This window comes from Oncorhynchus keta, unplaced genomic scaffold (genome assembly GCF_023373465.1).
Source record: "Oncorhynchus keta strain PuntledgeMale-10-30-2019 unplaced genomic scaffold, Oket_V2 Un_contig_3860_pilon_pilon, whole genome shotgun sequence".
Lineage (NCBI taxonomy): Eukaryota > Metazoa > Chordata > Actinopteri > Salmoniformes > Salmonidae > Oncorhynchus > Oncorhynchus keta.
The window spans coordinates 1-68,512 of NW_026287470.1; the positions used below are offsets into that span (position 1 = coordinate 1).

At 44.9% G+C, this 68,512-nt stretch overlaps 1 protein-coding gene and 1 long non-coding RNA gene across 18 annotated transcripts; one reads left to right on the forward strand and one right to left on the reverse strand.

Moving 5' to 3' along the window:
* Nucleotides 1–6,226: 6,226 nt before the first annotated feature.
* Nucleotides 6,227–13,934, reverse strand: LOC127924227 (uncharacterized). Of its 7 annotated transcripts, none has more exons than XR_008117243.1 (4): nucleotides 13,904–13,934; nucleotides 6,697–6,737; nucleotides 6,451–6,532; nucleotides 6,227–6,364 (listed from the first exon to the last, which is right to left on the reverse strand). It is a non-coding gene; the product is annotated as an uncharacterized LOC127924227 (long non-coding RNA). The 7 variants fall into 7 exon arrangements; XR_008117249.1 differs by having other exon boundaries at nucleotides 6,410–6,532; XR_008117244.1 differs by lacking the exon at nucleotides 6,697–6,737.
* Nucleotides 13,935–16,100: 2,166 nt separating this feature from the next.
* LOC118381743 (CD209 antigen-like protein E) lies at nucleotides 16,101–48,038 on the forward strand. 11 transcript variants are annotated; one of them, XM_052508757.1, is made up of 9 exons: nucleotides 39,370–39,663; nucleotides 39,888–39,962; nucleotides 39,995–40,101; nucleotides 40,230–40,404; nucleotides 41,098–41,193; nucleotides 41,495–41,773; nucleotides 42,433–42,629; nucleotides 43,165–43,277; nucleotides 47,599–48,038. In XM_052508757.1, the coding sequence occupies exons 4-9, from the start codon at nucleotides 40,302–40,304 to the stop codon at nucleotides 47,744–47,746; spliced, it is 936 nt and encodes a 311-aa protein (XP_052364717.1). In that variant the 5' UTR covers nucleotides 39,370–39,663; nucleotides 39,888–39,962; nucleotides 39,995–40,101; nucleotides 40,230–40,301; the 3' UTR covers nucleotides 47,747–48,038. The 11 variants fall into 11 exon arrangements, with proteins under 11 accessions (XP_052364721.1, XP_052364727.1, XP_052364725.1 ...); XM_052508760.1 differs by having other exon boundaries at nucleotides 39,370–39,620; XM_052508768.1 differs by lacking the exon at nucleotides 41,495–41,773.
* Nucleotides 48,039–68,512: the final 20,474 nt, after the last annotated feature.

Genomic DNA, 68,512 nt, shown 5'->3' on the forward strand with positions numbered 1-68,512 from the left:
TAACAATACAGAGGCGGATGCAAGATGCAAGCACGATGGTTTAATGAATACAGGTTACAGCAGCAACAGGACAGACAGACTGTACTCCAGACGGAATCCGACCCAGGGGACTAGGGCGCATCCTCCTATGTGGCGTGCTGAGAAACCCAGGGAGAGTGTCCGATGGGTAGGAAGGAGCACAGCAGATAATCCACACAAGGGCGGCGAGATGATGAGAACGACACACGACACAACCTCAGGGAAGAACGACAACAAGAAACACTGGTTACAGAACATTTTTTTTTAAATTTTACCTTTATTTAACCAGGTCAGTTAAGAACATAATTTTCACGGCCTGGGAACAGTGGGGTTAACTGCCTGAGGGGCAGAACGACAGATTTGTACCTTGTCAGCTCGGGGTTTGAACACTCCGGTTACTACAACGAACGCTGCCGCCCCAATATAAAGGGAAGATAAGTGATTCCAGCTGGCGCAGACAATCAGGCCGAGATTGGGAACCACGCCACACAAACACGGGAGAGAGAGAGAGAAAAGGAAAAGGAGGCAGTGGATTCATGAACTGTGACACATACCCCCCTAGGGAACGCCTCTTGGCGTTCCCAGGCGAATTTACCTGTCGATTGAAATCATCGATAAGGGAGTGATCCAGAATGTCCCTAGCAGGTACCCAACTTCTCTCCTCCGGGCCGCAACCCTCCCAGTCCACCAGGTACTGGAATCCGCGTCCCTCCTTCTAGAGTCCAAAATACGATTGACAGAAAAGGTGGTTCCCATCAACAAGTCGTGTAGCAAGGGGGAACGGACCAGTGGGTTAATGCGTGCCTGAAACACAGGTTTTATTTAGACACATGAAAGGTAGGATGAATTCTCCTATACGCCGGAGGAAGCTGGAGCCGGACCGCCACCGGACTAATGATCCTGGTGACTTTGAACGGGCCGATAAATTTAAAGCTTGTTCGAAACGGATCGGAGTGGAATGTTCTTAGTAGAAAGCCACACTCTTTGGCCAACGACGTATACCGGAGGCTTCGACCGGTGGCGATCGGGCCTTAGTCTTGGTGCGCCCCACCCGGAGAAGAGTCTCACGGGCTCTGCCCATGCGTGACGGCACCTCTGGATGAAAGCGTGAGCGGAGGGAACAGGACACCTCGGACTCCGTACTGGGAAAGATAGGTGGCTGGTAACCTAAACTACACTCAAACGGAGAGAGACCCGTGGCTGCCACTGGTAATTGTGAGCGTACTCAACCATAGAGAGTTGTTGACTCCAGGAAGAGGGATTCTTAGAAACCAAACATCGCAACACTCTCTCCAAATCTTGGTTGGCCCTCTCCGCTTGACCGTTGCTCTGGGGATGAAACCCTGAAGACAGGCTGACACTCGCTCCCAGTAACCTACAAAACTCTTGCCAAAACTTGGACACAAATTGGGGCCCCCTGTCAGAAACTACGTCCATCGGCAGACCATGTAAGCGAAAGACGTGATCCACGACAGTTACCGCTGTCTCCTTGGCAGATGGTAATTTAGACAAGGGAATAAAATGAGCCGCCTTCGAGAACCGGTCCACCACGGTCAAAACAACCGTCTTGCCCTGGGAGGGCGGGAGGGCGGTAACAAAATCTAGCGCGATGTGGGACCAGGGTCTCGAAGGGACCGACAGCGGTTGGAGTAACCCATCTGGGGGTCGACAGAAGTCTTCCCAGTGGCACAAACCGAGCAAGCCAAGACAAAACTGTGAATGTCACGAGCCATCAGTGGCCACCAAAAGCGTTGCTTAACCAAAAAGCTAGTGCGACTGACTCCTGGATGACACGCTACGTTGGAGCAATGCCCCACCGAATAACATCGGACCGACACCCTCCGGCACAAACAACCGATTAGGCGGGCAACCGGGCGGAGGCGTTACCCCTTCTAAGGCCGTTTGACCCTCGATTCAACCTCCCATGTGAGGTGGGAGACCACTAGGGTCCCGGTAGGATGCACTCGGGAGTGGATGGGCTACGGAATGGTCAAAAATGCGAGAAAGGGAATCGGGTTTGACATTCTTGGAACCCGGCGGGATACGAGAGAGAAGTCAAAACGTCCGAAAGAGTGCCCACCGCGCCTGCCTGGAGTTGAGTCGCTGGCGGTTCTGATATATTCCAAATTTTTTGTGATCGGTCCAAACTATAAAAGGTACCCCGAACCCTCTAACCAATGGCGCCACTCCTCCAGTGCTAACTTCACTGCCAACAACTCTCTGTTGCCAATGTCGTAGTTGCGTTCGCAGGTGATAACCGATGGGAAAGGAACGCGCAAGGGTGCATCTTGTCGTCAGAAAGAGGAACGTTGGGAAAGTACCGCACCTACCCCCACCTCTGAAGCGTCCACCTCCACCACGAACTGACGCGAGGGATCGGGAGCTATGAGGATGGGAGCCGAAACAAAGCGGCTCTTGAGTTTGACGAATGCAGCCTCGGCTGTATCGGACCACCTGAACGTCACTCTGGGGAGGTTAAGGCGGTAAGAGGAGCGACTATCTGGCTAAAGTTGCGAACGAACGCCGGTAGAAATTGGCGAATCCCAGAAACCTCTGTAGGGCCTTCACGGGAATCTGGGCTTGGCCAATCCACCACAGCCTTAACCTTGTCAGGATCCATGCGAGTACCTTCAGTCGAGACGATGTAACCTAGGAATGGAACGGATTGTGCATGAAAATGCATTTCTCCGCCTTGACAAAAAGTCCATTCTCCAACAACCTCTGAAGCACTCGTCTGACGTGCTGAACGTGTTCCTGGAGAGAAGAAGAAAAAAATCAGTATGTCATCCAGGTAAACATATATGAACTGATCAATCATATCTCTCAGCACGTCATTTACGAGTGCCTGGAAAACCGCTGGGAGTTGGATAGCCCAAAAGGCATGACCAAATATTCGAAGTGCCCTCTGGGGGTGTTAAACGGTCTTCCATTCGTCCCCCCCCCCTTATGCGAACCAAATGATATGCATTACGTAAATCCAACTTAGTGAACACGGATGCTCCCTGTAACCTTTCAAAGGCTGAGGACATCAACGGTAAGGGATAGGTATTTTTCACTGTGATGTTATTCAACCCACGGTAATCAATGCAAGGACGCAGAGATCCGTCCTTCTTCTCCACAAAGAAGAACCCCGCCCCCGCTGGAGAAGAGGAAGGACGAATGAATCCAGATGCCAGAGAACCAGAGATGTATCTCTCCATAGCCTCCCTCTCAGGAACAGAGAGTGAATATAACTTGCCTTTAGGCGGAGACTCACCTGGCAATAATTCTATTGCACAGTCATAGGGACGATGCGGAGGAAGAGAAGCAGCACGGGACTTACTGAACACCTCCTTCAGGTCGAGGTATTCAACGGGCACGTTAGACAAATCCACCGCCTCCTCTAGAAACACAGAATCAGACACAGACGAACAAGCAGACACTAAACAGGACTCAAGACATTTGTTACTCCACATGGATATAGAATTATGACCCCAGTCAACTCTGGGGTTGTGTTGGTGTGAGCCAAGGGTGGCCGAGAACTAATGGTGCAAGGGGTGAGTCCATGAGTAGAAATGATAGTGTCTCAGTGTGATTGCCAGAAGTGATGAGTGTGATAGGTTCAGTGGTGTGAGAAATGTTGGGTAGTTCTTGACCATTGAGAGCGTTGACGGATATCTTGTGCGTGAGTGAGGTGATAGGAATCTGGAGTTTGTGAGCGAGCTTGAAGTCCATGAAATTACCCTCTGCTCCTGAGTCCAGTAAGGCTTGGGTGTCGTGCGTGTGGTTGGCCCATCTTAGTCTTACCGGGAGGAGAGTAGATGATGAGGTCTTCTCTGTGGTGACACCACCCGATAGTAGCCTCATTCTTACTACCGGGCCTAATCTTTTACCGGGCAGGAGTGGATAAAGTGGCCCGCTCTACCACAGTAGAGACAGAGTCCTTGGGATCTCCGCCTCTCCCTCTCTTCCCGGGAGAGGCGAGCTCTCCCCAGCTGCATGGGTTCGTGAGCGGAGGTTGAACTGGCCGTGTTCCCGCCGCTTGCATGCCAGCCCTCCGTGTCGTTATACGGTCTGTTAGGGCATGCTCGGCGGCCAACACGACTCAGACGAGCGTCGACCCTCAAGGCTAGTTCCACTAGTCCATTTAAACTCCTGGGAAGGTCCAGAACATAAATCTCCTTCTGGATCCGGTCCTCCAGCCCATGCAGGAACATGTCCCACTGCGCCTCCTCGTTCCACTGACACTCTGCGGCCAGAGTGCGGAATTGGATGGAGTATTCCGATACTGAACGGTCTCCTTGGCGAAGGTCAGCGAGTAGTCTGGCCGCCTCCCTACCCGCCACGGCCCGATCGAAGACCCTTCTCATCTCCTCGGAGAGTGTCTGGAAAAGAGGTGCAGCATGGGTCCTGGTTCGCCCACACCGCCGTTCGCCAAAGAGCCGCTTTGCCTGATAGCAGTGTGAGTACGAATGCTACCTTAGACTGTTCACGGTTGAAGGTCCGTGGCTGCAACGAGAAATGCATGGAACATCTCGTAAGAAAAGCTCTGCAATAGTCAGGATCACCTGAATAACCCTCTGGTGTCGGTAGCCGTGGCTCTAGCTGGGAATCCGGCTCTGGCGGGGCGGGTTGAACTGCCGGTGTAGGTGGCGCAGCGAGACCCCTCAGATGTTGTAATTGTTGGGTCAGCTGGGATACCTGCGTCGCAATGGCTTGTACTTCCCGACCTGTGCTGAAGATGTTCTCCTCTTGTTGATCCATTCTCGTGATACTACGGGAAATGAATTCGGTCAGACTCGTTGAACTCGCTGCATCCATGGTCGGGTCAGATCGTTCTGTAACAATACAGAGGCGGATGCAAGATGCAAGCAACGATGGTTTAATGAATACAGGTTACAGCAGCAACAGGACAGACAGACTGTACTCAGACGGAATCCGACCCAGGGACTAGGGCGCATCCTCCTATGTGAGCGTGCTGAGAAACCCAGGGGAGAGTGTCCGGATGGGTAGGAAGGAGCACAGCAGATAATCCACACAAGGGCGGCGAGAGATGAGAACGGACACACGACACAACCTCAGGAAGTAACACCGATCTGACAACAAGAAACACTGGTTACAGAACATATAAAGGGAAGATAAGTGATTCCAGCTGGCGCAGACAATCAGGCCGAGATTGGGAACCACGCCCACACAAACACGGGAGAGAGAGAGAGAAAAAGGAAAAGGAGGCAGTGGATTCATGAACCGTGACAAGGAGTCTCTTACCTTGGAGTGGTCAGTGTTATTAGAGTAGTTGTCACACCCTGACCTTAGTTATCTTTGTTTTCATTATTATTTTGGTTAGATCAGGGTGTGACGAGGTTGGGTATGTTAGTTTTTGTATTGTCTAGGGTTTTTTGTAGATCTAGAAGTTTTTGTTAGTCTAGACAATTGTATGTCTTTGGTGGCCTGAAATGGATCCCAATCAGAGGCAGCTGTTTATCGTTGTCTCTGATTGGGGATCATATTCAGGTAGCCATTTGCCTAGTCCTTTTGTGGGTTCTTGGTCTATGTTTAGTTGCCTGTCTGCACGACGCATATTAGCGTCACGGTTTGTTCTTTTGATAGTTTGTTCAGTGTTATTTCTATAATTAATTAAAGAAGAATTACGCTTACCACGCTGTGCCTTGGTCTCCTCCTTACGACGACCGTGACAACAGTAGTCTCTAACCTTGGGGTGGTCAGTGTTATTATAGATCAGTCGTCACTTACCTCGGGGTGGTCAAAGTTATTATAGAGCAGGAGTATCTTACCTTGGGGTGGTCAAAGTTATTATAGAGCAGTAGTCTCTTACCTTGGGGTGGTCAGTGTTATTATAGATCAGTAGTCTCTTACCTTGGGGTGGTCAGTGTTATTATAGAGCAGTAGTATCTTACCTTGGGGTGGTCAGTGTTATTATAGAGCAGGAGTCTCTTACCTTGGGGTGGTCAGTGTTATAGAGCAGTAGTCTAGTCTCTTACCTTGGGGTGGTCAGTGTTATTCAGTGTCTATTATAGATAGAGCAGTAGTCTCTTACCTTGCGGTGGTCAGTGTTATTAGAGCAGTAGTCTCTTACCTTGGGGTGGTCAGTGTTATTATAGAGCAGTAGTCTCTTACCAGTCAGTCTCAGTAGTCTCTTACCTTGGGGTGGTCAGTGTTATTATAGAGCAGTAGTCTCTTACCTTGGGGTGGTCAGTGTTATTATAGATCAGTAGTCTCTTACCTTGGGGTGGTCAGTGTTATTATAGAGCAGTAGTCTCTTACCTTGGGGTGGTCAGTGTTATTATAGAGCAGTAGTCTCTTACCTTGGGGTGGTCAGTGTTATTATAGAGCAGTAGTCTCTTACCTTGGGGTGGTCAGTGTTAGTGTTTATAGAGCAGTAGTCTCTTACCTTGGGGTGGTCAGTGTTATTATAGATCAGTAGTCTCTTACCTTGGGGTGGTCAGTGTTATTATAGAGCAGTAGTCTCTTACCTTGGGGTGGTCAGTGTTATTATAGAGCAGTAGTCTCTTACCTTGGGGTGGTCAGTGTTATTATAGATCTCAGTAGTCTTACCTTGGGGTTGTCAGTGTTATTATAGATCAGTAGTCTCTTACCTTGGGGTTGTCAGTGTTATTATAGATCAGTAGTATCTTACCTTGGGGTGGTCAGTGTTATTAGAGCAGTAGTCTCTCTTACCTTGGGGTGGTCAGTGTTATTATAGAGCAGTAGTCTCTTACCTTGGGGTGGTCAGTGTTATTTATTATCAGTGTTATTATAGCAGTAGTCTCTTACCTTGGGGTGGTCAGTGTTATTATAGAGTCTCTTAGTAGTCAGTAGTCTCTTACCTTGGGGTGGGGTGGTCAGTGTTATTATAGATCAGTAGAGCAGTAGTCTCTTACCTTGGGGTGGTCAGTGTTATTATAGAGCAGTAGTCCTCTTACCTTGGGGTTGTCAGTGTTATTATAGATCAGTATTATAGATCAGTAGTCTCTTACCTTGGGGTGGTCAGTGTTATTATAGAGCAGTAGTCTCTTAGCAGTAATCTCTTACCTTGGGGTTGTCAGTGTTATTATAGATCATTAGTATCTTACCTTGGGGTTGTCAGTGTTATTATAGATCAGTAGTCTCTTACCTTGGGGTTGTCAGTGTTATTATAGAGCAGTAGTCCCTTACCTTGGGGTTGTCAGTGTTATTATAGATCAGTAGTCTCTTACCTTGGGGTGGTCAGTGTTATTATAGCAGTAATCTCTTACCTTGGGGTTGTCAGTGTTATTATAGATCAGTAGTATCTTACCTTGGGGTTGTCAGTGTTATTATAGATCAGTAGTCTCTTACCTTGGGGTTGTCAGTGTTATTATAGATCAGTAGTATCTTACCTTGGGGTTGTCAGTGTTATTATAGAGCAGTAGTCTCTTACCTTGGGGTGGTCAGTGTTATTATAGAGCAGTATTCTCTTACCTTGGGGTGGTCAGTGTTATTATAGAGCAGTATTCTCTTACCTTGGGGTGGTCAGTGTTATTATATAGCAGTAGTCTCTTACCTTGGGGTGGTCAGTGTTATTATATAGCAGTAGTCTCTTACCTTGGGGTGGTCAGTGTTATTAGAGCAGTAGTCTCTTACCTTGCGGTGGTCAGTGTTATTATAGGCAGTAGTCTCTTACGTTGGGGTGGTTAGTGTTATTATAGAGAAGTAATCTCTTATCTTTGGGTGGTCAGTGTTATTATAGAGTAGTCGACAACATCCGGTCAAATGGCAGAGTTATTTTGAGGGGACAGCAAATTTACACTGTTATACAAGCTGTACACTCACTATTTACATTGTAGCAAAGTGTAATTTCTTCAGTGTTGTCACATGAAAAGATACTCTCAAATATTTACAAAAATGTGAGGGGTGTACCTACTTTTGTGATATACTGTATATATATATATATATATATATATAAATGGAGTAGAATGTAACAGCAAACCCACACATCTCAACACAGCGACCATGCTTCCTTCACTCAATCAACATATTGTGGATTAGAGGGAGCATGGCCGAGATGCGTGTCTGCCGCTCCACCCCTCCCCACATGAAATAGCCTTTTTGAGGCTGTTGAGGTGAGGGCAGGCCCACAACAATGGCCAGATTGAAATGGAACAGCACTACAACCTTATGTTCCCTGTACTCTATATATATCTGTTTATTATACCTGTTGATAAAGAGCTCATACGTGAAACTATTCTAACTCTTTCACAGTGAAAGTGACACTGACTCCGAATGGGAGCCCCCAGTGCCAAGGTGTCCATCCTCCACTGAAGCTGGTTCATCCAGCCGGATCCCTGCTGTCTCCGGCTCCACACCTCCCGGGCCATCTATAGGTGTGAAGGCACTGACAAAGAGGTGGAGGAGGAGGGGAAGTGTGCAACCTGCAAACAAAGGGCCAGACGAGCGTTGGCACATTGTCCTAGAAGATGATGTGGAGCCCCCTCAACTAACATTTAGGACGGAAAGGAAGCCAGGACCTCAGCTGAACATGACTGCAATGGACTGCAGCCCTCTTCAGCCTTTTCAGCTGTTTTTCACCCCATCTGTCGCTTATGTCTAACACGAATAAGTATGGGGCGAAGAAGCAAGCAGGCAAAAAAGTAGCATTGATGCCCATTTCCATGTCAGACCTTTTCTGCTACCTTTCACTGGTTATCTACATGGGGCTGGTGAAGCTGAAAACCCTGAGGGACTACTGGAAAATGTAATCTCTCTACCAACTGCCTTTCCCCCTCACTGTCATGTCTTGAAAAAGGTTTCTGGTTCTCTCACAGGCGCTTCATATCAGTGACCCAGAAGTTGATGAGGTAAATGACAAGAAGTGAGGCACAGCAACGTTTGATAGACTCTGCAAAATCAATCCTCTCTACCCCAACATTGTTGAGCCCTGCAAGACCTATTTTCAGCCAGCCCAGAACCTGTCCATAGATGAGCGGATGGTAGCCTCAAAGGCCAGAATTGGCCTCAAACAATACATGAGAAACAAACCAACTATGTCGGGTTACAAGCTGTTTGTTTTGGCAGAATCTGTGTGTGCCTACACTTGCAATTATTTTGTCTATAAGGGGAAGAACAGTTTTTCTACCGGTAAGGACTTAGCTATGACTCTGTAATGTAGTTATTGGATTTTCAACTGCTGGGGAAGGGCTACAAACAGTTTGTGGATACCTTAGGAAGCTGGATGTGTGGGCTTGTGACACCATTCGTACCAACAGGGTGGGCTTTCCAAAGACAAAGGTGAACGACATGCCTAGTCAGGCTGAGCGGGTTACCATGCGATGGATCCGTGAAGAAGGCCTGCTGTTTGTGAAGTGGATGGATACCAGAGAGGTGGTGATGTGCACAACAATCCACACGTCCTTCAGTGGAGATCACATCGTCAGGCGTGTGAAGGACGGTAGCGGGGCATGGACCACAAAAAATGTCCCCATTCCAGCTGCTGTGAAGGACTACAACAAGAGCATGGGAGGTGTGGTCCTGTCAGATGCACTGATAGGCTATTACAATGTTCTCCACAAGACCATGAAATGGTACAAGACATTCAAAATCATTTCATCGACATTGCTGTGGTGAATGCATTCATCCTACACAAGGAAATGGCTAAGAGCTGCAGAAAGCCCTCCATCTCACAGCTAGCCTTCAGAGAGCTGCTCATCAAGGAGCTTGCTGGCTACAGCACCACTGCACCACGTTCTGGCCCCTCTACCTCTGTCCCTTCTGCTCCTGCCACAAGTGATGTTCATCTGCCCAAATGTATTTCTGCAGGCATGGATGTGCCTCAGGGCCAAAAGGGTACAGCAGTAGAGGCATCGTTGTGTTCTTTGCAAAATGAAGTCCCCCATCACCTGCACCACATGCTTGGTGACACTCTGCTTTACAGCAGAAAGAGATTGATATGGCACATGGCATCAGCAGCACAATATTGTGTAGAGGACTGAGGGTCTTCCAAATATTGAAAGTGTGTAAATTGTTACCCTTGTTATTTTGTCAATTTAAATATTGTTTTTAGTCTTTTTTTGGGGGGGGGTGTTAGAATACCATTTTGGTATTTTGTATATAGCTATTTGCTTCAAAATATATAACTTCACCAATTCGGCCACTTGGGTACATTTGGGCAACTTGTGTGGGACACCTGGGTGACTTCATGCTAAATGTCATGTAGCACACTCATTCCGGAAGTTATCATTCTGAAACTTTGCACAAGTACTGTTGCCCTCTTATGTTTTTTCACTGAAATTGTCCCCATCATCCTATCTGAAAGTTTGTTTTGTCTTGTTTATTTTAAAGATGATGCAACAACAATAAAAAGAAAAAAAATGTATATGATTTTCCTTATATTATTTAAACCAGATCTATTGTGTTATATTCTCCTACATTCCTTTCATATTTCCACAAACTTCAGAGTGTTTTCTTTCAAATGATAATATGCATATCCTTGCTTCTGGGCCTGAGCTACAGACAGTTAGATTTGGGTATGTCTTCAGGCGGAAATTTAATTGAGAAGAGGGGGGGGGTTAGCTTAAAGAGGTTAATTGATTGCTTGGGGTAATCATTTATATTTGGTACAGTTAGTTAAGATGGCCGACTACATCAACAAACAGGTGATTGAATTAAACAAAGTTACAGAAGAAAACCGGAACAGATTAACGAGGAGCGTGAAGACTGAGACCCATCTCTCAGGTAAGAACTAAGGAATATCTTTCACACACTCAGATGCAGGCAGGTACGAACGCACACACACACACGCACGCACACACACACACACACACACACACACACACACACACACACACACACACACACACACACACACACACACACAAAATAGGAAAAACACTTCTGGTTGGTTCAGTTGGTATGGAGCAGGGTGTTCAAAACCTTCTGGTGTCACGTACACTAAAATGTATCAATTAAATTGTTTTACTTCAGGTAATGAAACTAATTTGAACTATTTAAATGTGATTAATTGAAAATAACATTTTTAAACAACACAGTGTACACAGTGCACATACACCCTGCCGGGACTGGAAAAATGAAACCACTCTTAAATGCATAGACAGAACTATGCATGCAAGGACTGATCCTCCACGAGTTGAAAATGATAGTTTCAACAATCTGAGGCTACACAGTGTTTGTTAACAGTTCCATGGTAGAACAAGCTTATATTTTGGGTCCTGATGGGGTTAGAAAGTTAAACTAATCTCATGAGGCATTTACAGAATAAGCTACATACAAGAATCAATGGGGAAATATTATTCATTTAAAAGTAAAAAATGAAATGTGATATAGCAATCACAGATAGACCCTTTAAATCATGCTTCGGCTATATTGTGTAATTTTGGTAATTTCTTCATACTGTAGCTTCCTGTTCATCTGTTGTGAGGTGACCACAAGTTTGAGTAAAGTGTTGCTGCCTACCCTCAATCGAAAGAAAACCAATGACGCAATGGAAATGTTTGGCTTTCAGAATTCTAATCATAATCATTAGTGATGTAGGATGATGGTGTGTGTGTTTCTGTAACTGTGTGTGTATGTGTGTGTGTGTGTGTGTGTGTGTGCCTGTTCCTCTGCAGATGGAAGACTAAGTCTCTACAGGCTGGCTGCTGTGTGTTTAGGAGTGCTGTGTGTTCGACAAGTAACTCTCAACCACTCCCTGAGACTGGCTTTCTGTGAGTGAGTCTGTGTCCCAAATGACACTCCATTAGTGCACTGGTCAAACATAGTGCACTAATATAGGGGATAGCATGCCATTTGGGAATGTAGGGCGTCATTTGGGACCCTATTCCATGTATAGTGCATTACTTTAACCCTGGCCTATAGGAAAAGATATGTAATTTATTATCACACTATAGTTCTGTTCACACAAAGCAAGGATCACAATTCGTACTTACAGACGTTACATAGCTTCTGGGACCAGCAGTGTTTCAAAATTGTTGACACAAAAAATGTATGAAAATACCACAACCACAGTGTCCCAAATATCATCCTATCCTCTTTAAAGTACACTATTTTTAAAACGGGCACTTAAGGCTTTGGTCAAAATCAGCTCACCATATAAGGAGTATAGTGTCATTTGGAACACATCACAGGAACTTCTCTTTTCTTTCTTTCAGCCCGTTGTAATGAAGAAAGAAAACATTTAGAGGCCTGTTACAACACCACTGGTCTGGAGCAAGACAGAGACCAAACAGATACCAGTAGAGGTATCATTTACCTGTGTACAGACAGATACCAGTAGAGGTATCATTGACCTGTGTACAGACAGATACCAGTAGAGGTATCATTGACCTGTGTACAGACAGATACCAGTAGAGGTATCATTGACCTGTCTACAGACAGATACCAGTAGTGGTATCATTGACCTGTGTACAGACAGATACCAGTAGTGGTATCATTGACCTGTGTACAGACAGATACCAGTAGTGGTATCATTGACCTGTGTACAGACAGATACCAGTAGAGGTATCATTGACCTGTGTAAAGACAGATACCAGTAGAGGTATCATTGACCTGTGTACAGACAGATACCAGTAGAGGTATCATTGACCTGTGTACAGACAGATACCAGTAGTGGTATCATTGACCTGTGTACAGACAGATACCAGTAGAGGTATCATTGACCTGTGTACAGACAGATACCAGTAGAGGTATCATTGACCTGTGTACAGACAGATACTAGTAGAGGTATCATTGACCTGTGTACAGACAGATACCAGTAGAGGTATCATTGACCTGTGTACAGACAGATACCAGTAGTGGTATCATTGACCTGTGTACAGACAGATACCAGTAGAGGTATCATTGACCTGTGTACAGACAGATACCAGTAGAGGTATCATTGACCTGTGTACAGACAGATACCAGTAGAGGTATCATTGACCTGTGTACAGACAGATACCAGTAGAGGTATCATTGACCTGTGTACAGACAGATACCAGTAGAGGTATCATTGACCTGTGTACAGACAGATACCAGTAGAGGTATCATTGACCTGTGTACAGACAGATACCAGTAGAGGTATCATTGACCTGTGTACAGACAGATACCAGTAGAGGTATCATTGACCTGTGTACAGACAGAGACCAGTAGAGGTATCATTGACCTGTGTACAGACAGATACCAGTAGAGGATCATTGACCTGTGTACACCAGTAGTGTACAGACAGTACCAGTACAGTATCATTGACCTGTGTACAGACAGATACCAGTAGAGGTATCATTGACCTGTGTACAGACAGATACCAGTAGAGGTATCATTGACCTGTGTACAGACAGATACCAGTAGAGGTATCATTGACCTGTGTACAGACAGATACAGACAGTAGAGGTATCATTGACCTGTGTACAGACAGATACCAGTAGAGGTATCATTGACCTGTGTGTACAGACAGATACCAGTAGAGGTATCATTGACCTGTGTACAGACAGATACCAGTAGAGGTATCATTGACCTGTGTACAGACAGATACCAGTAGAGGTATCATTGACCTGTGTACAGACAGATACAGTAGAGGTATCAGTGACCTGTGTACAGAACAGATACCAGTTACTGAGTGATCAGACAGACCAGTGTACAGACAGATACCAGTCCTGCAAAACAGACAAACCAGTTACTGAGCAGGAGAGTACAGACTACCAGAAAGGTTCATACAGGTTTGAGAGAAGAGTGACCAGTTCTACAGAGAGACCAGTAGGTCAAACTCTGAGTTGTTCAGACCAGTTCTTAGAGGTATCAGTCTAACTCTGTGTTGTTCATTACCCTAGGTTCTAAAGTGATCAAAGGGTTCATATTCGGGTTCTGAGAGAGTGTCAGTCTAACTCAGTTTGTTCATACTCTAGGTTCTGAGAGAGAGGTCAGTCTGTCAGTTTGTTCATACTCTAGGTTCTGAGAGAGAGGTCAGTCTAACTCTGTGTTGTTCATATTCTAGGTTCTGAGAGAGTGATCAGTCTAACTCTGTGTTGTTCATATTCTAGGTTCTGAGAGAGTGATCAGTCTAACTCTGTGTTGTTCATATTCTAGGTTCTGAGAGAGTGATCAGTCTAACTCTGTGTTGTTCATATTCTAGGTTCTGAGAGAGTGATCAGTCTAACTCTGTGTTGTTCATATTCTAGGTTCTGAGAGAGTGATCAGTCTAACTCTGTGTTGTTCATACTGCAGGTTCTGAGATAGTGGTCAGTCTAACTCTGTGCTGTTCATACTCTAGGTTCTGAGAGAGTAATCAGTCTAACTCTGTGTTGTTCATACTCTAGGTTCTGAGAGTGAGGTCAGTCTAACTCTGTGTTGTTCATACTCTAGGTTCTGAGAGAGTGGTCAGTCTAACTCTGTGTTGTTCATACTCTAGGTTCTGAGAGAGTGGTCAGTCTAACTCTGTGTTGTTCATACTCTAGGTTCTGAGAGAGTGGTCAGTCTAACTCTGTGTTGTTCATACTCTAGGTTCTGAGAGAGTGGTCAGTCTAACTCTGTGTTGTTCATACTCTAGGTTCTGAGAGAGTGGTCAGTCTAACTCTGTGTTGTTCATTCTAGGTTTGAGAGAGAGTGGTCAGTTCTAACTCTGTGTTGTTCATACTCTAGGTTCTTAGAGAGTGGTCAGTCTAACTCTGTGTTGTTCATACTCTAGGTTCTTAGAGAGTGGTCAGTCTAACTGTGTTGTTCATACTCTGGGTTCTTAGAGAGTTCAGTCAAACTCTGTGTTGTTCATATTCTAGGTTCTGAGAGAGTGGTCAGTCTAACTCTGTGTTGTTCATACTCTAGGTTTTGAGAGAGTGGTCAGTCTAACTCTGTGTTGTTCATACTCTAGGTTCTTAGAGAGTGGTCAGTCTAACTCTGTGTTGTTCATACTCTAGGTTCTTAGAGAGTGGTCAGTCTAACTCTGTGTTGTTCATACTCTAGGTTCTTAGAGAGTGGTCAGTCTAACTGTGTTGTTCATACTCTGGGTTCTGAGAGAGTGATCAGTCTAACTCTGTGTTGTTCATACTCTAGGTTTTGAGAGAGTGGTCAGTCTAACTCTGTGTTGTTCATACTCTAGGTTTTGAGAGAGTGGTCAGTCTAACTCTGTGTTGTTCATACTCTAGGTTCTTAGAGAGTGGTCAGTCTAACTCTGTGTTGTTCATACTCTAGGTTCTTAGAGAGTGGTCAGTCTAACTCTGTGTTGTTCATACTCTAGGTTCTTAGAGAGTGGTCAGTCTAACTGTGTTGTTCATACTCTAGGTTTTGAGAGAGTGGTCAGTCTAACTCTGTGTTGCTAGGTTCTTAGAGAGTTCAGTCTAACTCTGTGTTGTACTCTAGGTTCTTAGAGAGTGGTCAGTCTAACTCTGTGTTGTTCATACTCTGAAAAAGGTTCTTTAGAGAGTGGTGAAGTCTAACTTTTGTTCATACTCTAGGTTCTTAGTGGTCAGTCTAACTCTCTGAAGAATGATCTGAGAGAGTGGCCAGTATATTGCAGGTATTGGAGGATGGATATGGTGGTGGGTGGAGAATGTGCTGGTCATCAAATGAGAATGGTGGGACTATCAGTGACTGGATCTGTGAAAAAGGCTCTTTGTAGGTACTGCTGTTGAAGGAACTCTTTACTGTATCTGAAGAATGATCATATATGTTGGTAGAATGGCTGTACAAATGAGAAGTTGGAGAGAAAGGCACACACACACACACACACACACACACACACACACACACACACACACACACACACACACACACACACACAAAACAAAACAAATTAGGAACATATAACTCAATAGCTGTTGTCAATGTTAAAATTTACAGTTCATTATGTATCATTTCTTGTAGACTGTACACAAATCTCTCTCTCTCTAGCTCTTTTTATTAGCAACATGTCATGTGACTTCCATGACATTTTTTTCATTATCAATTATTATAAATAACTTTTATAATAAGAAGAACAAAGGCACAGATTAATAAATAAAGGAAAAATGTCCTCTGAGTTCTACCAGCTTCCTGATTGAATGTGAGTCACAAAGTGCGAGCCATAATTTCACATCCTTACGAACAATGTCACATATAGTTATTGCGAAATATGACATCTTGCTTGGAAGTGATTGGATACTTAAAACATTCTTTCAACTGCAGTGCACCACAGACAGACAACAGAGACACCAATGGAGACGCATATCAGAGCAACTACTCAACTACTAGTCACTGAAGTTAGAATCATACAGTAGATATTACCATTAGGAGTCAGGTAGAAAGGTAATCATTAGTAAGTAAATACTGTTAGTACAAGTAACTTAGAATCATAGATATTACAATAGAGGCCAGTCAGACTGAATTAGTTGATTCATTGATTGATTGGTTTAATCATTGATATCCGGTACTGTTAGTTAAGATGGCCGACTACGTCAACAAACAGGTGATTGAATTGAATGAAGTTTCTGAAGAAAACCGGAACAGATTAACGAGGAGCGTGAAGACTGAGAACCATCGCTCAGGTAAGAACTAAGTATTCTAAGTATCTTAGTGTCTCACACAGGAGCTGAGGCACGCAGGCAGGTCTGCACGTACAAACTGAACGCATTCACACACTAATACCACACACTATAAAAACACTTGTACATTTGTATTGTTCTGTCTTCTGGGTGGTTCAGTTAGAATGGAGCAGGGTGTTCAAAACCTGCTGGGGTCACGTACACGAAAATGTATCAATTCAATGTATTTTTTTACAACTATTTAAATAAGATTGATGATAACGGTTTTTTAGAAACAACACAGTGGACACGCCGCCAATGTTTTTGGTAAACAGCAGGGGCTGGAAAAAATGTAACCACTCTCAAATTCATAGAGAGAGCTACAGTATGTCTGCAAGGAGTGACCATTCACGATAAAAATGATAGTTTGAACCATGAGGCTACATACACAGTGTTTGTTTACAAATCCATAGTTTATCATTTTATGGTAAAACAAGTTTATATTTGGGTTCTGATGGGGCTAGACAGTTAAGCTCATGAGGTATTTCTCAGTTACATTTTTAAAGAATCAAATAGGTAAATATCATTCATTTAAATTGATGTTAAAAAAATGGATATAGCAATCGCAGATCTACTCTTTAAATCATGCTTAAGCTATATTGTGTCATTTCTACATACAGCAGCTTCCTGGTAATCAGAGTTGAGATAAACCACACTCTTGAGCAAACGGTTGCTGCCAACCCTCCATTGGGGGAAAACCAATGACACATTCGAAATGTTTGGTTCTCAGAATTAGTTAGGGACGTGGGAAGATGTGTGTTATGTTTTAATCTGAATCATTAATGATGATGATTGTGTGTGTGTGTGTGTGTGTGTGTGTGTGTGTGTGTGTGTGTGTGTGTGTGTGTGTGTGTGTGTGTGTGTGTGTGTGTGTGTGTGTGTGTGTGTGTGTGTGTGTGTGTGTGTGTGTGTGTGTGTGTGTGCGCGATTGTTTCTCTGCAGATGGAAGACTAAGACTCTACAGGCTGGCTGCTGGGTGTTTAGGAGTGCTGTGTGTTCTACAAGTCACTCTCAACATCTCCCTGAGACTGGCTTTCGGTGAGTGTATTGTTATCTAATCATTACACTATATCAGAGTCCCAAATGACACACTATTAGCGCTCTGGTCTAAAGTAATGCACTCTATAGGAAACAGAGCGCCATTTGGGAACCTGTTCCATGTGGGACCCTATTTCATGTTAATGTGTTCATTTTGACCAGGGCCCAAAGGACAGATATGTATGTCATTGTCACACCATAGTTCTGTTCTCACAAAGCAAGTAACACATTTCAGACTTACAGAAGTTACATAGCTTGTGGGACCAGTAGTTTGACAATATGTTTGAGAAACACACAAAGAACGACAACACCACAACCGTTATCTCCCAAATAGCACCCTATCCTCTTTTAAAGGGCACTACTTTTGACCAGGGTACATAGGGCTTTGGTCCTCGGTACTGCACTATAGAAGGAATAGGGTGTCATTTGGGTGTCATCACATGCAGGAACTTCTTTGTTTTTCAGCAGGCTCTAACGAAGAGAGGAACCAGTTAGAGGCCTGTTACAACACCCTGGCTACAGAAAGGGACAGGTTGAGTGGCATGGTCAGTGTTCTGACCTATGATAAGGTGATTCTGCAGAAGAGGCTCTCTGGGTGTGGTAAGTTGTCAAGTCAGTCACTTGGGCTGCGTCCCCATTCTCTACCTTTCCTTCTCCTGAAGTGTGCACTTGTAGTGTGCACTCGGACACTGGCAGTGTTCTGATTTTCTAACTTTCTCCAGAAGTGTGCACATTTCAGTCATACATTTAAATGCATTGGATTGGTGTAAGCACGGCTAGAAGGAGTTTTCACCATATTCCTTTAAATCCATGAGTGAGAGTGTATGAGTGTACACTTCGGGAGAAGGGTATAGCATCGGAATTTAACCCCTGTGGGCAGCCTCGTTATGAATTTACTAGCAGTTAATTACGATGTTAGAATATGTTGTTCCATAAAGTATAATGTATTTCTCTGACGGAGCTAAACAGTTGTTGGAAAATCTGAAAAAGCTGACGGGAAGGAAACCTGTCCCAATAACCTCTCCTTTCTCCAGCAGTGTGCACTTGTTCACTTCCCTTCCTGGATTTAAAAAGACATGACAGGTATATGGGAATTCCCTCTAGCGCCCATGCCTACACCAACCAAATGCTTTTAGATTTCAGGAGAAAGAAGAGTTTACTGGAACGCAACCCAGACCTGAATATTTAAAAACAATATGGTGGACGCTGTGTGTGTGTGTGTGTGTGTGTGTGTGTGTGTGTGTGTGTGTGTGTGTGTGTGTGTGTGTGTGTGTGTGTGTGTGTGTGTGTGTGTGTGTGTGTGTGTGTGTTGTCTGTAGGTACTGGAAGAGGGGTGGAAGGGAGATACATGGCAGTTCCAACGAGGTGGTCTATGTTGAGGTGTCCTAAAGGATGGAGGATGTTGGGATCCAGCTGCTACTTCCTTTCTACTGGGATGAAAACCTGGCAGGAGAGCAGACTGGACTGTTTTGAGAGAGGAGCAGACCTGGTGATCATAAACAGTGAAGAGGAAAAGGTGAGAGAGAAAGAGAGAGAGAGAGAAGAGAGTAGAGCGAGGGAGAAAGCGAGGGAGAAAGCGAGGGAGACAAGAGAGGAGAGCGAGGGAGAAAGCAAGTCATGATGTTGAGAATGTTTTTATTTAATTAACCTCACTGGGGAGAATTGTACATGAGCAAATGTATGAATATGTTAACAAACAGGATCGAATGTATGACTTTCAGTCTGGTTTTAGACAAACATACTCCACTGATTCATGTCTATTTTACTTGACTTCATCAGGAAAGAGATTGATGAGGGAAATCTGTGTGGAATGGTACCGCTTGACCTACAGAAGGCCTTTGATACAGTCAACCACTGTCTCCTAATCTCCAAACTGGAGGCACTGGGGTTAAGCAGTATCCCTCTAGGCTGGGTAAAGTCCTATTTATCAGGAAGTAGTAGAGGTTAATGGTTCACTGTCTCGGGCAAAACCAATGAGCCTCTGCTGTTTTTATTGTTTAATGATATGAAAGATGCTTGTTCTTGCCATCTTTTTCTTTATGAGGATGACTCTACACTACTGGTGTCTCACAAAAGTTAAACTATGTTGGAGAGCATACTTAACACAAAGCTCACTAACATTAGCAAATGGCTTGGAGATACAGTGCCTTGCGAAAGTATTCGGCCCCCTTGAACTTTGCAACCTTTTGCCACATTTACAGGCTTCAAACATAAAGATATAAAACTGTATTTTTTTGTGAAGAATCAACAACAAGTGGGACACAATCATGAAGTGGAACGACATTTATTGGATATTTCAAACTTTTTTAACAAATCAAAAACTGAAAAATTGGGCGTGCAAAATTATTCAGCCCCTTTACTTTCAGTGCAGCAAACTCTCTCCAGAAGTTCAGTGAGGATCTCTGAATGATCCAATGTTGACCTAAATGACTAATGATGATAAATACAATCCACCTGTGTGTAATCAAGTCTCCATATAAATGCACCTGCACTGTGATAGTCTCAGAGGTCCGTTAAAAGCGCAGAGAGCATCATGAAGAACAAGGAACACACCAGGCAGGTCCGAGATACTGTTATGAAGAAGTTTAAAGCCGGATTTGGATACAAAAAGATTTCCCAAGCTTTAAACATCCCAAGGAGCACTGTGCAAGCGATAATATTGAAATGGAAGGAGTATCAGACCACTGCAAATCTACCAAGACCTGGCCGTCCCTCTAAACGTTCAGCTCATACAAGGAGAAGACTGATCAGAGATGCAGCCAAGAGGCCCATGATCACTGTGGATGAACTGCAGAGATCTACAGCTGAGGTGGGAGACTTTGTCAATAGGACAACAATCAGTCGTATATTGCACAAATCTGGCCTTTATGGAAGAGTGGCAAGAAGAAAGCCATTTCTTAAAACTATCCATAAAAAGTGTCGTTTAAAGTTTGCCACAAGCCACCTGGGAGACACACCAAACATGTGGAAGAAGGTGCTCTGGTCAGATGAAACCAAAATTGAACTTTTTGGTAACAATGCAAAACGTTATGTTTGGCGTAAAAGCAACACAGCTCATCACCCTGAACACACCATCCCCACTGTCAAACATGTTGGTGGCAGCATCATGGTTTGGGCCTGCTTTTCTTCAGCAGGGACAGGGAAGATGGTTAAAATTGATGGAAAGATGGATGGAGCCAAATACAGGACCATTCTGGAAGAAAACCTGATGGAGTCTGCAAAAGACCTGAGACTGGGACAGAGATTTGTCTTCCAACAAGACAATGATCCAAAACATAAAGCAAAATCTACAATGGAATCGTTCAAAAATAAACATATCCAGGTGTTAGAATGGCCAAGTCAAAGTCCAGACCTGAATCCAATCGAGAATCTGTGGAAAGAACTGAAAACTGCTGTTCACAAATGCTCTCCATCCAACCTCACTGAGCTCGAGCTGTTTTGCAAGGAGGAATGGGAAAAAATGTCAGTCTCTCGATGTGCAAAACTGATAGAGACATACCCCAAGCGACTTACAGCTGTAATCGCAGCAAAAGGTGGCGCTACAAAGTATTAACTTAAGGGGGCTGAATAATTTTTCACTTTTGGATTTCTTAAAAAAGTTTGAAATATCCAATAAATGTCGTTCCACTTCATGATTGTGTCCCACTTGTTGTTGATTCTTTACAAAAAAATACAGTTTTATATCTTTATGTTTGAAGCCTGAAATGTGGCAAAAGGTCGCAAAGTTCAAGGGGGCCGAATACTTTCGCAAGGCACTGTAACAAGCTATCTCTGCAATTAGGGAAAACTGAAGCAATTATTTTTGGATCCAGGCGTAAATTGTGTAGGTTGTCTGAAATCAGAGTGGAGTTTGGGGGTGAGGTGCTGACTACTAAAACCTCTGTTAGCTACTTGGGATGTATCCTTGATGGAAGCTTGGATGGTGTGAGCATGGCCAATAAGGTGCTAGGGAAGGTTAATGCCAGGACTAAGTTTTTGGCTAGAATGTCCAAGCTGCTTGATAAGGACTCCATGAAAGTGCTAGCTACTGCCCTCATTCAATGCAATTTTGACTATGCTTGTACTTCCTTGTTTGGGGGCTTATCTAAACTTATGTAGGGGAAGTTCAAGATAGCCCAGAATAAGTTGATCAGGGTAGTATTGAAGGTGAGTCCACGTACTCACATAGGCAGGAGCTGCTTTCAGGAACTAAACTGGCTGCCTGTTGAGGCTCGGGTGTCCCAGATGAGACTAAGTTTGGTTTACAGGAGTATTTATGGTCCTGCACCCAGATATTTAAGTGATTACATTCCTCGTGTTAGGGATGCACACAATCACAGCACCAGATTAGGTATTAATGTGCTTGTATGGCTTTTAAGTTTTATGTGTGCTTGTTTTTTTTAAATGGTCGAAATAATAAACTAAACTAAACTAAACTAACCATAACAGAAGTTGTTGTACCAGCTGGATGGTGATGCAGATCTCCTGGTCTGGATTGGTCTGACTGACTCCGTTAATGAGGGGACCTGGAAATGGGTGGACGGCACACCACTGACCACATCGTAAGAGAAATTACTACTTTTATAATACGGCTCTAACATCTGGATAGCATTTAGGATGATGTTTCTACCACAGTATCTGACAGTGTCTGACATTTTCACCTGTGTGTCTAATGTGTGTCCTGTCCTCAGTGGAATGCATAAACAACATTTGGGGAGTTTGCCACACCAAGATTTAAATGCTAAAATCGTCACTGGACAGCATGGCCAATTTATTTACCATTTTCTGGCCCATGGTGTTGCGAGTGAATGTTTATCTTTTTAAGCTTGGAAAAGAAAACATTTCAGACAGATGTTTAAATCCTTAAACCACACACCCTCTCCACCGAATATCTGGCAGGGGAAGCAAAATAGTGATTGCTTTGCAATGTTTGCAGTTAGCCAATGATTCCTTCCAAACCACTCATTGTTCAATTTGCGATTTCCAACTTGTTTTGTAATGTTTATGTCCAATGGCCAATGAGCACTGATACGTTTCATTTATAATTTCTGTTCATATGACAAGGATTTAAAAGGATTTGCCAGTAGATTGTGGACATGATTCATGAGCATGACTGCTTGTCTAGATTGCTAGCTAAGATTTTGAAAGTAACATGATCAGTCCAATCAAAGCTACAGTGTATTCGTAAAGTATTCAGACCACTTGACTTTTTCCACATTTTGTTACGTTGCAGCCTTATTCTAAAATGGATCAAATGAAAACAAATCTTCATCAATATGCACACAATACCCCATCATGACAAAGTGAAACAAATGTATTACACATAAACAACTGAAATACATTATTTACATAAGTATTCAGACCCTTTGCTATGAGACTCGAAATTGAGCTCAGGTGCATCCTGTTTCCATTGTTCATCCTTGAGATGTTTCTACTACTTAATTGGAGACCACCTGTGGTCAATTCAAATTATTGGATTTGATTTGGAAAGGCACACACCTGTCTATATAAGGTCCCACAGTTGAGAGTGCATGTCAGAGCAAAAACCAAGCCATGAGGTCAAAGGAATTATTAGAACTCCCAGACAGCATTGTGTCGAGGAACAGATCTGGGGAAGGGTACCAAAACATTTCTGCGGTGCTGAAGGTCCCCAAGAACACAGTGGCCTCCATCATTCTTAAATGGATTAAGTTTAGAACCACCAAGACTCTTCCTAGAGCTGGCCGCCCGGCCAAACTGAGCAATCGGGGGAGAAGGGCCTTGGTCAGGGAGGTGACCAAGTACCCAATGGTCACTCTGACAGAGCTCCATAGTTCCTCTTTTGAAGCTTCCAGAAAGACAATCATCTCTGCAGCGCTCCACCAATCAGGCCGTTAGTTGACAGTTCATGTCATAGCGAAAATCAAGCCGTGAGGTCGAAGGAATTGTCCATAGAGCTCTGGGACAGAATTCTGTCAAGGCACAGATCTGGGGAAGGGTAGAAAGCTATTTCTGCAGTATTGAAGGTCCCCAAGAACACTGTGACCTCGCTCATTCTTAAATGGAAGAAGTTTGGAAGCACCAAGACACTTGCTAGAGCTGGCCGCCTGGCCAAACAGAGAAATAAGGGGAGATGGTCCTTGGTCAGGAAAGTGAAGAAAGTGAAGAACCCGATGGTCACTCTCACAGAGCTATGGAGTTCCTATGTGGAGATGGGAGAACCTTCCAGAAGGACAACTATCTCTGCAGCACTCCACCAATCAGGCCTTTATGGTAGAGTGGCCAGACGGAAGCCACTCCTCAGTAAAAGGAACATGACAGCCCACTTGGAGTTTGCCAAAAGGCACCTAAAGGATTTTCTCGGACCACGAGAAACAAGATTCTCTGATGAAACCAAGATTGAATGCCAAGCGTCATGTCTGGAGGAAGCCTGGCACCATCGCTACGGTGAAGCATGGTGGTGGCAGCATCATGCCGTGGGGATGTTTTTCAGCAGCTCGGACTGAGAGACTAGCCAGGATCGAGGTAAAAAGGAACAGTGCAAAGTACAGACAGATCCTTGTTGAAAACCTGCTCCAGAGAGCTCAGTACTTCAGAATGGGGCTAAGGTTCACCTTCCAACAGGACAACGAACCTAAGGACACAGCCAAGATAACGTAGGAGTGGCTTTGTGACAAGTCTCTGAATGTCCTTGAGTGGCCCAGCCAGAGCCCGGATTTGAACCCGATCTAACATCTCTGGAGAGACCTGAAAATTGCTGTGCAGTGACACTCCCCATCCAACCTGACAGAGCTTGAGAAGATCTGCAGAGAACAATGGGAGAAACTTCCCAAATACAGGTGTGCCAAGCTTGTAGCTTCATAAACAGTCTGAATTCTTAAGTAAATGTAATATTTCCATTTTTAAAATTTTATACATTTGGAAATATTTCTAAAAAGCTGTTTCTTTCTTTGTCATTATGCGGTAAATTCAATAGATTAATGAGGGGAAAAAAACTATTTAATCAGTTTTAGAATAATGCTTTAACGTAACTAAATGTAGAAAAAGTCAAGAGGTCTGATTACTTTCAGAATGCAATTTATAACGTGATTTGATGTCATTTCATCTGTGGGAAATGGCCTTGAGTCTTCTTGATGGGATCTTCTAATGTAAATCTACAGCAGCACCCAAGGGGGCTTGAACTGCCTAGCTCTCCCTGTAGATTCTGCTGTGACGTAGTCTCCCCATTAGTAACAGAACACTGAGCCAATCACAGCACAACTAAAGAACTCTACCAACCCGAACGCCCTGTATATTCTGAAAACACCCCCACAGAAAGCACTAAGCAAGGCTGAAACACCTGCATTTTGGAGCTGTCTTACTCAAGAAAACAAAAAGTAAAAAACTTTGGAGGGAGGGACCTTGGATATTCTCTCCCAATGCGTTTTGAGAATGAGGTGAGGAGAGAGGACAGAAGGAATTGAGGGAAGGTGAATTCAGAAAGAACCAAGGGGTGCATTCAAATATTCTATATTTTCTCCAGAAGTGTGCACTTGTTCACTTCCATTTATGGATTCGAAAGGAAATCACCAGTATATGGTAATAATTCCCTCTAGCCCACATGCCTACACCGATCCAATGCCTTTATATTTGTGGGAAGTAGTGGATGAAAGGATGAAAGGAGAGATCATTGGAACGCAACACAGATCTGAATATTAGAAAACTAATATGGTGGACTCTATGTGTGTGTGTTATGTGTGTGTGTTATCTGTAGGTACTGGAAGAGTGGTACGCCGGACTATGGTGGTACCAACAACAAGGATTGTGTCGCGGTCTACCATCGGGACAACGTTTTGGCCAACTGGAACGATGCACCATGCAACCGCATGCTGCACTGGATCTGTGAGAAATTACAGAAATAGCTCAAATAGCACAACGTTTAGGGTCACTTAGAAATGTCCTTGTTTTTGATAGAAAATAAAATGTTTTGTCTATTAAAATGAAATAAAATTGATCAGTAATACAGTGTAGACATTGTGTTGTAAATGACTACTGTAGCTGGAAACGGCAGATTTCTTATGGAATATTTATAGTCGTGGCCAAAAGTTTTGAGTATGACACAAATATTAATTTTCATCAAGTTTGCTGCTTCAGTGTCTTTAGATATTTTTGTCAGATGTTACTAGACCACAAGTTCTCAATGGGATTAAGGTCTGGGGAGTTTCCTGGCCATGGACCCAAAATATTGATGTTTTGTTCCTCGAGCCACTTTGTTATCACTTTTGCCTTATGGCAAGGTGCTCCATCATGCTGGAAAAGGCATTGTTCGTCACCAATCTGTTCCTGGATGGTTGGGAGAAGTTGCTCTCGGAGGATGTGTTGGTAACATTCTTTATTCATGGCTGGGTTCTTATGCAAAATTGTGAGTGAACTCACTCCCTTGGCTGAGAAGCAACCCCACACATGAATGGTGTCAGGATGCTTTACTGTTGGCATGACACAGGACTGATGGTAGGGCTCACCTTGTCTTCTCCGGACAAGCTTTTTTCCAGATGACCCAAACTATAGGAAGTCCAGCAAACCCGGAGTCACCTCTTCACTGTTGACATTGAGACTGGTGTTTTGCGGGTACTATTTAATGAAGCTGCCAGTTGAGGACTTGTGTGGTGTCTGTTTCTCAAACTAGACACTCTAATGTACTTGTCCTCTTGCTCAGTTTTGCACCGGGGCCTCCCACTCCTCATTCTATTCTAGTTAGAACCAGTTTGTCCTGTTCTGTGCTTTTCTTTCAAAAACAATTACATTTCTAAATGACACCAAACTTTTGAACGGTAGTGTACATATAGGTCAAATACACATCTTGTTTAAATGTGTTTATTATTTCATTACCTACAAATGTTTGATGTACATTAACATTTTCCTTAAGATTGTGAAATTAACTGTGAGCACATTTACATGGTACCTGACATTATCTTTCTTGCTTTCACCTTTAGAATCAGTCACAATACTGTATCAGTTTCAGCTTTGTCCTTTTCCCTCTAAACAGTTTATTAATTAAGTATTACTTCTATGAAATTATGAAATGGAATGAAATGGCATTGCTTCTATGAAATAAAAAATATGAGGATATTGTGTTGTGTTCTGTGTATTGGCCATAGAGACTATAACACATTAACATTTAAACTTAGGTTAACAGAAAGAAGAAAACATTAAGGTAATATGTAAAGTTTTAGCTTTGCTTTCGGACTAACCTGAAAAAAACATGTGCAAACTCTACACTTGGTGCCAATGCTTAGCTAGTCTTACTAACAATATTTCTGGTCTGATATAAATCATTGTTTTCACACTGACCACATGAATTAAGTACAGCCCTCCTCCTGCCCTACATTTGATGACAGCCTTATGGGGCCTGGTCAAAATTAGTGCACTAAATAAGGAATATGGTGCTATTTGGGATACACATTTGCCTCTCCCCAAGCATGACATAGAAAAGAAACAAAACCATCCTCAATTGCTCACCTATTCAATACAATGCATTGTTACCTGTTGAGGTAACTTGGTGGTGTGAATAATTAATTAACCATACTGGTCAAAATAATTAGTTCATTAAAGAGGGGGAAAATGCTGTTTATCTGGCTAAAAAATAAGTTGGTATGACATCTTTGCACACTCATGGCATTCTCTCAACCAGCTTCACCTAGAATGTTATTCCAACAGTCTTGAAGGAGTTCCCACATATGCTGAGCACTTGTTGGCTGCTTTTCCTCCACTCTGTGGTCCAACTCATCCCAAAACATCTCAATTTGGTTGAGGTCGGGGGATTGTGGAGGCCAGGTAATCTGATGCAGCACTCCATCACTCTTCATCTTGGTCAAAAAGCCCTTACACAGCCTGGAGGTGGGTTGGGTCACTGTCCTGTTGAAAAACAAAGGATAGTCCCACTAAGCGCAAAGCAGATGGGATGGCGTATCGCTGCAGAATGTTGTGGTCGCCATGCTGGTTAAGTGAGCCTTGAATTCTTAATAAATCACAGACAGTGTAACTAGCAGAGCACCCCCACACCATCACACCTCCTCCTCCATGCTCCACGGTGGGAACCACACATGCAGAAATCATCTGTGTCTCTGCGTCTCAAAGACACAGTGATTGAAACCAAAAATCTAAAATTTGGACTTATCAGACCAAACGCTAGATTTCCACTGCTCGTGTTTCCTGGCCCAAGCAAGTCTCTTCTTACTATTGGTGTCCTTTAGTAGTGGTTTCTTTGCAGCAATTTGACCAAGAAGGCCTGATTCACACAGTCTCCTCTGAACAGTTGATGTTGAGATGTGTGTTACTTTAACTCTGTGAAGCATTTACTAGGGCTACAAATTCTGAGGCTGGTAACTAATAAACGTATCCTCTGAAACAGAGGTTATTTTGGGTCTTTCTTTCCTGTGTCGGTCCTCATGAGAGCCAGTTTCATCATAGCGCTTGATGGTTTATGCAACTGCACTTTAAAGAAGCTAATAATCCTCTGTGGCTAAGTCATGCTCCCTGGTGAAGTATGTTTAATGATTTTATTTAGACAGGAGTAATTATATAATTTTGGCGACACATACATTTCGCCTTAGGGCAATCCAGCATCTTAAAACAGTGTACTGTGCACCCGTCAATTGTCCTTTCCTATTGGCAAGATGCTGAAACCAGAGACATGTATACAATAACGAGATGCCCTATCAATGGGAGTCTTGTCCCAAAGGTGACTGCATATTGTTCCCATAGAAACACATTGGGATTTTACTGGACATATTTTGGCGAGAGTGAGCCCTCTCGCTTTGCGTCTTCCTCTCTGTTGAAACTATGTCACCAGAGAAAGCAACCTATTGAGCTAAACAGCAGCCCCTCTACATGCAGCCCGTGTATCCGATGCTGTCTGGTCAGAAATCGTATGACATTCCATACTCTTTTGGTCCAGACAGCATCAGATACATGGCTACACACACCGAGACAGAGTGGTGCTGTTTTGCTCGCTTGGATGCTTTAACCGAGATTGATGCGTCTTTCGGTTGGCACGCATCTCGGTCAAATAAATGATCAATATTTCAATATTTTATTTGGATGGGTAAGGAGGTGCGGTAGGGCTGGATATGCCCCCTAAAACACTGCACACAACCACGGCCCTGATACAAATCTGTCAATTTAAGCTAAAGATATATGTGTTGCATTGGTTAGAGCTGTAACCAGTCATTATTGAGCACAGTGCTCATTCGTCTAGCAGTAACTGAAGGTAGAGCTGTAACCAGTCATTGTTGAGCAGAGTGCTCATTCCTCTATAGCACAGTGGTTCAGTAAGTTGTAGGTATTACAGGGTGCTGCATTACAGGGTGCTCGATTCCAAGATGGCGTAGCAGTGAAGACTTGTTTGTTCATCCTCTCGTGTACTTTTGTATTTTTCATATTTTTTTGTATATATATATGTCAATCTCTTTCCGATTTTTAATTCGATTATACCTTCCGGTAACCTGCCTCACCCAATGTGATACGGAATCGCTATTATTTTTAATTTTAGAACACATTCAAGAACCTCCAGAAGCTAACCAGCTAATAAGCTACAGGCTATTTAGTCATTGTTAGCCACTGCTAGCTGCTTTTACCTTCTGCACAGATACCAGCCCTGTTTTTAGCCTGGATAATACTTGCCAGTCTACCAGTATTGGACTGTCTCTCCACAACAATGCCAGATTCCTGCCGTAATCGCTGGACCACTAATTCTGATCTTCACAGCTAGTTTGCAGTTAGCTATTTCACAGCTGGCAGCTAGATAGATCACAGCTAGCTTGCACTCACCGTGGCACCCAGTACCGAAGCTATCCCTGAGGCCTACCTCCCGGCCTACTCAGCTGTTCACCCGAACCCCACTCATACACGGCTAGAGCCCAATACACCACCGGATCCTTGCTCTAAACTCTGGACCTTGGCACCGGATCACTGCTGCTACCGATTGGCTATAGTGGTTCCACGAAGCTAGCACCAGTTAGCCGTGAGCCAGGCGCATCTCCCGGCTAGCAAACTAAATTCTACAATATCTCTTTCGCCATCTGGCTTGGATCCTCTGTCGACACAGCGCACCGCCACGACTGTTCTGCCGATGAATAATCCATCCGCTGTGCCTTCAACCGGCCTCCGTCGGAGCAGACGCTCCTACTAGCCCCGGGCTACTAACTTTAAACGCCATGTCGCCCGCGTCCATCTACTGCTGCCCCCTGGACACTATGATTACTTGGCTACATAGCTGATGCCTGCTGGACTGTCCATTAATCACGGTACTCCATTCTGTTTATTTATTTTTTATCAGTCAGCTCCAGCCGCGAACTCAGGCTCTGTGTGTAGGTAATCCGTCCCTCTCTGCCTAGTCATCGCCATTTTACCTGCTGTTGTTGTGTTAGCTGATTAGCTGTTGTTGTCTCACCTGTTGTTTTAGCTAGCTCTCCCAATCAACACCTGCAATTACTTTATGCCTAGCTGTTTGTCTCTCTCAAATGTCAATATGCATTGTATACTGTTGCTCAAGTTAGTTATCATTGTTTTAGTTTACAAATGGAGCCCCTAGCTCCACTATTCATACCGCTGATACCTCCTTTGTCCCACCTCCCACACATGTGGTGACCTCACCCATTACAACCAGCATGTCCAGAGATACAACCTCTCTTATCATCACCCAGTGCCTGGGCTTACCTCCGCTGTACCAGCACCCCACCATACCCCTGTCTGAGCATTATGCCCTGAATATATTCTACCACGCCCAGAAATCTGCTCCTTTTATTCTTTGTCCCCAACGCTCTAGGTGTCCAGTTTTGATAGCCTTTAGCCGCACCCTCATCCTACTCCTCCTCTGTTTCGCGGGTGATGTGGAGGTAAACCCAGGCCCTGCATGTCCCCAGGCATCCTCATTTGTTGACTTCTGTGATCGAAAAAGCCTTGGTTTCATGCATGTCAACATCAGAAGCCTCCTCCCTAAGTTTGTTTTACTCACTGCTTTAGCACACTCTGCCAACCCTGATGTCCTTGGCGTGTCTGAATCCTGGCTTAGGAAGGCCACCAAAAATTCTGAGATTTCCATACCCAACTATAACATTTTCCATCAAGATAGAACTGCCAAATGGGGAGGAGTTGCAGTCTTCTGCAGAGATAGCCTGCAAAGTAATGTCATACTTTCCAGGTCCATACCCAAACAGTTTGAACTACTAATTAAAAAATTACTCTCTCCAGAAATAAGTCTCTCACTTTGGCCGCCTGCTACTGACCCCCCTCAGCTCCGAGCTCTGCCCTGGACACCATTTGTGAATTGATCGCCCCCCATCTAGCTTCAGAGTTTGTTCTGTTAGGTGACCTAAACTGGGATATGCTTAACACCCCGGCAGTCATACAATCTAAAATAGATTCCCTCAATCTCACACAAATCATCAAGAAACCCACCAGGTACAACCCTAAATCTGTAAACAAGGGCACCCTCATAGATCACTGACCATCTCGAATCCCACCGTACCTTCTCCGCTGTGCAATCTGGTTTCCGAGCCGGTCACGGTTGCGCCTCAACCACACTCAAGGAACTAAACAATATCATAACTGCCATCGGTTATGGCCAAAGCTTTCGACTTTCGACTTTCGTCAATCATCATATTCTTATCGGCAGACTCGGCAGACTCAGTAGACTCGGTTTTTCTAATGACTGCCTTGCCTGGTTCACCAACTACTTTGCAGACAGAGTTCAGTGTGTCAAATCAGAGGGCATGTTGTCCGGTCCTCTGGCAGTTTCTATGGGGGTACCACAGGGTTCAATTCTCGGGCCAACTCTTTTCTCTGTATATATCAATGATGTTGCTCTTGCTGCGGGCAATTCCCTGATCCACCTCTACGCAGACGACACCATTCTGTATACCTCTGGCCCTTCCTTGGACACTGTGCTATCTAACCTCCAAACGAGCTTCAATGCCATACAACACTCCTTCCGTGGCGTCCAACTGCTCTTAAACACTAGTAAAACCAAATGCATGCTTTTCAACCGTTCGCTACCTGCACCCGCACGCCCGACTAGCATCACCACCCTGGATGGTTCCGACCTAGAATATGTGGACATCTATAAGTACCTAGGTGTCTGCCTAGACTGTAAACTCTCCTTTCAGACTCATATCAAACATCTCCAATCTAAAATCAAATCTAGAGTTGGCTTTCTATTTCACAACAAAGCCTCCTTCACTCACGCCGCAAACTTACCCTAGTAAAACTGACTATCCTACCGATCCTCGACTTTGGTGATGTCATCTACAAAATAGCTTCCAATACTCTACTCAGCAAACTGGATGCAGTTTATCACAGTGCCATCCGTTTTGTTACTAAAGCACCTTATACCACCCACCACTGCGACCTGTATGCTCGTCGATTGGCCCTCTCTACATATTCGTCGCCAGACCCTCTGGCTCCAGGTCATCTACAAGTCCATGCTAGGTAATGCTCCACCTTATCTCAGTTCACTGGTCACGATGGCAACACCCACCTGTAGCACGCGCTCCAGCAGGTGTATCTCACTGATCATCCCTAAAGCCAACACCTCATTTGGCCACCTTTCCTTCCAGTTCTCTGCTGCCTGTGACTGGAACGAATTGCAAAAATCGCTGAAGTTGGAGATATATCTCCCTCACCAACTTTTAAACATCTGCTCTCTGAGCAGCTATCCGATCGCTGCAGCTGTTCATAGTCCATCGGTAAATAGCCCACCCATTTTATCTACCTCATCTCCATACTGTTTTTATTTATTTACTTTTCTGCTCTTTTGCACACCAGTATCTCTACCTGCACATGACCATCTGATCATTTATCACTCCAGTGTTAATCTGCTAAATTGTAATTATTCGCCTACCTCCTCATGCCTTTTGCACACAATGGATATAGACTCTTTCTTTTGATTTGTTTTTTTTTCTACTGTGTTATTGTCTCTTCAAAGGAAGAGAGACATTTCAAATGTCACATTACGTACCGTGTTATAACAAAGTACAAAAGGTAAAATAAATAAACATAAATGTAGGTTGTATTTACAATGGTGTTTGTTCTTCACTGGTTGCCCTTTTCTCTTGACAACAGGTCGCAAATCTTGCTGCTAAAAGCCATGTTAAGAAACACAGAGAATATTGCAGTTATGTGAGTCCCGTTGGTAGCAAATCCTCGATCAGAGGTCATCCATCTTATTATCAAGTGGCTGTACATTAGCCAATAGAATGGAGGGAAGAGTTGCCTGGTTTCCCCTTCTCCTTAATCTCACAGGACTCCCCATGTCTTGCTCTGTATCACCAGCGTTTCTTCTTGTGAACCATGACATAACATAAACTATAAAAGTATCTCGCGTGAACATACACCATAAACAATGAACAATTACACACAAAGACAATATGGGGAACACAGGACTAAATACATGTAGATTGATTGGGGAATGAAAACCAGGTGTGTATTGAACAAGAAAAAAACAAATGAACATATGAAAAATGGAGCGACGCTGGCTAGAAAGCCGGTGACGTTGATGAAATCACACATTCACATTCTCTCAAGCCTCATTCTGAACAGTGCTATTTCTTCATTTCTCAAACGAAAAACCTCAACCAATTTCTAAACACTGTTGACATAGTAGGAACTGCAAGAAAGTCCCTTAGAAATCTGGATTCACAATGAAATCCCATTGAAAAGAGAGTGGTTTGTCCTCTGGGTTTCGCCTGCCAAATAAGTTCTGTTACAGTCACAGACGTGATTCAAACAGTTTTAGAAACTTCAGAGTGTTTTCTATCCAAATCTACTAATAATATGCATATCTTAGTTTCTGGGCATGAGTAGCAGGCAGTTTAATTTGGGCACGCTTTTCATCCAAAATTCCGAATGCTGCCCCCTATCCTAGAGAAGTTAAGGATTTAAGGATGGAATGGAGATAAGCACAGGCAAAATCCTAGAGTAAAACCTGTTTTCCACCAGACATTGGCAAATGAAATCACCTTTCAGCAAGATGTCACGTTCGTTGAATGGGGGAGACCAATGCGCAGCGTGATGTGAATACATTCTTCTATTTATTAACGAAGAAACACTAAACAAACTTTACAAAACAACCAAACGAACGTGAAGCTATATATGAACAAGTGCAGACACAGTCAACTAACCATAGACATACAAAACCCCTAGACAGGAAGAAAAACACATACATCACCCATTTTTTTTTTTATTTTTTTTTATTTATTTCACCTTTATTTAACCAGGTAGGCTAGTTGAGAACAAGTTCTCATTTGCAACTGCGACCTGGCCAAGATAAAGCATAGCAGTGTGAACAGACAACAGAGTTACACATGGAGTAAACAATTAGCAAGTCAATAACACAGTAGAAAAAATGGGCAATCTATATACAATGTGTGCAAAAGGCATGAGGAGGTAGGCGAATAATACAATTTTGCAGATTAACACTGGAGTGATAAATGATCAGATGGGCATGTACAGGTAGAGATATTGGTGATATTGGTGTGCAAAAGAGCAGAAAAGTAAATAAATAAAAACAGTATAAAAACAGTATGGGAATGAGGCAGGTGAAAAAGGGTGAGCTATTTACCTATAGACTATGTACAGCTGCAGCGATCGGTTAGCTGCTCGGATAGCTGATGTTTGAAGTTGGTGAGGGAGATAAAAGTCTCCAACTTCAGCGATTTTGCAATTCGTTCCAGTCACAGGCAGCAGAGTACTGGAACGAAAGGCGGCCAAATGAGGTGTTGGCTTTAGGGATGATCAGTGAGATACACCTGCTGGAGCGCGTGCTACGGATGGGTGTTGCCATCGTGACCAGTGAACTGAGATAAGGCGGAGCTTTACCTAGCATGGACTTGTAAATGACCTGGAGCCAGTGGGTCTGGCGACGAATATGTAGTGAGGGCCAGCCGACTAGAGCATACAAGTCGCAGTGGTGGGTGGTATAAGGTGCTTTAGTGACAAAACGGATGGCACTGTGATAGACTGCATCCAGTTTGCTGAGTAGAGTGTTGGAAGCCATTTTGTAGATGACATCGCCGAAGTCGAGGATCGGTAGGATAGTCAGTTTTACTAGGGTAAGCTTGGCAGCGTGAGTGAAGGAGGCTTTGTTGCGGAATAGAAAGCCGACTCTGGATTTGATTTTTGATTGGAGATGTTTGATGTGAGTCTGGAAGGAGAGTTTGCAGTCTAGCCAGACACCTAGGTACTTATAGATGTCCACATATTCAAGGTTGGAACCATCCAGGGTGGTGATGCTAGTCGGGCATGCGGGTGCAGGCAGCGATCGGTTGAAAAGCATGCATTTGGTTTTACTCGCGTTTAAGAGCAGTTGGAGGCCACGGAAGGAGTGCTGTATGGCATTGAAGCTCGTTTGGAGGTTTGATAGCACAGTGTCCAATGACGGGCCGAAAGTATATAGAATGGTGTCGTCTGCGTAGAGGTGGATCAGGGAATCGCCCGCAGCAAGAGCAACATCATTGATATATACAGAGAAAAGAGTCGGCCCGAGAATTGAACCCTGTGGCACCCCCATAGAGACTGCCAGAGGACCGGACAGCATGCCCTCTGATTTGACACACTGAACTCTGTCTGCAAAGTAATTGGTGAACCAGGCAAGGCAGTCATCCGAAAAACCGAGGCTGTTGAGTCTGCCGATAAGAATTTGGTGATTGACAGAGTCGAAAGCCTTGGCGAGGTCGATGAAGACGGCTGCACAGTACTGTCTTTTATCGATGGCGGTTATGATATCATTTAGTACCTTGAGTGTGGCTGAGGTGCACCCGTGACCGGCTCGGAAACCAGATTGCACAGCGGAGAAGGTACGGTGGGATTCGAGATGGTCAGTGACCTGTTTGTTGACTTGGCTTTCGAAGACCTTAGATAGGCAGGGCAGGATGGATATAGGTCTATAGCAGTTTGGGTCCAGGGTGTCTCCTCCTTTGAAGAGGGGGATGACTGCGGCAGCTTTCAATCCTTGGGGATCTCAGACGATATGAAAGAGAGGTTGAACAGGCTGGTGATAGGGGTTGCGACAATGGCGGCAGATAGTTTCAGAAATAGCGGGTCCAGATTGTCAAGCCCAGCTGATTTGTACGGGTCCAGGTTTTGCAGCTCTTTCAGAACATCTGCTATCTGGATTTGGGTAAAGGAGAACCTGGAGAGGCTTGGGTGAGGAACTACGGGGGGCGGAGCTGTTGGCCGAGGTTGGAGTAGCCAGACGGAAGGCATGGCCAGCCGTTGAGAAGTGCTTATTGAAGTTTTCGATAATCATGGATTTATCGGTGGAGACCGTGTTTCCTAGCCTCAGTGCAGTGGGCAGCTGGGAGGAGGTGCTCTTGTTCTCCATGGACTTCACAGTGTCCCAGAACTTTTTGGAGTTGGAGCTACAGGATGCAAACTTTTGCCTGAAGAAGCTGGCCTTAGCTTTCCTGACTGACTGCGTGTATTGGTTCCTGACTTCCCTGAACAGTTGCATATCACGGGGCTATTCGATGCTATTGCAGTCCGCCACAGGATGTTTTTGTGCTGGTCGAGGGCAGTCAGGTCTGGGGTGAACCAAGGGCTGTATCTGTTCTTGGTTCTGCATTTTTGAACGGAGCATGCTTATCCAAAATGGTGAGGAAGTTACTTTTAAAGAATGACCAGGCATCCTCAACTGACGGGATGAGGTCAATGTCCTTCCAGGATACACGGGCCAGGTCGATTAGAAAGGCCTGCTCACAGAAGTGTTTTAGGGAGCGTTTGACAGTGATGAGGGGTGGTCGTTTGACTGCGGCTCCGTGGCGGATACAGGCGATGAGGCAGTGATCGCTGAGATCCTGGTTGAAGACAGCGGAGGTATATTTGGAGGGCCAGTTGGTCAGGATGACGTCTATGAGGGTGCCCTTGTTTACAGAGTTAGGGTTGTACCTGGTGGGTTCCTTGATGATTTGCGTGAGATTGAGGGCATCTAGCTTAGATTGTAGGACTGCCGGGGTGTTAAGCATATCCCAGTTTAGGTCACCTAACAGGACAAACTCTGAAGCTAGATGGGGGCGATCAATTCACAAATGGTGTCCAGGGCACAGCTGGGAGCTGACGGGGGTCGGTAGCAGGCGGCAACAGTGAGAGACTTGTTTCTGGAGAGAGTAATTTTCAAAATTAGTAGTTCAAACTGTTTGGGTATGGACCTGGAAAGTATGACATTACTTTGCAGGCTATCTCTGCAGTAGACTGGGACTCCGCCCCCTTTGGCAGTTCTATCTTGACGGAAGATGTTATAGTTGGGTATGGAAATCTCTGAATTTTTGGTGGCCTTCCTGAGCCAGGATTCAGACACGGCAAGGACATCAGGGTTAGCAGAGTGTGCTAAAGCAGTGAGTAAAACAAACTTAGGGAGGAGGCTTCTGATGTTGACATGCATAAAACCAAGACTTTTCGATCACAGAAGTCAACAAATGAGGGTACCTGGGGACATGCAGGGCCTGGGTTTACCTCCACATCACCCGCGGAACAGAGAAGGAGTAGTATGAGGGTGCGGCTAAAGGCTATCAAAACTGGTCGCCTAGAGCGTTGGGGGCAGAGGATAAGAGGAGCAGGTTTCTGGGCATGGTAGAATATATTCAGGGCATAATGCGCAGACAGGGGTATGGTGGGGTGCGGGTACAGCGGAGGTAAGCCCAGGCACTGGGTGATGATGAGAGAGGTTGTATCTCTGGACATGCTGGTTGTAATGGGTGAGGTCACCGCATGTGTGGGGGGTGGGACAAAGGAGGTAACAGGGGTATGCAGAGTGGATCTAGGGGCTCCATTGTGAACTAAAACAATGATAACTAACCTGAACAACAGTATACAAGGCATATTGACATTTGGGAGAGACATACAGCGAGGCATACAGTAATCACAGGTGTTGAATTGGGAAAGCTAGCTAAAAACAGTAGGCGAGGCTAATCAGCTAGCACAACAAACAGCAGGTAAAATGGCGTTGACTAGGCAACTGGGTCGACAGATAAAACAAACAAGCAGAATGGGGTACCGTGATTAATGGACAGTCCAGCGTGCGTCAGCTATGTAGCCAAGAGATCAGTGTCCAGGGGGCAGCGGTGGATGGGCAGGGAAGCTGGGCTGGCGAGTGTTATCCAGGTTTTTAAAAAAACTAACAATGACTAAATAGCTTGTAGCTAGTTAGCTGGTTAGCGTCTGGAGGTTCTTGAGTGTGTCATAAAAATAAAATAAAAATTAAAGGTGATAGCGATTCCGTATCACAGTGGGTGAGGCAGGTTTCCGGAAGGTATAAACAAAATAAAAATCAAAGAGAGATAGAAAGTAAATGGGTTCAGAGTGTTTAGAACGCAGTGAGCCAGATGGTTAGCAGGCCTGTGCTAACAAGCTAACAGTTCGTAGGCCCGGGCTAGACAAGCTAACCGTTAGCAGGCCGAATTAGCAAGCAGGGAGATAGCGAGGGCTAGAGAGCTAACCTTTGGGGGACGTCGCGATGGGGTGAGTCTGTTTATTCCTCTTCTTGCGGTGACATCGACAGACCGGTCGTGGGCCCGGGTAATTGTAGCCCAGGATTATGCTACAGGAGCTCTAATGCGCTGGGTGAGCTGGAGACACAGCGTTTCAGAAAGCTCGCGGGCCTTGGCCAGCAGATGGATCTTTGGCGATGTCGCAACGAAAAAGCCTGTTGAAACCACCTCGGACGATTATGTCGGCGGACCAGTCGTGATGGATCGGCGGGGCTCCGTGTCGGCAGTAAAGGGTCCAGGCCAATTGGCAAAAGAGGTATTGTTGGGCCTCTTCGGCTAGTCGGGAGATGGGCTTAGCTCAAGGCTAACTGTAGCTTGTTTTGGGACAGAGACGTTAGCCAGGAGTAGCCACTCGGATTGCAGCTAGCTAGTTGCGATGATCCGGTGTAAAGGTTCAGAGCTTGCGGTAGGAATCCGGAGATGTGGTAGAGAAAGAGCAGTCTGATATGCTCTGGGTTCACACCCTGACCTAACCAAAATAATAAAGAAAACAAAGAATACTAAGGTCAGGGCGTGACACAAGACAATAACCTAAAACACAATGCCAATGCCGACACTGGAGTTCCTAACCAAGAAGGCAGTGAATGTTCCTAGTTTTGAAAGTTTTGATTTAAATCTGCTTGAAAATGTATGGCAAGACCAAAAAATACACAGACACACACACACAGACACACACACAGACACACAAACACATTTTTGGATAAAGATGCAGACAGAAGTCCCACACACACCTCTGAATAACTCTTCACACTGATGTCACACACAGACACACGTGTGAAGTTCCCCTTTCTGATAAAGATGCAGACAGAAGTCCCACACACACCTCTGAATAACTCTTCACACTGATGTCACACACAGACACACGTGTGAAGTTCCCCTTTTCTGATAAAGATGCAGACAGAAGTCCCACACACACCTCTGAATAACTCTTCACACTGATGTCACACACTGACAGCTTAGATACAATTAAAGGGCCCCTATATGTCCATTGGTGGCATAGAGAGAGATAGAGTCACAATGTGAACTCCATTTGAAGGCTGGAGAAGCCACAAACAGAACAGTCAAAGTGATAGGATGAAAGACTGCGCTCATCATTACTTGTTGTCATGCAGCTATCATGTTATATCACTCTGTTTAGAATATCCTATCATGTTTAACTTCCTGAGTGGAGGTGATTGGATACTTGTATATATCAATGTTAGTGGACAACAGACAAAGATCAGAGAGGAACCTGGTGGAGATGCACATCAGAGCAACTACTCAAATACTAGTCACTGAAGTTAGAATCATGCAGTAGATATTACCATTAGGAGTCAGTTCGAAAGGTAATCATACAATAGATATTACCATTAGGAGTCAGTTAGAAAGGTAATCATACAGTAGATATTACCATTAGGAGTCAGTTAGAAAGGTAATCATACAGTAGATATTACCATTAGGAGTCAGTTAGAAAGGTAATCATACAGTAGATATTACCATTAGGAGTCAGTTAGAAAGGTAATCATACAGTAGATATTACCATTAGGAGTCAGTTAGAAAGGTAATCATACAGTAGATATTACCATTAGGAGTCAGTTAGAAAGGTAATCATACAGTAGATATTACCATTAGGAGTCAGTTAGAAAGGTAATCATACAGTAGATATTACCATCAGGAGTCAGGTAGAAAGGTAGATATTACCATTAGGAGACAGTTAGAAAGGTAGATATTACCATTAGGAGTCAGTTAGAAAGGTAGATATTACCATTAGGAGTCAGTTAGAAAGGTAGATATTACCATTAGGAGACAGTTAGAAAGGTAGATATTACCATTAGGAGTCAGTTAGAAAGGTAGATATTACCATTAGGAGTCAGTTAGAAAGGTAGATATTACCATTAGGAGTCAGTTAGAAAGGTAATCATACAGTAGATATTACCATTAGGAGTCAGTTAGAAAGGTAGATATTACCATTAGGAGACCGTTAGAAAGGTAATCATACAGTAGATATTACCATTAGGAGTCAGTTAGAAAGGTAATCATTAGTAAGTAAATACTGTTAGTACAAGTAACTTAGAATCATAGATATTACAATAGAAGTCAGACAGACTGAATTAGTTGATTCATTGATTGATTGGGGTAATCATTGATATTACAATAGAGGTCAGACAGACTGAATTAGTTGATTAATTGATTGATTGGTTTAATCATTGATATTACAATAGAGGTCAGACAGACTGAATTAGTTGATTAATTGATTGATTGGTTTAATCATTGATATCCGGTACTGTTAGTTAAGATGGCCGACTACGTCAACAAACAGGTGATTGAATTAAAAGAAGTTAATGAAGAAAACCGGAACAGATTAACGAGGAGCGTGAAGACTGAGAACCATCGCTCAGGTAAGAACTAAGTATTCTAAGTATCTTAGTGTCTCACACAGGAGCTGAGGCACGCAGGCAGGTCTGCACGTACAAACTGAACGCATTCACACACTATAAAAACACTTGTACATTTGTATTGTTCTGTCTTCTGGGTGGTTCAGTTAGAATGGAGCATGGTGTTCAAAACCTGCTGGGGTCACGTACACGAAAATGTATCAATTCAATGTATTTTTTTACTTCAGTTTTTAGAACTATTTGGAACTATTTAAATAAGATTAATTGAAAATATTAAAAAATTCACTCTCAAATTCATAGAGAGAGCTACAGAGTGTCTGCAAGGAGTGACCATTCATGATGAAAATAGTTTGAACCATTTGAGGCTACACAGTGTTTGTTTACATATCCATAGTTTATCATTCCATGGTAAAACAATGTATATAAAAATCGCAGATTGACCCTTTAAATCATGCTACGTCTATATTGTGTAACTTTAGTAATTTCTTCATACAGTAGCTTCCTGTTTGTCTGATGTGAGATGACCACAAGCTTGAGCAAACTGCTGCTGAAAAACCAATGACACGTTGGAAATGTTTGGTTCTCAGAATTAGTAAGGGATCTGTGGGATGATGTGTGTTCTGTTTAAATCTGAATCATTAATGATGATGGTGTGTGTGTGTGTGTGTCTGTTGCCGTGTGTGTGTTCCTCTGCAGATGAAAGAACAAGACTCTACAGGCTGGCTGCTGGGTGTTTAGGAGTGCTGTGTGTTCTACAAGTCACTCTCAACATCTCCCTGAGGCTGGCTTTCTGTGAGTCAGGCTATCCTCTTTTATAATGCACTACATTTGAACAGGGCCGTTAGGACAGATATGAATGTCATTGTCACACCATCTTTCTGTTCTCACAAAACAAGGATCACAATTCAGACTTACAGACATTATATAGCTTATGGGACCCGTAGTTTGACAGTATTGTTGAAACACAAACTAAAAGAATGACAACACCACAACCATTATGTCCCAAATAGCGTCCGATGCTCTTTGACCAGGGCACATAGGGCACTAAGGAAGGAATAGGTTGTCATTTGGGACCCAATTCCCTGTCTTTCAGTCCACTCCAACAGAGAGAGAGAGCAGTTAAACGGCTGTTACAACACCACTGGCCTGGCGCAGGTTGGAGACCAGCCAGATACCAGTAGTATCATGGATCTGTGTACAGAGAGAGACCAGTGCCGGATGAACAGAAACCAGCTAGAGAGGGAGAGAGACAAAGAGAAAATGGACAAAAAACAGTTACTGGAGCGTTACACTGCCCTGGCTACAGAACGGGACAGGTTGAGAAACAGGGTCAGTCTTCTGACCAATGAGAAGGTGGTGCTCTCTAGCTGTGGTAAGTTGTCAAGTCAGTCACTAGGGCTGCGTCCCATTCTTTACCCTTCCTTCTACTGAAGTGTATACTTGTTCAGTCATGAATTTAAATGCATTGGACTGGTGCAAGCATATTCATTTAAATCGATGTGGAAGTGTACACTTCGGGAGAAGGGTTTAGCATTGTAATTTAACCCCTGTGTGCACCCTCGTTATGGATTTACAAATAGTTCATGACAGTGTTAGAATTTGTTGTTTAATACTTGTTATACAGTATACTGTACAATATTTCTCTGACAGAGCTAAACATTTATCAGACAATCTGGAAAACCTGACTTGAAGGAAATCTGTCCCAATAATCTCCCCCGTATCAACATGTTGCTCTCCTCTTCTCCATCCAACACATTCCACAGCTATCTGTCTTTCTACAGAGACCCAGTCTCTTTTATTATACTATGTGTCTGATCTATCATGTCTTTAATATCTCGATGTTCAAAATGTCGAATCCAACACTGGTATATGGGAATTCTCTCTAGTGCCCATGTCTACACCAATGCTTTTAGATTTGTGGGAAGTAGTGAACGAGCGCACACTTCTAGAGAAAGAAGAGATTTTTGGAACGCAACCCAGATCTGAATATTTGAAAAACAATATTGCGGACACTGTCTGTGTTGTCTCTAGGTACTGAAAGAGTGGTGGAAGGGAGTGGCATGGCAGTCCAAACGATGAGGACTGTGTTAAAGTGTCCTAAACGATGGAGGATGTTGGGATCCAGCTGTTACTTCCTGTCTACTGAGAGGAAAACCTGGGAGGAGAGCAAACTGGATTGTCTGGCAAGAGGAGCAGACCTGGTGATCATAAACAGCAGACAGGAACAGGTGAGAGCGGGAAGGGGGGGGGGGGTAGATTTGATGTGGATCTCTTTTAGTTTTCATTTGGACTAATCTTCCAAGAGTCCTTAAACATGAAATTACCATTTATATTACGATCACATTTTCACATATAACACGCTGTTAGAAACAGACATAATACACTAACATATTGACCAGATAAATACTCTAACAGTCTAAAAAGATAGATTGATTCCTCATCTACCATAGTCCAGCACAACTTCCCTATGTATTATATTTAAATGGTTTAAAGTATTGTTTAAATGTATATATTGTAAGGTTTCTGGTTTGCTCAGTTAGAGAGAGAGAGAGAGAGAGAGAGAGAGAGAGAGAGAGAGAGAGAGAGAGAGAGAGAGAGAGAGAGAGAGAGTGAGAGTGAGAGAGAGAGAGAGAGAGAGAGAGAGAGAGAGAGAGAGAGAGAGAGAGAGAGAGAGAGAGAGAGAGAGAGAGAGAGAGAGAGAGATTGTGAGAGAGAGTGTGTGTGTGTCATGATGTTTAGAGTAACTTAATTCAATCCTAACAGAAGTTGTTGTACCAGCTGGATGGTGATGCAGATCTCCTGGTCTGGATTGGTCTGACTGACTCCGTTAATGAGGGGACCTGGAGATGGGTGGACGGCACACCACTGACCACATCGTAAGAGAAATTACTACTTTTATAATACGGCTCTAACATCTGGATAGCATTTAGGATGATGTTTCTACCACAGTATCTGACAGTGTCTGACATTTTCACTTATGTGTCCTGTTCTCAGTGGTGATTTTAGCATGTAAATCTTGGTGGGGAAAACCCAACAATTATTTTGGGATGAATGCCAGCAAAGCTGGCATGGGACATTATTACAGTATTCTCCCTGTACACCAAGTCGGAACCGGGGCATATAATCAAATAAGCATTTAAACAGACAATGAAAGCTCTTACAATATTCAATAATGACATTTCTCTAAAACAAGCTATAGGCTACATGTGCATCACCAAGTCAGAACAGTAGGCTAAATTATGAGGGGGAAAGGGACCAAAGTATTAGGATGAGACACATGGACTACTAACAGCTTACTACACAACACCCACGTGGTATTACTTTCTTAGCTTCAGTCTACATATCTCCTTGACATATTACATCATTTATGCAGCACCATATAAGACCTTTTTCACCCCCTCTCCACCGAATCGCAGGCAGCGGTCGCAAAATAGGGATTGCTTTGCAACGCTTGCAGTTAGCCATTGTTTCCTTACAAACCACTCCTTGTTGAATTTGCGATTTCTGAATTGCTGTGTAATGTTTATGTCCAATGGCCGATGATCACCGATACATTTTATCTATAATTTATTTTCATATGACAAGGATTTAAAATGAATTGCCAGTAGATTGTCGACGTGATTCATGATGATGACTGCTCGTCTAGCTTGCTAGATAAGATGCTTAAAGTATGATGTCCAATCAAAGCTACGGTAGATATAACGTCATTTGTCATTTATCTGTGGCCAATGACCTTGAGCTTTCTTGGATGGGCACTTTAATGTAAATCTACGGCAGCACCCAAGGGGGCTTGAACTGCCTAGCTTTCTCTGTAGATTCTGCTGTACGGTAGTGTCCCCATGAGTGACAGAACACTGAGCCAATCACGGCACAATTAAAGAACTCTACCAACCGCTACACCCGGTATATTCTGCTGGCTGCCCCTCTACCACAGAAAGTCCTAAGCTATGCTGAAACACCTGTATACCTGGAACATGGAAATTCCCTCTAGTGCGCATCCCCACACCAACCCAATTATTTTAGATTTGTGGGAAGTTGTGGAAGAGCTCACACTTCAGGAGAAAGGAGATATTATTGGAACGCAACCCAGATCTGAATATTTGAAAAAAAACAATATAGCGGACAATGTAACTGTGTTCAAATACCCATACTAACATACTGTATACTACATACTTAATGAGTATATACTATATACTAGTAGTTAATTTTAGTATACTGTAAACAAACAGTATCGTTTCAGTTGAGCGTACTAGACAGAGCGTCGTCTGTCTATCGGAAGTTGAGGCTGTTGCTATGCAACCTCTTGCGAGCTTATTAGCATAACTAATGAGTAGTTAAACTTTTTACGATTTTTGGTGTGTTCGTAAATTACATTTGGAATGGCAGCGTGTGCTCTGGGCATTCGTAAATCCAGAACGCTTCGCTCTTGGAGAGTTCAAAGTGCACGCTGGACGCTCTGGCCAAGGGCTGGGGTTGATCCGAGCGTTCAACGGCAGTCAAGCTATAGCTAGCTATGAGAAACACCTCACTTTGACCGTTTTACTCGCCTTAGCAGAACTGGTTAGGCTGTTTTCATGTTATCCAGAGTGTTGGTGACTGATCGCAACAATTTAATTACGCTTTTTGCCAACGTTTACTGACAACCGGCCATATTCAAAGGGTGTTGAGCGTTTTTACGTAAATTCATCAGTTATTCTGCGAGAGAGTGCTCTAAAATCAGAGTAGATAGCTAGAATTAACCATGCCCATTGAAACGCACAACGATTATACCACTTAGTTAAGAATGATGTGAATAATCAAGTCAATAAACGTTGGGTAGTCAGATAGTGAATATACTAACTGGTACGTTCGATGTACTAGTAGCAAACTAACGTTATGTAGATAGCTAACATACCGGTACATACTGCTGTATTGCTATGCGATATGTAAGGATAGCGTAGCAAATAAATTACATTTACATTACATTTAAGTAATTTAGCAGACGCTCTTATCCAGAGCGACTTACAAATTGGTGCATTCACCTTATGACATCCAGTAGAACAGTCACTTTACAATAGTGCATCTAAATCTTAAAGGGGGGTGAGAAGGATTACTTATCCTATCCTAGGTATTCCTTAAAGAGGTGGGGTTTCAGGTGTCTCCGGAAGGTGGTGATTGACTCCGCTGTCCTGGCGTCGTGAGGGAGTTTGTTCCACCATTGGGGGCCAGAGCAGCGAACAGTTTTGACTGGGCTGAGCGGGAACTGTACTTCCTCAGTGGTAGGGAGGCGAGCAGGCCAGAGGTGGATGAACGCAGTGCCCTTGTTTGGGTGTAGGGCCTGATCAGAGCCTGGAGGTACTGAGGTGCCGTTCCCCTCACAGCTCCGTAGGCAAGCACCATGGTCTTGTAGCGGATGCGAGCTTCAACTGGAAGCCAGTGGAGAGAGCGGAGGAGCGGGGTGACGTGAGAGAACTTGGGAAGGTTGAACACCAGACGGGCTGCGGCGTTCTGGATGAGTTGTAGGGGTTTAATGGCACAGGCAGGGAGCCCAGCCAACAGCGAGTTGCAGTAATCCAGACGGGAGATGACAAGTGCCTGGATTAGGACCTGCGCCGCTTCCTGTGTGAGGCAGGGTCGTACTCTGCGGATGTTGTAGAGCATGAACCTACAGGAACGGGCCACCGCCTTGATGTTAGTTGAGAACGACAGGGTGTTGTCCAGGATCACGCCAAGGTTCTTAGCGCTCTGGGAGGAGGACACAATGGAGTTGCCAACCGTGATGGCGAGATCATGGAACGGGCAGTCCTTCCCCGGGAGGAAGAGCAGCTCCGTCTTGCCGAGGTTCAGCTTGAGGTGGTGATCCGTCATCCACACTGATATGTCTGCCAGACATGCAGAGATGCGATTCGCCACCTGGTCATCAGAAGGGGGAAAGGAGAAGATTAATTGTGTGTCGTCTGCATAGCAATGATAGGAGAGACCATGTGAGGTTATGACAGAGCCAAGTGACTTGGTGTATAGCGAGAATAGGAGAGGGCCTAGAACCGAGCCCTGGGGGACACCAGTGGTGAGAGCGAGTGGTGAGGAGACAGATTCTCGCCACGCCACCTGGTAGGAGCGACCTGTCAGGTAGGATGCAATCCAAGCGTGGGCCGCGCCGGAGATGCCCAACTCGGAGAGGGTGGAGAGGAGGATCTGATGGTTCACAGTATCGAAGGCAGCCGATAGGTCAAGAAGGATGAGAGCAGAGGAGAGAGAGTTAGCTTTAGCAGTGCGGAGCGCCTCCGTGATACAGAGAAGAGCAGTCTCAGTTGAATGACTAGTCTTGAAACCTGACTGATTTGGATCAAGAAGGTAATTCAGAGAGAGATAGCGGGAGAGCTGGCCAAGGACGGCATGTTCAAGAGTTTTGGAGAGAAAAGAAAGAAGGGATACTGGTCTGTAGTTGTTGACATCGGAGGGATCGAGTGTAGGTTTTTTCAGAAGGGGTGCAACTCTCGCTCTCTTGAAGACGGAAGGGACGTAGCCAGCGGTCAGGGATGAGTTGATGAGCGAGGTGAGGTAAGGGAGAAGGTCTCCGGAAATGGTCTGGAGAAGAGAGGAGGGGATAGGGTCAAGCGGGCAGGTTGTTGGGCGGCCGGCCGTCACAAGACGCGAGATTTCATCTGGAGAGAGAGGGGAGAAAGAGGTCAGAGCACAGGGTAGGGCAGTGTGAGCAGAACCAGCGGTGCCGTTTGACTTAGCAAACGAGGATCGGATGTCGTCGACCTTCTTTTCAAAATGGTTGACGAAGTCATCTGCAGAGGGAGGAGGGGGAGGATTCAGGAGGGAGGAGAAGGTGGCAAAGAGCTTCCTAGGGTTAGCCAACATAACGTGTAACATAACTTATTTGAAAAGTCGTTACTTTATTACATTGCTCACCATTTTCTTAACATTTTTCATTATTACTTAAAGTAATTAATTAATATCTGCTCTCTTCGGACTCTGGCTAAATATTTTCTGCCATTTTTTCTTATCTGAAAACGTGAAGCCACGACCATTTTCTAAAGAATTGCATTATGGGCCCTAAAAGTAGAGAAACAGATTGTATACTACGTATTTTGGCGAATTTAGTACGACTTCCGGGAACTTTTGGCATACTAACTCTATCCATACTATGACCAATAATGGTGCTGTTAGTATGAGTAGTCGAACACAGTTTGTGTGTGTTGTTTCTAGGTACTGGAAGCGTGGTAAGCCGGACCATGGTGGTACCAACAACAAGGATTGTGTCGAGGTCTACCATCGGGACAACGTTTTGGCCAACTGGAACGATGCACCATGCAACCACGTGCTGCATTGGATCTGTGAGAAATTACAGAAATAGCTACATATAGGTCAAATTCACATCTCGTTTAAATATGTTTATTTTATTGTTGCACATTAACATTTTACCTAAGATTGTGTAATTAACTGAGCACATGCATTATTATGGTACATGGTATTATCTTTCATTTCATTTTCATTTTTGGCAATATATTATTGTCAGCCTTTTGGATCAGTCACAATACTGTATTGTTTTCAGCATTGTCATTTTCCCTCTAAACAGTTAATCCATATTACTTCTATGAAATGGTATTGTACCATCTACTCCGCTGTGAGATATATTTTCATCTGTTTCAATCTGGTGTCCAAAACTAAAAGTAAAAGACCATAAGACAGATCTACCGCTTCCTAGACCGCTTATGTTGCTTATGCCTGGAATCGGCCCGACACACACAAACACATGTACGCAATCAGACACGCACACAAGCATGCACGCACGCATTTAAACCTCAGTAAAGTTTCAGTTTTATAGCAGCATCTATGCCAGGGTTGCCCAATCATTTTCCTGAAGAGCCTTCAAACTCAACTCTGGATGTCAAAGCCAGTTCCACTGCAATTTTTCATTGTTCCCTTCTAATTAGGGACTGATTTAGACCTGGCACACCAGGTGGGTGCAATTAATTATCAGGTAGAAAAGAAAACCAGCAGACTCTGGATCTCGTAAGGGTAAGAATTGAATACCCCTGCTGTGGAGCAGAGCTCTCCAACCCTAATCCTGTAGAAGTACCGTCCTGTAGGTTCACACTCCAACCCTGTTCCTGGAGAGCTACTGTCCTGTAGGTTCTCACTCTAACCCTGTTCCTGGAGAGCTACCGTCCTGTAGGTTCTCACTCCAACCCTGTTCCTGGAGAGCTACCGTCCTGTAAGTTCTCACTCTAACCCTGTTCCCGGAGAGCTACTGTCCTGTAGGTTCTCACTCTAACCCTGTTCCTGGAGAGCTACCGTCCTGTAGGTTCTCACTCCAACCCTGTTCCCGGAGAGCTACTGTCCTGTAGGTTTTAGCTCCAATCCTTATAATGTAGAGCACCTGACTACAATAATTAGCTGTTGAAAAAATTAATCAGGTCAATTAAAACTGAGGTTGGAGCGGAGACCTGGTTGCTCTCCAGGAACAGGGTTGGAGTTAAAACCTAAAGGGGTATCTCTCCAGGAACAGGGTTGGAGTTAAAACCTACTGGAGGGTAGGTCTCCAAGAACATGGTTGGCGTCAAAACCTACTGGAGAGTATCTCTCCAGGAAGTATTTGTAAAATTATTGACAAAATGTGGTTATATGTTTTTTAACATAGAAAAAATTACTTAAAGAAAATATACTTTGATTAAAAATATGTATTTTTTAACACGTGAACTCAGTGAATTACCATTTAGGCTTTCAGACTTATTGATCTGGTACTAAGCATACAGAAGGTAGGTCTAGTCACAGACACAATTACTGTACTTCACCCCCACATGGTCTGAGCCATATCATCACTCTTAGCCTACCTTTACCAAGAGCTATATACAGTCACGTCCACATTTTGCTATATACTTTGAAAAAAAAAAAAACTTCTAAATAAATAAAAATTTAAAGAAGATAAAAGGGTCAACATTATTGTCACCTCTGTTTTAAAATACTCCAGCACCCTCCCTCTGTGAGGATAACAACACTGAGACTAGTCTGTTTAAAATACTCCAGCACCCTCCCTCTGCTAGGATAACAACACTGAGACTAGTCTGTTTAAAATACTCCAGCACCCTCGCTCTGTGAGGATAACAACACTGAGACTAGTCTGTTTAAAATACTCCAGCACCCTCCCTCTGCTAGGATAACAACACTGAGACTAGTCTGTTTAAAATACTCCAGCACCCTCCCTCTGCTAGGATAACAACACTGAGACTAGTCTGTTTAAAATACTCCAGCACCCTCCCTCTGTGAGGATAACAACACTGAGACTAGTCTGTTTAAAATACTCCAGCACCCTCCCTCTGTGAGGATAGCAACACAGAGTAGTCTGTTTAAAATACTCCAGCACCCTCCCTCTGTGAGGATAACAACACTGAGACTAGTCTGTGTAAAATACTCCTGCACCCTCCCTCTGTGAGGATAGCAACACTGAGACTAGTCTGTTTAAAATACTCCACACCCTCCCTCTGTGAGGATAACAACACTGAGAGTAGTCTGTTTAAAATACTCCTGCACCCTCCCTCTGTGAGGATAGCAACACTGAGAGTAGTCTGTTTAAAATACTCCTGCACCCTCCCTCTGTGAGGATAGCAACACTGAGAGTAGTCTGTTTAAAATACTCCTGCACCCTCCCTCTGTGAGGATAGCAACACTGAGACTAGTCTGTTTAAAATACTCCACCCTCCCTCTGTGAGGTAGTCACTCCCACCCTCCCTCTGTGAGGATAACAACACTGAGAGTAGTCTATTTGCAATGTATAAGTACCCATTAGGTACAAGTAAGTTCCCCTCAAGATACAGTTAATTTTAACTATCTAAATCCCTGTGTTACACCTAGTAATTACATTGTACTTATGCAGATACTACATGTACTCTGTGGTGTACTAGTGGGTTTATCCCCCCACTTGGTTGTCACAATGGGTAACGTACACATTAGTTATAAACTACATTTTTTATTTGAATCAGGGATGACACCCATATGCCAGACCCCAGTCAGTGAGGTTGACCTTAATCTGATCTGTTTCTGTCAACTCAACCAGGTTAACCCCGGCAAGTGTTAGCAACAACATCGAGTGGAGATTTTGAAGAGTGCATTCCGGGGTAGGTAAGTAGAGCCTCCAACCTTCGTAACTCGGACACCCAGGACATCGGTCTAGGAGAGATGACAGCCTCGTGACAGTTGTTACTGAATGGGAAGCAGTGGAGAAGAAACAGACTTACACATATGTAACAGGTGTGCTAACAAACATGCCTCGTTACACCTCTGTAATTACAGACAGTAATTACATGTTATTATTACAGTGTAACTTTCAGTCGTTAAAATGAACTAAAATGCTTGTTACGGTGTAATTATACATGTAATTACACTGTAATAAGGACCCGTTCAAATGAAGATCACCGATTTGTCAACCAATTAATGTCTACAAAATGATTAGGTAACATTTCATTAAATAACTTAATAACTTTCAATGTTAGAGAGAATCATTTTAAACGCATGATGCTGGATAAATCACCAATAATCATTTGCAGATCATTTTTGTTGACCTAAATCTCTGCGTTAACTTCCTGGGACAACTCAACAAATGACAGAGCACACCTTTAATCTTAGCATGTGGAGTATCACAACACAGACTATTACAGCAACGCTATACAGACTATTACAGCAATGCTATACAGACTATTACAGTATCACTACACAGACTATTACAGTATCGCAATACAGACTATTACAGTATCACTAGACAGACTATTACAGCAACGCTATACAGACTATTACAGCAATGCTATACAGACTATTACAGTATCGCAATACAGACTATTACAGTATCACTACACAGACTATTACAGCAATGCTATACAGACTATTACAGCAACGCTATACAGACTATTACAGCAATGCTATACAGACTATTACAGTATCACTACACAGACTATTACAGTATCGCAATACAGACTAGTAGTGTCTAAAAACTCTGCCACTATGCGTTGCACAAGCCATCTATATTAGTCTTTGTGGTTAAACCCTGGCTGTTGTGAGAGTGGGCTTGTAGGCTGGGTCTGAGTCTATATTAGTCTTTGTGGTTAAACCCTGGCTGTTGTGAGAGTGTGCTTGTAGGCTGGGTCTGAGTCTATATTAGTCTTTGTGGTTAAACCCTGGCTGTTGTGAGAGTGGGCTTGTAGGCTGGGTCTGAGTCTATATTAGTCTTTGTGGTTAAACCCTGGCTGTTGTGAGAGTGGGCTTGTAGGCTGGGTCTGAGTCTATATTAGTCTTTGTGGTTAAACCCTGGCTGTTGTGAGAGTGTGCTTGTAGGCTGGGTCTGAGTCTATATTAGTCTTTGTGGTTAAACCCTGGCTGTTGTGAGAGTGGGCTTGTAGGCTGGGTCTGAGTCTATATTAGTCTTTGTGGTTAAACCCTGGCTGTTGTGAGAGTGTGCTTGTAGGCTGGGTCTGAGTCTATATTAGTCTTTGTGGTTAAACCCTGGCTGTTGTGAGAGTGTGCTTGTAGGCTGGGTCTGAGTCTATATTAGTCTTTGTGGTTAAACCCTGGCTGTTGTGAGAGTGTGCTTGTAGGCTGAGTCTGAGTCTATATTAGTCTTTGTGGTTAAGCCCTGGCTGTTGTGAGAGTGTGCTTGTAGGCTGGTTCTGAGTCTATATTAGTCTTTGTGGTTAAGCCCTGGCTGTTGTGAGAGTGTGCTTGTAGGCTGGGTCTGAGTCTATATTAGTCTTTGTGGTTAAGCCCTGGCTGTTGTGAGAGTGGGCTTGTAGGCTGGGTCTGAGTCAAATCAAATCAAATCAAATTTTATTTGTCACATACACATGGTTAGCAGATGTTAAATGCGAGTGTAGCGAAATGCTTGTGCTTCTAGTTCCGACAATGCAGTGATAACCAACAAGTAATCTAACTAACAATTCCAAAACTACTGTCTTATACACAGTGTAAGGGGATAAGGAATATGTACATAAGGATATATGAATGAGTGATGGTACAGAGCAGCATACAGTAGATGGTATCGAGTACAGTATATACATATGAGATGAGTGTGTAGACAAAGTAAACAAAGTGGCATAGTTAAAGTGGCTAGTGATACATGTGTTACATAAGGATGCAGTCGATGATGTAGAGTACAGTATATACATATGCATATGAGATGAATAATGTAGGGTAAGTAACATTATATAAGGTAGCATTGTTTAAAGTGGCTAGTGATATATTTACATAATTCCCATCAATTCCCATTATTAAAATGGCTGGAGTTGGGTCAGTGTCAATGACAGTGTGTTGGCAGCAGCCACTCACTGTTAGTGGTGGCTGTTTAACAGTCTGATGGCCTTGAGATAGAAGCTGTTTTTCAGTCTCTCGGTCCCAGCTTTGATGCACCTGTACTGACCTCGCCTTCTGGATGATAGCGGGGTGAACAGGCAGTGGTTCTGGGGTGGTTGATGTCCTTGATGATCTTTATGGCCTTCCTGTAACAACGGGTGGTGTAGGTGTCCTGGAGGGCAGGTAGTTTGCCCCTGGTGATGCGTTGTGCAGTCCTCACTACCCTCTGGAGAGCCTTACGGCTGGGTCTGAGTCTATATTAGTTGCCGTACCAGGCGGTGATACAGCCCGCCAGGATGCTCTGATTGTGCATCTGTAGAAGTTTGTGAGTGCTTTTGGTGACAAGCCGAATTTCTTCAGCCTCCTGAGGTTGAATAGGCGCTGCTGCGCCTTCTTCACGTTAACGCTGTCAGTGTGAGTGGACCAATTCAGTTTGTCTGTGATGTGTATGCCGAGGAACTTAAAACTAGCTACCCTCTCCACTACTGTTCCATCGATGTGGATAGGGGGTGTTCCCTCTGCTGTTTCCTGAAGTCCACAATCATCTATATTAGTTTTGTTGACCCGTTGAGTGTGAGGTTATTTTCCTGACATACACTTTGTGGTTAAACCCCTGTTGTCCTCCCTGTAGGCTGGGTCTGAGTCGTTGTCTTTTGGTAATCAAGCCTACCACTGTCTGTGTGTCCGCAAACTTGATGATTGAGTTGGTAGGCGTGTCTGAGTCTATAGTCTTTGTGGTGAACAGGGAGTACAGGAGCTGGGCTCAGTCTATATTAGTCTTTGTGGGGCCCTGGCTGAGGATCAGCTGGGGAGGAGATGTTGTTGCCTACCCTCACCACCTGGGGGCTGGGTCTGAGTCTAGGAAGTCTTTGTGGTAACCCAGTTGCACAGGGCGGGGTCGAGACCCAGGGTCTCGAGCTTGATTATTAGCTTGGAGGGTACTATGGTGTTGAATGCCGAGCTGTAGTCGATGAACAGCATTCTCACATAGGTATTCCTCTTGTCCAGGTGGGTTAGGCTGGGCAGTGTGCAGTGTGGTTGAGATTGCATCGTCTGTGGACCTATTTGGGCGGTAAGCTGTTGGAGTGGGTCTAGGGTGTCAGGTAGGGTGGAGGTGATATGGTCCTGGGTCTGAGTCTAAAGCACTTCATGATGACGGAAGTGAGTGCTAGGCTGGGGCTGAGTCTATATTAGCTTTCAGTTACCTTAGCTTTCTTGGGAACAGGAACAATGGTGGCCCTCTTGAAGCATGTGGGAACAGCAGACTGGTATAGGGATTGATTGAATATGTCCGTAAACACACCGGCCAGCTGGTCTGCGCATGCTCTGAGGGCGCGGCTGGGGATGCCGTCTGGGCCTGCAGCTATATTAGTCGAGGGTTAACACGTTTAAATGTCTTACTCACCTCGGGTGCAGTGAAGGAGAGACCGCATGTTTCCGCTTGTAGGCTGGGTCTGAGTCTATATATTAGTCTTTGTTGCAGGCCTGTCAGTGGCACTGTATTGTCCTCAAAGCGGGCAAAAAGTTATTTAGTCTGCCTGGGAGCAAGACATCCTGGTCCGTGACTGAGTCTATATTAGTCTTTGTGGTTAAGACCTGGCTGTTGTGAGAGTGAGCTTGTAGGCTGGGTCTGAGTCTATATTAGTCTTTGTGGTTAAGCCCTGGCTGTTGTGAGAGTGGGCTTGTAGGCTGGGTCTGAGTCTATATTAGTATTTGTGGTTAAGCCCTGGCTGTTGTGAGAGTGGGCTTGTAGGCTGGGTCTGAGTCTATATTAGTCTTTGTGGTTAAACCCTGGCTGTTGTGAGAGTGGGCTTGTAGGCTGGGTCTGAGTCTATATTAGTCTTTGTGGTTAAGCCCTGGCTGTTGTGAGAGTGGGCTTGTAGGCTGGGTCTGAGTCTATATTAGTCTTTGTGGTTAAGCCCTGGCTGTTGTGAGAGTGGGCTTGTAGGCTGGGTCTGAGTCTATATTAGTCTTTGTGGTTAAGCCCTGGCTGTTGTGAGAGTGGGCTTGTAGGCTGGGTCTGAGTCTATATTAGTCTTTGTGGTTAAGCCCTGGCTGTTGTGAGAGTGGGCTTTTAGGCTGGGTCTGAGTCTATATTAGTCTTTGTGGTTAAGCCCTGGCTGTTGTGAGAGTGGGCTTTTAGGCTGGGTCTGAGTCTATATTAGTCTTTGTGGTTAAGCCCTGGCTGTTGTGAGAGTGGGCTTGTAGGCTGGGTCTGAGTCTATATTAGTCTTTGTGGTTAAGCCCTGGCTGTTGTGAGAGTGGGCTTGTAGGCTGGGTCTGAGTCTATATTAGTCTTTGTGGTTAAGCCCTGGCTGTTGTGAGAGTGTGCTTGTAGGCTGGGTCTGAGTCTATATTAGTCTTTGTGGTTAAGCCCTGGCTGTTGTGAGAGTGTGCTTGTAGGCTGGGTCTGAGTCTATATTAGTCTTTGTGGTTAAGCCCTGGCTGTTGTGAGAGTGGGCTTTTAGGCTGGTCTGAGTCTATATTAGTCTTTGTGGTTAAACCCTGGCTGTTGTGAGAGTGGGCTTGTAGGCTGGGTCTGAGTCTATATTAGTCTTTGTGGTTAAACCCTGGCTGTTGTGAGAGTGTGCTTGTAGGCTGGGTCTGAGTCTATATTAGTCTTTGTGGTTAAGCCCTGGCTGTTGTGAGAGTGGGCTTGTAGGCTGGGTCTGAGTCTATATTAGTCTTTGTGGTTAAACCCTGGCTGTTGTGAGAGTGGGCTTGTAGGCTGGGTCTGAGTCTATATTAGTCTTTGTGGTTAAACCCTGGCTGTTGTGAGAGTGGGCTTGTAGGCTGGGTCTGAGTCTATATTAGTCTTTGTGGTTAAGCCCTGGCTGTTGTGAGAGTGGGCTTGTAGGCTGGGTCTGAGTCTATATTAGTCTTTGTGGTTAAGCCCTGGCTGTTGTGAGAGTGGGCTTGTAGGCTGGGTCTGAGTCTATATTAGTCTTTGTGGTTAAGCCCTGGCTGTTGTGAGAGTGTGCTTGTAGGCTGGGTCTGAGTCTATATTAGTCTTTGTGGTTAAGCCCTGGCTGTTGTGAGAGTGTGCTTGTAGGCTGGGTCTGAGTCTATATTAGTCTTTGTGGTTAAGCCCTGGCTGTTGTGAGAGTGGGCTTGTAGGCTGGGTCTGAGTCTATATTAGTCTTTGTGGTTAAACCCTGGCTGTTGTGAGAGTGGGCTTGTAGGCTGGGTCTGAGTCTATATTAGTCTTTGTGGTTAAACCCTGGCTGTTGTGAGAGTGTGCTTGTAGGCTGGGTCTGAGTCTATATTAGTCTTTGTGGTTAAGCCCTGGCTGTTGTGAGAGTGGGCTTGTAGGCTGGGTCTGAGTCTATATTAGTCTTTGTGGTTAAGCCCTGGCTGTTGTGAGAGTGTGCTTGTAGGCTGGGTCTGAGTCTATATTAGTCTTTGTGGTTAAACCCTGGCTGTTGTGAGAGTGGGCTTGTAGGCTGGGTCTGAGTCTATATTAGTCTTTGTGGTTAAGCCCTGGCTGTTGTGAGAGTGTGCTTGTAGGCTGGGTCTGAGTCTATATTAGTCTTTGTGGTTAAGCCCTGGCTGTTGTGAGAGTGTGCTTGTAGGCTGGGTCTGAGTCTATATTAGTCTTTGTGGTTAAGCCCTGGCTGTTGTGAGAGTGGGCTTGTAGGCTGGGTCTGAGTCTATATTAGTCTTTGTGGTTAAACCCTGGCTGTTGTGAGAGTGGGCTTGTAGGCTGGGTCTGAGTCTATATTAGTCTTTGTGGTTAAGCCCTGGCTGTTGTGAGAGTGTGCTTGTAGGCTGGGTCTGAGTCTATATTAGTCTTTGTGGTTAAACCCTGGCTGTTGTGAGAGTGTGCTTGTAGGCTGGGTCTGAGTCTATATTAGTCTTTGTGGTTAAGCCCTGGCTGTTGTGAGAGTGGGCTTGTAGGCTGGGTCTGAGTCTATATTAGTCTTTGTGGTTAAGCCCTGGCTGTTGTGAGAGTGTGCTTGTAGGCTGGGTCTGAGTCTATATTAGTCTTTGTGGTTAAGCCCTGGTTGTTGTGAGAGTGGGCTTGTAGGCTGGGTCTGAGTCTATATTAGTCTTTGTGGTTAAACCCTGGCTGTTGTGAGAGTGGGCTTGTAGGCTGGGTCTGAGTCTATATTAGTCTTTGTGGTTAAGCCCTGGCTGTTGTGAGAGTGGGCTTGTAGGCTGGGTCTGAGTCTATATTAGTCTTTGTGGTTAAGCCCTGGCTGTTGTGAGAGTGGGCTTGTAGGCTGGGTCTGAGTCTATATTAGTCTTTGTGGTTAAGCCCTGGCTGTTGTGAGAGTGGGCTTGTAGGCTGGGTCTGAGTCTATATTAGTCTTTGTGGTTAAGCCCTGGCTGTTGTGAGAGTGGGCTTGTAGGCTGGGTCTGAGTCTATATTAGTCTTTGTGGTTAAGCCCTGGCTGTTGTGAGAGTGGGCTTGTAGGCTGGGTCTGAGTCTATATTAGTCTTTGTGGTTAAGCCCTGGCTGTTGTGAGAGTGGGCTTGTAGGCTGGGTCTGAGTCTATATTAGTCTTTGTGGTTAAGCCCTGGCTGTTGTGAGAGTGTGCTTGTAGGCTGGGTCTGAGTCTATATTAGTCTTTGTGGTTAAGCCCTGGCTGTTGTGAGAGTGGGCTTGTAGGCTGGGTCTGAGTCTATATTAGTCTTTGTGGTTAAGCCCTGGCTGTTGTGAGAGTGGGCTTGTAGGCTGGGTCTGAGTCTATATTAGTCTTTGTGGTTAAACCCTGGCTGTTGTGAGAGTGGGCTTGTAGGCTGGGTCTGAGTCTATATTAGTCTTTGTGGTTAAACCCTGGCTGTTGTGAGAGTGGGCTTGTAGGCTGGGTCTGAGTCTATATTAGTCTTTGTGGTTAAGCCCTGGCTGTTGTGAGAGTGGGCTTGTAGGCTGGGTCTGAGTCTATATTAGTCTTTGTGGTTAAGCCCTGGCTGTTGTGAGAGTGGGCTTGTAGGCTGGGTCTGAGTCTATATTAGTCTTTGTGGTTAAGCCCTGGCTGTTGTGAGAGTGGGCTTGTAGGCTGGGTCTGAGTCTATATTAGTCTTTGTGGTTAAGCCCTGGCTGTTGTGAGAGTGTGCTTGTAGGCTGGGTCTGAGTCTATATTAGTCTTTGTGGTTAAGCCCTGGCTGTTGTGAGAGTGTGCTTGTAGGCTGGGTCTGAGTCTATATTAGTCTTTGTGGTTAAGCCCTGGCTGTTGTGAGAGTGTGCTTGTAGGCTGGGTCTGAGTCTATATTAGTCTTTGTGGTTAAGCCCTGGCTGTTGTGAGAGTGGGCTTGTAGGCTGGGTCTGAGTCTATATTAGTCTTTGTGGTTAAACCCTGGCTGTTGTGAGAGTGGGCTTGTAGGCTGGGTCTGAGTCTATATTAGTCTTTGTGGTTAAGCCCTGGCTGTTGTGAGAGTGGGCTTGTAGGCTGGGTCTGAGTCTATATTAGTCTTTGTGGTTAAGCCCTGGCTGTTGTGAGAGTGGCTTGTAGGCTGGGTCTGAGTCTATATTAGTCTTTGTGGTTAAGCCCTGGCTGTTGTGAGAGTGTGCTTGTAGGCTGGGTCTGAGTCTATATTAGTCTTTGTGGTTAAACCCTGGCTGTTGTGAGAGTGGGCTTGTAGGCTGGGTCTGAGTCTATATTAGTCTTTGTGGTTAAACCCTGGCTGTTGTGAGAGTGTGCTTGTAGGCTGGGTCTGAGTCTATATTAGTCTTTGTGGTTAAGCCCTGGCTGTTGTGAGAGTGGGCTTGTAGGCTGGGTCTGAGTCTATATTAGTCTTTGTGGTTAAGCCCTGGCTGTTGTGAGAGTGGGCTTGTAGGCTGGGTCTGAGTCTATATTAGTCTTTGTGGTTAAGCCCTGGCTGTTGTGAGAGTGGGCTTGTAGGCTGGGTCTGAGTCTATATTAGTCTTTGTCGTTAAGCCCTGGCTGTTGTGAGAGTGTGCTTGTAGGCTGGGTCTGAGTCTATATTAGTCTTTGTGGTTAAGCCCTGGCTGTTGTGAGAGTGGGCTTGTAGGCTGGGTCTGAGTCTATATTAGTCTTTGTGGTTAAGCCCTGGCTGTTGTGAGAGTGGGCTTGTAGGCTGGGTCTGAGGCTGGGTCTGAGTCTATATTAGTCTTTGTGGTTAAGCCCTGGCTGTTGTGAGAGTGGGCTTGTAGGCTGGGTCTGAGTCTATATTAGTCTTTGTGGTTAAGCCCTGGCTGTTGTGAGAGTGGGCTTGTAGGCTGGGTCTGAGTCTATATTAGTCTTTGTGGTTAAGCCCTGGCTGTTGTGAGAGTGTGCTTGTAGGCTGGGTCTGAGTCTATATTAGTCTTTGTGGTTAAGCCCTGGCTGTTGTGAGAGTGGGCTTGTAGGCTGGGTCTGAGTCTATATTAGTCTTTGTGGTTAAGCCCTGGCTGTTGTGAGATAGGCTGGGTCTGAGTCTATATTAGTCTTTGTGGTTAAACCCTGGCTGTTGTGAGAGTGGGCTTGTAGGCTGGGTCTGAGTCTATATTAGTCTTTGTGGTTAAACCCTGGCTGTTGTGAGAGTGGGCTTGTAGGCTGGGTCTGAGTCTATATTAGTCTTTGTGGTTAAGCCCTGGCTGTTGTGAGAGTGGGCTTGTAGGCTGGGTCTGAGTCTATATTAGTCTTTGTGGTTAAGCCCTGGCTGTTGTGAGAGTGGGCTTGTAGGCTGGGTCTGAGTCTATATTAGTCTTTGTGGTTAAGCCCTGGCTGTTGTGAGAGTGGGCTTGTAGGCTGGGTCTGAGTCTATATTAGTCTTTGTGGTTAAGCCCTGGCTGTTGTGAGAGTGTGCTTGTAGGCTGGGTCTGAGTCTATATTAGTCTTTGTGGTTAAGCCCTGGCTGTTGTGAGAGTGTGCTTGTAGGCTGGGTCTGAGTCTATATTAGTCTTTGTGGTTAAGCCCTGGCTGTTGTGAGAGTGGGCTTGTAGGCTGGGTCTGAGTCTATATTAGTCTTTGTGGTTAAACCCTGGCTGTTGTGAGAGTGGGCTTGTAGGCTGGGTCTGAGTCTATATTAGTCTTTGTGGTTAAACCCTGGCTGTTGTGAGAGTGTGCTTGTAGGCTGGGTCTGAGTCTATATTAGTCTTTGTGGTTAAGCCCTGGCTGTTGTGAGAGTGGGCTTGTAGGCTGGGTCTGAGTCTATATTAGTCTTTGTGGTTAAGCCCTGGCTGTTGTGAGAGTGTGCTTGTAGGCTGGGTCTGAGTCTATATTAGTCTTTGTGGTTAAACCCTGGCTGTTGTGAGAGTGGGCTTGTAGGCTGGGTCTGAGTCTATATTAGTCTTTGTGGTTAAACCCTGGCTGTTGTGAGAGTGGGCTTGTAGGCTGGGTCTGAGTCTATATTAGTCTTTGTGGTTAAACCCTGGCTGTTGTGAGAGTGGGCTTGTAGGCTGGGTCTGAGTCTATATTAGTCTTTGTGGTTAAGCCCTGGCTGTTGTGAGAGTGTGCTTGTAGGCTGGGTCTGAGTCTATATTAGTCTTTGTGGTTAAACCCTGGCTGTTGTGAGAGTGTGCTTGTAGGCTGGGTCTGAGTCTATATTAGTCTTTGTGGTTAAGCCCTGGCTGTTGTGAGAGTGGGCTTGTAGGCTGGGTCTGAGTCTATATTAGTCTTTGTGGTTAAGCCCTGGCTGTTGTGAGAGTGTGCTTGTAGGCTGGGTCTGAGTCTATATTAGTCTTTGTGGTTAAACCCTGGCTGTTGTGCTTGAGTGGGCTTGTAGGCTGGGTCTGAGTCTATATTAGTCTTTGTGGTTAAACCCTGGCTGTTGTGAGAGTGGGCTTGTAGGCTGGGTCTGAGTCTATATTAGTCTTTGTGGTTAAGCCCTGGCTGTTGTGAGAGTGGGCTTGTAGGCTGGGTCTGAGTCTATATTAGTCTTTGTGGTTAAGCCCTGGCTGTTGTGAGAGTGTGCTTGTAGGCTGGGTCTGAGTCTATATTAGTCTTTGTGGTTAAGCCCTGGCTGTTGTGAGAGTGGGCTTGTAGGCTGGGTCTGAGTCTATATTAGTCTTTGTGGTTAAGCCCTGGCTGTTGTGAGAGTGGGCTTGTAGGCTGGGTCTGAGTCTATATTAGTCTTTGTGGTTAAGCCCTGGCTGTTGTGAGAGAGTGGGCTTGTAGGCTGGGTCTGAGTCTATATTAGTCTTTGTGGTTAAGCCCTGGCTGTTGTGAGAGTGGGCTTGTAGGCTGGGTCTGAGTCTATATTAGTCTTTGTGGTTAAACCCTGGCTGTTGTGAGAGTGGGCTTGTAGGCTGGGTCTGAGTCTATATTAGTCTTTGTGGTTAAGCCCTGGCTGTTGTGTTAAGAGTGGGCTTGTAGGCTGGGTCTGAGTCTATATTAGTCTTTGTGGTTAAGCCCTGGCTGTTGTGAGAGTGGGCTTGTAGGCTGGGTCTGAGTCTATATTAGTCTTTGTGGTTAAGCCCTGGCTGTTGTGAGAGTGGGCTTGTAGGCTGGGTCTGAGTCTATATTAGTCTTTGTGGTTAAGCCCTGGCTGTTGTGAGAGTGTGCTTGTAGGCTGGGTCTGAGTCTATATTAGTCTTTGTGGTTAAGCCCTGGCTGTTGTGAGAGTGTGCTTGTAGGCTGGGTCTGAGTCTATATTAGTCTTTGTGGTTAAGCCCTGGCTGTTGTGAGAGTGGGCTTGTAGGCTGGGTCTGAGTCTATATTAGTCTTTGTGGTTAAACCCTGGCTGTTGTGAGAGTGGGCTTGTAGGCTGGGTCTGAGTCTATATTAGTCTTTGTGGTTAAACCCTGGCTGTTGTGAGAGTGTGCTTGTAGGCTGGGTCTGAGTCTATATTAGTCTTTGTGGTTAAGCCCTGGCTGTTGTGAGAGTGGGCTTGTAGGCTGGGTCTGAGTCTATATTAGTCTTTGTGGTTAAGCCCTGGCTGTTGTGAGAGTGTGCTTGTAGGCTGGGTCTGAGTCTATATTAGTCTTTGTGGTTAAGCCCTGGCTGTTGTGAGAGTGGGCTTGTAGGCTGGGTCTGAGTCTATATTAGTCTTTGTGGTTAAACCCTGGCTGTTGTGAGAGTGGGCTTGTAGGCTGGGTCTGAGTCTATATTAGTCTTTGTGGTTAAGCCCTGGCTGTTGTGAGAGTGGGCTTGTAGGCTGGGTCTGAGTCTATATTAGTCTTTGTGGTTAAGCCCCCTGGCTGTTGTGAGAGTTGTGCTTGTAGGCTGGGTCTGAGTCTATATTAGTCTTTGTGGTTAAACCCTGGCTGTTGTGAGAGTGTGCTTGTAGGCTGGGTCTGAGTCTATATTAGTCTTTGTGGTTAAGCCCTGGCTGTTGTGAGAGTGGGCTTGTAGGCTGGGTCTGAGTCTATATTAGTCTTTGTGGTTAAGCCCTGGCTGTTGTGAGAGTGGGCTTGTAGGCTGGGTCTGAGTCTATATTAGTCTTTGTGGTTAAGCCCTGGCTGTTGTGAGAGTGGGCTTGTAGGCTGGGTCTGAGTCTATATTAGTCTTTGTGGTTAAACCCTGGCTGTTGTGAGAGTGGGCTTGTAGGCTGGGTCTGAGTCTATATTAGTCTTTGTGGTTAAGCCCTGGCTGTTGTGAGAGTGGGCTTGTAGGCTGGGTCTGAGTCTATATTAGTCTTTGTGGTTAAGCCCTGGCTGTTGTGAGAGTGGGCTTGTAGGCTGGGTCTGAGTCTATATTAGTCTTTGTGGTTAAGCCCTGGCTGTTGTGAGTGGGCTTGTAGGCTGGGTCTGAGTCTATATTAGTCTTTGTGGTTAAACCCTGGCTGTTGTGAGAGTGGGCTTGTAGGCTGGGTCTGAGTCTATATTAGTCTTTGTGGTTAAGCCCTGGCTGTTGTGAGAGTGGGCTTGTAGGCTGGGTCTGAGTCTATATTAGTCTTTGTGGTTAAGCCCTGGCTGTTGTGAGAGTGTGCTTGTAGGCTGGGTCTGAGTCTATATTAGTCTTTGTGGTTAAGCCCTGGCTGTTGTGAGAGTGGGCTTGTAGGCTGGGTCTGAGTCTATATTAGTCTTTGTGGTTAAGCCCTGGCTGTTGTGAGAGTGGGCTTGTAGGCTGGGTCTGAGTCTATATTAGTCTTTGTGGTTAAGCCCTGGCTGTTGTGAGAGTGGGCTTGTAGGCTGGGTCTGAGTCTATATTAGTCTTTGTGGTTAAGCCCTGGCTGTTGTGAGAGTGGGCTTGTAGGCTGGGTCTGAGTCTATATTAGTCTTTGTGGTTAAGCCCTGGCTGTTGTGAGAGTGTGCTTGTAGGCTGGGTCTGAGTCTATATTAGTCTTTGTGGTTAAGCCCTGGCTGTTGTGAGAGTGTGCTTGTAGGCTGGGTCTGAGTCTATATTAGTCTTTGTGGTTAAGCCCTGGCTGTTGTGAGAGTGGGCTTGTAGGCTGGGTCTGAGTCTATATTAGTCTTTGTGGTTAAACCCTGGCTGTTGTGAGAGTGGGCTTGTAGGCTGGGTCTGAGTCTATATTAGTCTTTGTGGTTAAACCCTGGCTGTTGTGAGAGTGGGCTTGTAGGCTGGGTCTGAGTCTATATTAGTCTTTGTGGTTAAGCCCTGGCTGTTGTGAGAGTGGGCTTGTAGGCTGGGTCTGAGTCTATATTAGTCTTTGTGGTTAAGCCCTGGCTGTTGTGAGAGTGTGCTTGTAGGCTGGGTCTGAGTCTATATTAGTCTTTGTGGTTAAGCCCTGGCTGTTGTGAGAGTGGGCTTGTAGGCTGGGTCTGAGTCTATATTAGTCTTTGTGGTTAAGCCCTGGCTGTTGTGAGAGTGGGCTTGTAGGCTGGGTCTGAGTCTATATTAGTCTTTGTGGTTAAGCCCTGGCTGTTGTGAGAGTGTGGGCTTGTAGGCTGGGTCTGAGTCTATATTAGTCTTTGTGGTTAAGCCCTGGCTGTTGTGAGAGTGGGCTTGTAGGCTGGGTCTGAGTCTATATTAGTCTTTGTGGTTAAGCCCTGGCTGTTGTGAGAGTGGGCTTGTAGGCTGGGTCTGAGTCTATATTAGTCTTTGTGGTTAAGCCCTGGCTGTTGTGAGAGTGTGCTTGTAGGCTGGGTCTGAGTCTATATTAGTCTTTGTGGTTAAGCCCTGGCTGTTGTGAGAGTGGGCTTGTAGGCTGGGTCTGAGTCTATATTAGTCTTTGTGGTTAAGCCCTGGCTGTTGTGAGAGTGGGCTTGTAGGCTGGGTCTGAGTCTATATTAGTCTTTGTGGTTAAGCCCTGGCTGTTGTGAGAGTGGGCTTGTAGGCTGGGTCTGAGTCTATATTAGTCTTTGTGGTTAAGCCCTGGCTGTTGTGAGAGTGGGCTTGTAGGCTGGGTCTGAGTCTATATTAGTCTTTGTGGTTAAACCCTGGCTGTTGTGAGAGTGGGCTTGTAGGCTGGGTCTGAGTCTATATTAGTCTTTGTGGTTAAGCCCTGGCTGTTGTGAGAGTGGGCTTGTAGGCTGGGTCTGAGTCTATATTAGTCTTTGTGGTTAAGCCCTGGCTGTTGTGAGAGTGTGCTTGTAGGCTGGGTCTGAGTCTATATTAGTCTTTGTGGTTAAGCCCTGGCTGTTGTGAGAGTGGGCTTGTAGGCTGGGTCTGAGTCTATATTAGTCTTTGTGGTTAAACCCTGGCTGTTGTGAGAGTGGGCTTGTAGGCTGGGTCTGAGTCTATATTAGTCTTTGTGGTTAAGCCCTGGCTGTTGTGAGAGTGGGCTTGTAGGCTGGGTCTGAGTCTATATTAGTCTTTGTGGTTAAGCCCTGGCTGTTGTGAGAGTGTGCTTGTAGGCTGGGTCTGAGTCTATATTAGTCTTTGTGGTTAAGCCCTGGCTGTTGTGAGAGTGTGCTTGTAGGCTGGGTCTGAGTCTATATTAGTCTTTGTGGTTAAACCCTGGCTGTTGTGAGAGTGTGCTTGTAGGCTGGGTCTGAGTCTATATTAGTCTTTGTGGTTAAGCCCTGGCTGTTGTGAGAGTGTGCTTGTAGGCTGGGTCTGAGTCTATATTAGTCTTTGTGGTTAAACCCTGGCTGTTGTGAGAGTGTGCTTGTAGGCTGGGTCTGAGTCTATATTAGTCTTTGTGGTTAAACCCTGGCTGTTGTGAGAGTGTGCTTGTAGGCTGGGTCTGAGTCTATATTAGTCTTTGTGGTTAAGCCCTGGCTGTTGTGAGAGTGGGCTTGTAGGCTGGGTCTGAGTCTATATTAGTCTTTGTGGTTAAGCCCTGGCTGTTGTGAGAGTGTGCTTGTAGGCTGGGTCTGAGTCTATATTAGTCTTTGTGGTTAAGCCCTGGCTGTTGTGAGAGTGGGCTTGTAGGCTGGGTCTGAGTCTATATTAGTCTTTGTGGTTAAACCCTGGCTGTTGTGAGAGTGGGCTTGTAGGCTGGGTCTGAGTCTATATTAGTCTTTGTGGTTAAGCCCTGGCTGTTGTGAGAGTGGGCTTTGTAGGCTGGGTCTGAGTCTATATTAGTCTTTGTGGTTAAGCCCTGGCTGTTGTGAGAGTGTGCTTGTAGGCTGGGTCTGAGTCTATATTAGTCTTTGTGGTTAAACCCTGGCTGTTGTGAGAGTGGGCTTGTAGGCTGGGTCTGAGTCTATATTAGTCTTTGTGGTTAAACCCTGGCTGTTGTGAGAGTGTGCTTGTAGGCTGGGTCTGAGTCTATATTAGTCTTTGTGGTTAAGCCCTGGCTGTTGTGAGAGTGTGCTTGTAGGCTGGGTCTGAGTCTATATTAGTCTTTGTGGTTAAGCCCTGGCTGTTGTGAGAGTGTGCTTGTAGGCTGGGTCTGAGTCTATATTAGTCTTTGTGGTTAAGCCCTGGCTGTTGTGAGAGTGTGCTTGTAGGCTGGGTCTGAGTCTATATTAGTCTTTGTGGTTAAGCCCTGGCTGTTGTGAGAGTGGGCTTGTAGGCTGGGTCTGAGTCTATATTAGTCTTTGTGGTTAAGCCCTGGCTGTTGTGAGAGTGTGCTTGTAGGCTGGGTCTGAGTCTATATTAGTCTTTGTGGTTAAGCCCTGGCTGTTGTGAGAGTGGGCTTGTAGGCTGGGTCTGAGTCTATATTAGTCTTTGTGGTTAAGCCCTGGCTGTTGTGAGAGTGTGCTTGTAGGCTGGGTCTGAGTCTATATTAGTCTTTGTGGTTAAGCCCTGGCTGTTGTGAGGCTGGGTCTGAGAGTGGGCTTGTAGGCTGGGTCTGAGTCTATATTAGTCTTTGTGGTTAAACCCTGGCTGTTGTGAGAGTGGGCTTGTAGGCTGGGTCTGAGTCTATATTAGTCTTTGTGGTTAAGCCCTGGCTGTTGTGAGAGTGGGCTTGTAGGCTGGGTCTGAGTCTATATTAGTCTTTGTGGTTAAGCCCTGGCTGTTGTGAGAGTGTGCTTGTAGGCTGGGTCTGAGTCTATATTAGTCTTTGTGGTTAAGCCCTGGCTGTTGTGAGAGTGGGCTTGTAGGCTGGGTCTGAGTCTATATTAGTCTTTGTGGTTAAGCCCTGGCTGTTGTGAGAGTGGCTTGTAGGCTGGGTCTGAGTCTATATTAGTCTTTGTGGTTAAACCCTGGCTGTTGTAGGCTTGTAGGCTGGGTCTGAGTCTATATTAGTCTTTGTGGTTAAGCCCTGGCTGTTGTGAGAGTGTGCTTGTAGGCTGGGTCTGAGTCTATATTAGTCTTTGTGGTTAAGCCCTGGCTGTTGTGAGAGTGTGCTTGTAGGCTGGGTCTGAGTCTATATTAGTCTTTGTGGTTAAGCCCTGGCTGTTGTGAGAGTGGGCTTGTAGGCTGGGTCTGAGTCTATATTAGTCTTTGTGGTTAAGCCCTGGCTGTTGTGAGAGTGTGCTTGTAGGCTGGGTCTGAGTCTATATTAGTCTTTGTGGTTAAGCCCTGGCTGTTGTGAGAGTGGGCTTGTAGGCTGGGTCTGAGTCTATATTAGTCTTTGTGGTTAAGCCCTGGCTGTTGTGAGAGTGTGCTTGTAGGCTGGGTCTGAGTCTATATTAGTCTTTGTGGTTAAACCCTGGCTGTTGTGAGAGTGTGCTTGTAGGCTGGGTCTGAGTCTATATTAGTCTTTGTGGTTAAGCCCTGGCTGTTGTGAGAGTGTGCTTGTAGGCTGGGTCTGAGTCTATATTAGTCTTTGTGGTTAAGCCCTGGCTGTTGTGAGAGTGGGCTTGTAGGCTGGGTCTGAGTCTATATTAGTCTTTGTGGTTAAACCCTGGCTGTTGTGAGAGTGTGCTTGTAGGCTGGGTCTGAGTCTATATTAGTCTTTGTGGTTAAGCCCTGGCTGTTGTGAGAGTGTGCTTGTAGGCTGGGTCTGAGTCTATATTAGTCTTTGTGGTTAAGCCCTGGCTGTTGTGAGAGTGTGCTTGTAGGCTGGGTCTGAGTCTATATTAGTCTTTGTGGTTAAGCCCTGGCTGTTGTGAGAGTGGCTTGTAGGCTGGGTCTGAGTCTATATTAGTCTTTGTGGTTAAACCCTGGCTGTTGTGAGAGTGGGCTTGTAGGCTGGGTCTGAGTCTATATTAGTCTTTGTGGTTAAACCCTGGCTGTTGTGAGAGTGTGCTTGTAGGCTGGGTCTGAGTCTATATTAGTCTTTGTGGTTAAGCCCTGGCTGTTGTGAGAGTGTGCTTGTAGGCTGGGTCTGAGTCTATATTAGTCTTTGTGGTTAAGCCCTGGCTGTTGTGAGAGTGTGCTTGTAGGCTGGGTCTGAGTCTATATTAGTCTTTGTGGTTAAGCCCTGGCTGTTGTGAGCTGTTGTGTGGGCTTGTAGGCTGGGTGAGTCTATATTAGTCTTTGTGGTTAAGCCCTGGCTGTTGTGAGAGTGGGCTTGTAGGCTGGGTCTGAGTCTATATTAGTCTTTGTGGTTAAACCCTGGCTGTTGTGAGAGTGGGCTTGTAGGCTGGGTCTGAGTCTATATTAGTCTTTGTGGTTAAGCCCTGGCTGTTGTGAGAGTGGGCTTGTAGGCTGGGTCTGAGTCTATATTAGTCTTTGTGGTTAAACCCTGGCTGTTGTGAGAGTGGGCTTGTAGGCTGGGTCTGAGTCTATATTAGTCTTTGTGGTTAAGCCCTGGCTGTTGTGGAGCCCTGGCTGTGGGCTTGTAGGCTGGGTCTGAGTCTATATTAGTCTTTGTGGTTAAGCCCTGGCTGTTGTGAGAGTGTGCTTGTAGGCTGGGTCTGAGTCTATATTAGTCTTTGTGGTTAAGCCCTGGCTGTTGTGAGAGTGGGCTTGTAGGCTGGGTCTGAGTCTATATTAGTCTTTGTGGTTAAACCCTGGCTGTTGTGAGAGTGTGCTTGTAGGCTGGGTCTGAGTCTATATTAGTCTTTGTGGTTAAGCCCTGGCTGTTGTGAGAGTGGGCTTGTAGGCTGGGTCTGAGTCTATATTAGTCTTTGTGGTTAAGCCCTGGCTGTTGTGAGAGTGTGCTTGTAGGCTGGGTCTGAGTCTATATTAGTCTTTGTGGTTAAGCCCTGGCTGTTGTGAGAGTGTGCTTGTAGGCTGGGTCTGAGTCTATATTAGTCTTTGTGGTTAAGCCCTGGCTGTTGTGAGAGTGGGCTTGTAGGCTGGGTCTGAGTCTATATTAGTCTTTGTGGTTAAACCCTGGCTGTTGTGAGAGTGTGCTTGTAGGCTGGGTCTGAGTCTATATTAGTCTTTGTGGTTAAGCCCTGGCTGTTGTGAGAGTGGGCTTGTAGGCTGGGTCTGAGTCTATATTAGTCTTTGTGGTTAAGCCCTGGCTGTTGTGAGAGTGTGCTTGTAGGCTGGGTCTGAGTCTATATTAGTCTTTGTGGTTAAGCCCTGGCTGTTGTGAGAGTGTGCTTGTAGGCTGGGTCTGAGTCTATATTAGTCTTTGTGGTTAAGCCCTGGCTGTTGTGAGAGTGTGCTTGTAGGCTGGGTCTGAGTCTATATTAGTCTTTGTGGTTAAGCCCTGGCTGTTGTGAGAGTGTGCTTGTAGGCTGGGTCTGAGTCTATATTAGTCTTTG

Coding starts and splice junctions, on each gene's coding strand:
- LOC118381743 (XM_052508761.1), top strand. CDS start 16,373: ATGGCCGACTACGTCAACAAACAG. Junction 40,405..41,097: donor GACTGAGAACCATCGCTCAG/GTAAGAACTAAG, acceptor GTTCCTCTGCAG/ATGAAAGAACAAGACTCTAC. Junction 41,774..42,432: donor GGTGGTGCTCTCTAGCTGTG/GTAAGTTGTCAA, acceptor TGTTGTCTCTAG/GTACTGAAAGAGTGGTGGAA.